The following is a 72,089-nucleotide window of genomic DNA, read 5'->3' as shown; positions in this document are numbered from 1 at the left end:
TCAAATAGAAAGAGGCAGTACAATGAAGTGATCTGGAGGCAAAGAGATTTTGTTACCAACCTTGATGCTGCTTGACTGGCTGTGCCACTTTGGGCAGGTTACTTAACTTCTCCGATTTTTTGTTTCATTGCAAAATGTGATTAATAGCGATGTGTTTGTGCTGTCTGGGTTAAATGAAATTATGTGCATATAGAGCATTTCACAACTCCTTGTCATGTGTCAGTGTTCTATAAGCATTAACACTATTGTTAATAGATTTTCCTCACTCAGAAACCTTTTTAAATTTTCTAAACTCAAAATAAATTTTTCAATGACCACCAAAAATTTGGCTTGACAGACTTTGAAGAATATACTAAGGATATTTACCACTAATATTTTTTTTCTTCTGCCTATCATTTGCCAAACTGTCACTAAGATTTCTTGAAAATGCACTTCAATGGTTTCTGTATTGAAAGCAATTTATTTGACTGGCAGAATGATAGAGGAACTATTAGTTAAATATATTTTACCAATTTTGTGACTTTCCCTGGTAGCATGATATCAGATTAGATACTGTGATCCTAAATAATTAAGCTGACATTTGACAAAATTGTAAATTAGAAATAATTTAATTTAGTACCAACTTTCTTTTTACTAAATCCCTATCCCAGCCTTAGACAAAGCTCCAGTCCTGTGCTGTGGGTATGATAGTCACTATCACATGTGACCATAGACGTTAAATTAAAATTAATTAAAATTAAATAAAATTTGAAATTTGAAATTCTGTTACTTAGTTGAACTAGGGCACATATCACATGCTCAAAATCCATGTGGCTAGTGACTACTGTACTGGAACATGTGCATCTAAAACATTTCCATCACTGCAGAAAATTCGTTTGGACAGTGCTACCTAAAATTCAAATAACTTGTATCCTTCCTCTGTCTGGCACCTTCAAAACTGCTTCCTGTTAGGTGTCATTGCTCTAACGTCTTCTCCCTGTGAGCTTTTCCTTTCCTTTGTCTTATATGATCCACTAATAGAAACTGAGATGCTGAGGTGCTAACACGGGAAGCCCTGGGATCATTTCCTGGTAAATGAATGGCTAACTCTTCGTCTTCCATAGTAGTGTTTTTTCAGAACGTGGTTCTAGGATGATCGCTGTCTTAATCAACTGAATAATTGTTTACATGTGAAATTTTTGGAACCCATATTAAAACCTCTCAATCTGCCTTTTGAATCCGCTTTCTCAGTCATCGTTGGAATTCTCAAGTTTGAGAACCATTGCTGAGAGGAGCAACCACTGTCTGGTAGCCAGTAACCAAGAGCCTTATAGTTGGATGTTAGTTTGCATAAGAATGAATGCAATGCCAAGTTCTCCTCAGGTAGCAGAGGAGATATTTTTGGAAGGATTGTTTGTTGATCTTCAAACTCTACAATAGAAAGCCATCTGCTCATAGACTCACTGCAGATCTACTTACTAGCATAATACAATCGGTAAAACCCACTTACTTACTAAGAGAATTTAAAAAAGTGTTTGCTCTTGACATGGGGTATTTTTTTTTAATGTTTATTTGTTTATTTTTGAGAGAGAGAGAGAGCACAAGGAGGGAAGAGACAGAAAGAGAGAGGGAGACACAGAATCTGAAGCAGGCTCCAGGCTCTGAGCTGTCAGCACAGAGCCCCACACGGGGCTCAAACCCACAAATTGTGAGATCATGACCTGAACCAGAGTCAGATACTTAACCAACTGAGCCAGCCAGGCACCCCAAGGTATTTTCTTTATTAATGTCTTAAAATCATGTTTGCCTTGGGGCGCCTGGGTGGCTCAGTTGGTCTACTGTCTGACTCCTGATTTCCAATCAGGTCGTTATCACAGGGCTGTGGAGTCAGCCCAGACCCTGCTTAAGATTCTGTCTCCCTCTGCTCCTCTCCCCAGTTGATGTTCATCTCTCTCTCTCTCTCTCTCTCTCTCTCTCAAAATAAAAATAAAAAAAAAATAAATAATGAATTTAAATTTTAAAAATTGCCTATTAATGTTTTCATTTCATTTCATTTATTTATTTATTTATTTATTTATTTATTTATTTATTTATTCATTCATTCATTTTACTGAAGAAGAATATGGAGGACTTCATGAATGTGTGTATCATCCTTGCGTGGCACCCTGGTCATCTCCGTAACTTTCCAATTTTGGTACATCTGCTGCTGAAGTGAGCACTATTATATATTGAAGGACACTTGACAAAATTATAAGATTTTAAAGCATACCATGTGATGATTTGATATATGTGTACATTGTGAAAGAAGAAATCATGTTAACATTTATAACTTGGTTTTATGTCACTTATAATTTCATTTTATGTTATTTAAATTTCCCTTAAGAAACAAATAATTTTAAAAGAATTTTTAAAGGAAAAATTAATGAAAGAAGAACAAATGGGAAAAAACAAACAAAAAATAGACTTTTTAAGTAAAAATTGACAATGGCTTAACAAACTAGACAAAAAAGAAAAAACATCAAAACCAGAAGCAGAACCAAATTGTGGAAAATTTTCTCGCAAGTCTCATCAAAGAAAAAAGAAAGAAAAATAGTTAAATGATACTAAGAATAAGAAAGTGTGAATATAAACATGGATACAGACAATATATAGGCGATTACAAATAAGGAAACCTGGGAGAAAAATCTTAAGTCAAGCTTCATTTTACTAGTTATACAGACTTATCATAAAACTATATAATAAAACAGAGCAATTTGCCACAAATAGACTAGAAAAATAGAATAGAGAACTTAGAAGCAAACCTTCAAAGATCAGGATGCTTCCTATAGGACAAGGGTGGCATTGCTAAGTACCTGGGGAAAAAGTGTGGAAACAAATGACTGTCCACATGGGAAAATATAACATTAAAGTCTGAACTTGAACCGTAGTACAACTCCAGGTGCATTAATGTTTTATATTTTTTAGTGTTTATTTATGTATTTGGAGAGAGACAGAGAGAGAGAGAGAGAGAGAGAGAGAGAGAGAGAGAAGCTTGATGGGGGACTTGATCTCAAGAACCTCAAGATCATGACCTGAGCTGAAATCAAGAGTTGGATGCTTGGGCACCTGGGTGGCTCAATTGGTTGAGCCTCTGACTTTGGCTCAGGTCATGATCTCACGGTCCGTGAGTTTGAGCCCCAGGTCGGGCTCTGTGCTGATAGCTCGGAGCCTGGAGCCTGCTTCAGATTCTGTGTCTCCCTCACTCTCTGCCTCTCGCCAGCTTGTGCTCTCTCTCTCTCTCTCTCTTTCTCAAGAATAAACATTAAAAAAAATAGCTAGATGCTTAACCAACTGAGCCACCCAGGCACCCCTAGATGCATTAAAATAATTTTAAGTGTGAAAAATCAAACCAGTAAAATAAAATAAACTGGAAGCAGTTCAAAGAACTACTTTATCTTCCTTTCATCAAATCTGCCAATTTGTTTACCTCTGAACCCTTTATTCTGGCGAAATGGATGAAGTATGAAATAAAATATACAATCATGGAAAGATCCCTATAATTATTGTTTGCAAACTAATTTATAGAAAAAGGCACGGTATGATCCCATTTTTGTTATCAAAAACAAACATAATGAAATGAAGCGCATTTCCCAAATCCACATAAATATTTGGAGACTATCCCAGCCAACATTTCAGAAATATAAGTAAGAAGTATCCGGTTATTTATTGTCTCCCTGTGTAGTTAAGTCTGATTCTAGACTCCATCCTCCTTGTCTTATGGGCAATTCAATTGCAGCTGATTGGGCCCTGCTCCCCTTTCACTGGTTACTGTCCCACATGTGGGAGGAAGAGCTTATCTTCAGTCCATCACTCTGAACACCGACCACTTATGTTCCAGGCAAGGGATGAACAATTGAAATCTGGTGACTTCCTGCACTTCTTGTACATGTAGAGCAGAGAAATTTGTATTGAAGTAAGGGACACCTGTTTAGGGCTCTGCCCTCTTAGGGGGACTCACGCAGTCATCCTGGGAGGTCAGGATGCCCGGACATCAGGACTCCCTCACTTATCCCTCAGACTTCTGTCCTTTATTTGGGGGTAAAATTGTGTTCCCTGCTCTAGTAAACCTCAAAGATGGCCTGTTGCCCTTCTGGTTTCTACAAACCTACCTAGATAACCTCTTAAATGACTTAAAATTTGTATAGAAGACTAGAAGATACTGTCTTAGAGCCACTTTTGCTTTTATCCTTAAAAAGAGAAAGAAAACCTTGAGGAAAATAAAGGTAAAATCTGCATAACTGATTGAATTGAGGATGAAGAAAAGCGTGGTATATAGGATGGAGTAAGGAAAAATAAAGAAGATAAACAGAGTTGTGATGAATATATCCTGATATTCTGATTGAGTATGTGTGTAGGAAAAGGTCTAGAAGCATACCAAATATTTAAAAATGATAACTTTTGAGATTAAGAACACTTTTCACTTCATATAGAACTGTAATATTTGAAATAATTGCAAGAATTTGCTACTTCTATGAATTATAAAAAAGGTAAATCAGAAAGCAAAATAGACCAAACAAAAGAAAAATTTTTATAAAATTTCAGTTTATGATGATTAGGCCTATAATTAAGTCAAGGAAACTGTCTAAACTCCCTAAGATACTGTGCCCTCTCATGAAGATATAGAGATAAAAGGCTGAATGTTTATTTAAAACAAATTCTTTATTATTTTTGAAGTATTTGGCAAATAAAATTCCAGTATGGAAAAAAATATGAGTATAACATGTGTTTCCAAAAGGCAAATTTATTTGTTTGTTTGCTTATGATTATTTAGTTATCTTGAGAGAGAGAGAGACACAGTGAGAGGGAGAGTGAGAGAGAGAGCATGGGCACATGAGCAGGGAAGGGGCTGAGAGAGAGGGAGACAGAGAATCCCAAGCAGGCTCTGCATTGTCAGCTCAGAGCCCAATGCGGAGCTCAAACTCACAAACCTTGAGATCATGACCTGAGCCAAAACCAAGAGTTGGACACCTACCTGACTGAGCCACTGAGCTGCCCTCAATGGCACATTTTTTGAAGCTTTTGAAGTCTTCAGGCAGGTGATAAAGTTCAGGCAAAGATATAGTTCTTCCATGAAAAAAAAAGTTTTAATATGCTTTGGAACACTGAGAAATGCCATCGACATGTTGATTATTATTCTGGAGACTGTTAGAAACACAAGCAAGATTCTGAGAAGCTAGTTTCGATTCACTTTAAAACAATTTCTTCTTGCTCAGTAGAATATAGGACTTGAACTCTGAGAGCTGGACAGAAGGACATAAGTTTGCCTCTGAATCCTAGAGTCCTTTGTTCTGGAAAGTAGGAGGGGCAAAGAAAATAGCCAGGTAACCAGAGACATTTTTTTAAAGCTGTTGCTTCAGCGAAGGTTCAGAGATTTTACAGACCCCAATGCAAGGACCTGGAGTCTACCTGTCATCCAGGAACCTGGAATATAGAGATTTTGTTTGGGAAAAATCATGAAGCAAATTCATGCCCTCCGGTTGGATAGTAAGAAGATACAACTAAGAACTAAAAACTTTCTTTAAGCCCCAAATGATGGTAGTTGAGCAAACAAACCTTCAACGACAAAGAAAAAGAGGTAAGCATGGTTTACCACGAGTTAATTCAAGTGGTGAATGATTATTACATCATCAAAATTAAACTGGAAAATTTCATGATTCCAAAAGGGATGAAATAGTAGGCTAGTGGGTGTAGTGTAGTAATAACAAAATGCCACCAGATTCATGCTTTTCCAAATACTTTGTTTTGCTGCCTAAATTGCGAACAAAACAAAATTCTTGGCTCTACCGTCTGCCTCCCTCTCTGACTACAGCTTCTGCATGGCCATACTTCCTATCCTCGTTCTGCCCCAACCATTCTGTCCTCCTTGCTCATCTCTGAGTAGGTTGCAGTCTGCCTATGAAATGTTGCTTTTTTGAAACTAAACTGAGAAGTGAATTGTTTATTTCAATGAAAAACAATGACCCAAAGTCGGTGGTGTAGAAGTTATTTCATAATTTAAAAAAAATGACATGTTCCTGGGTCTCAGCACAAGAACACTAACATTAATCGAGCGTGTCACTGTGTTGAGTTGCTTTTCGTTCAACATTCCACAAGGAAGATGTAATTTTTATCACTGTAATACAGATGAGAAAACTGGGAAAAGCTAGGCAATGTCAGAGCTGAGAGTAAAACTCTACCTTTTTGACCAATACTCTATACTAATGCCTCTGAGTTTATACATGAATTGGGTTGTATGTGTATAAACAAAGATCCCTTGCAGACCTATACATTAAAAAAACCCCAAACTTCTAGAGTTTTCTTGCAATGTTTGGCATAAGGTTTTGCGCATTCTCAATATGAAAGAATTCTTTGTCAATGTACACACACACACACACACACACACACACACATGCACGAATACTATCCATGTTTTCCCTCAAAGCTATAAAAAGGTTACCTAATCTAAAAAAAAGATATTCCGCTTCACATCTTATGAGATCCTCTATAGTTTTAATATCTGTCCTGCCCTGCAGCTATCCCCCAGCAATAAACTATACATAGGAATCATAGTGTAAGGGGAAAATAAAGATATATAGTGACACCACTATGTGAAAGCAAAACATCTGGAAATTCAGTGAAAATATTAATAAACTCAGTGAAAAATTTGGTCAAACTTTTTGATGTTATATAGACAAAAATAAATGAATAGTTAACTCAGTTGAATAGATGTTTTGGTATTGTTTTAAAATAAAATGATGAAGTATTCTATTGTTTCCAGATTAATCTTTTGTTAATTTTGCCATTTAATTTTAGTCTTTGGCCCGTTTACTAACAGGTGAGGTATAAATAAATGTTTAAAGTTTTAGTCAATGGATTTATTCTCAGAGGAACAATAAATTAACTCTGTATTTCCGTGGTTTTCCCTGCAAGAATTGTATTTTAGATATTCATCTGGGAGTGATGTGACACATATAAGACATTTGCATATGGCGGTCAATAGCTCAAATGTCCTGATCATATTAAACAAGTAGATTCTTCTATAGGTGAAATAAAGCCAGCTTAGGGAAATTTTGACTTGTAGCCTTTAGGTGAAGTAGACGGCCGAAGACAGAAGGAAGTCCCAGAGATGGATCCTGAGGATGGAAACAGTGGTGGCTTTGGAAAGAAACAACTTGGAGGAAATGGAGGAAATATGTGAGAATGTGTCTGGGGATCCTGTGGACAGGTAGGGAAGTTCCCACAGAGAAGAGAAAGACATGTGCCTCCGTTTCTATTTGGGTTTCTGATTTTTTTTTATTATGGTAAAATATATACAAATTTTACCATTTTAATCGTTTTAGATGCACAATTCAGTGTCATTAAATATATTGACATTATTGTGCAACCATCACCATTATCCATCTCCGGAACATTTGCATCATCCCAAACTGAAACTCCATACCCATTAAATAATAATTCCCGTTTCTCTCTCCCGCAGCCCCTGATAAACACTAATCTACTTTTGGTGTGTATGAATTTGACCACTCTAGATACCTCATACGCCAGGGACCGAATACTTTTTCCCTCTCAAATTCGTATGTTGAAATACAAATCCCCGATCTGATAGTATTAGGAAGTGGGCCTATGGTAGGCTTTGCCATCATGGATTGGATTAGTACCCTTACAAATGAGGTTCCAGAAAGCTACCTTGTCCCTTCTGCCATGTGAAGACCCAGAAAAAAGATTACTCTCCTTGAGCCAGAAAGCAGGCTCACACCAGACAGAGTCTTTCAGTGCCTTGAACTGGACTTCCTAGCCTCCAGAACTGTGAAAAAAGAGTATTTATCACTTACAAGCCAGCAAATCTGTGGTATTTTATCATAGAAGCCCAAACTAAAATATTTTGTAAGTGGAAACATACAATATTTGTCCTTATTTCACTTAGCATAATGTTTCCAAGTTTCTTCCATCATGCAGCATGTATCAGAATCTTTTTAAGGCTGAATAATATTTTGTTGAATGAATATACCGTATTTTGTTTATCCATTCATCCGTTGATGGACATCTGGGTTGTTTCAATCATTAGGTTATTGTGAATAATGCTGCTATAAACATGGGTATACAAGTATCTATTTGAATTCTTGCTTTTAACTCTTTTGGGTATATACTCAGATGTGGTGTTTTGAGATTTTATAACTTTTTATTGACATATAGAATTGTGCATAGATCATAAGTGTACAGCTTAATGAATTGTCCTTAAGCAAATATACCCATGTGATTAGAAGACAGATTAAAACACAGAACCTCAATCCCCACCCCCTTTTAGCCCCTGGCCCTCCCCAAGGGAGCCAACCTCCTGACTTAACCCCTCAGATCAGTCTTGTCTGATTTTGAACTTTATATAAATGGAATCACACAATATGTACTCATTTTTATTATGTTTATGAGACTATACAAATTATGTTTCTGAGGTTAACATAACATTTGTGAGATCTTAAAAAGAAACCATATTGTCACAATGTAGGTTTAGTTTATCCACTCTCACTAATACATACTATTCCATTACGTGAATATTGCACAATTTATTTGCTCATTCCATGGCTCATGAGAGTTGTGCTTCCATTCTTAAGTCTTTTGTTTTCTCCACTTTTATTGGAAAAAAATTGACATGCATCACTATATAAGTGTAAAGCACCCAACACGATAGCTCGATTTACATATATTGTGAAATGATTACCACAATAACTCTTATTCTTACAAAAAACAGGTGATAGAGAGTCCTTGTAGAGGGAATCAGGGTGTTGGACTTCAGGTTCTACCACTTTTACTTCTTCTACTGTAAGAAAGAAATTAAGGAGGCAGCTATACACTTTGTCTTTTAAAAAGCAACCAATTGCCATTTGGTTTTCAATCATAGGTTGGGTTTTCCTGAATCTGGGTTTCCTTAACTCATAGGGCCCTCCTGGGGACTAGAGAAATTCTCTTCTTTTATTCTGACCTTAGGGATACCTACCTAGGCAATCTGGCAATTTTCTTTGACCCTCAATATCAAAGGGTGAGCCAATATTAGTCATTCTATATTTTAGTATGAATGCAGGTTAGAGGACTTGCCATTGGTGTATTTCAAAGAACTGAAGCGGGGCGGGGGGGTGGGGGGCAGTAAGGTTCTGGGAGGAAGAACAGGTGTCCAGGCTGGGCAAGTAGGTGTCTCTTCTTCTATTACAGCCACAAGATTTATGACTCCTGGTGTCTCAGCAAGCTCCTTTTGACTCAACTCTCCCTCCAAACCTCTTCTCCACTGTATTAGCACCAGACCACCAGAGTGCAGGGTCATTCACAATCATCCCACACAATCATCCCAGAGGGATTCTAGCTTGTTTCTCTAGTTTCTACAGCCCTTTGCTACCCCCAAGCCCCCACTCCTGCCCCCAGTGACAGTGTTGAAGAGTTGCATATTTTCTTTTTTTTATGGCATTTTTTTAAAGTAAGCTTTAATGCCCAATGTGGGGCTTGAACTCACAATCCTGAGGTAAAGAGTCGCAGGCTCCACCAACTGAGCCAGCCAGGCACCCTGAAGAGCTGCATATTTCTCCTGGTCCAAACTGTCTTCTGCCTTCAATTATTTGTGTCTTAAAAATACTCCTTTTGGATGGATAGCACATGACATACATCTACTGTTTGCTTTCCAACTAGAATTTTATATTTTGGATGATCAAGAAACTCTAGTAATAAGGTACAGAATAAAGGGAGAATGGCTAAAAAGCTTCAAGCTTTCGGGTAAGTCAGGTTCAGAACTTCTGCTTTTTTATAAATTGCAGTAATGAACTCTGTTCATGTTGGTTCATCTTGTGTTTATGGTGGTAAGATTCAGTGCAAAACATGAATGCTGTGGACTGAATTGTGTCCCACCAAATTCATTTGTTGAAGCCCTATCTGCAAAGTGACTGTGTTTTGAGATAGGGCTTTTAGAAGGTAATTGAGGTTAGATAAGATCATGAGAATGGGGGTCTAGTATTTGTAGCTTTTTACAAGAGGAAGAGAGAGATTTTTCTTTCTTTTGCCACCATGTGAGGATACAGCAAGAAGATGGCCATCTGCGCGTCAGGAAGAGGGCCTTCACCAAGACCTGAATCTCCCCACACCTTGACCTTAGACTTCCCAGTTTCCGGAGCTCAGAGAAATAAATTTTTATTGTTTAAAAAAATTTTTTTAAATGTTTGTTTATTTTTGAGGCAGAGAGAGACAGAGCATGGGGGAGGGACAGAGACAGGGAGACACAGAATCCGAAGAAGGCTCCAGACACTGAGCGGTCAGGACAGAGCCTGACGTGGGGCTTGAACTCACGAGCCAGGAGATCATGACCTGAGCAGAAGTTGGATGCTTAACTGACTGAGCCACCCAGGTGTCCCAGATTTTTATAGTTTAAACCATCCAGCGGTACGTTTTGTTATGGCAGCCTGAGCTAAGACACTGTGTCCTACAACTGAAGCCCTTGAATGAGTCACTTCTGCTTTTTAGACAAAGTGTTTTATTTTATAAATTGTCAGTAATATTCTTTATTTCCCTCAAGTAGCTGGGAAAATCACTGAGATAACATATCCAGAGTATGACAGACACAGAGTAAATTTTTAAAAAGTTACTTCCTTTCCCCTTCCATCCTTTGTTTTTCACTACCTGAGCATAACTGTAAGATGTGAAGGGAACCATCAACACTTGTCAAACAGGCGTAATAATGAAAATGGCTAAAAATTATTGATAATTTACTATGGCTCAGACACTATGGCTAACACTTTATTTGCATCATTTTGTGGAGTTCTCACAGACACTTTAAAGTAAACATTGTTATTCCCTTTAACAGAACAGGAAACTGAGGCTCAGAGAAGACAAGTAACTTCTCAAGGTTACATAGCTATTATATAGTGGATCTGGGATTTATATCCATGTCTGTTTGACTCCCTGGGCTGTGTTCTTAGTCATTTTTTTATTCCCAAGTATATGATTATTGTTCATTCAACCTGAAGGGCACAGGAGATTCAATCACCACTCGCACACACCTCACTATCTAGTAGGAAAGACAAAAGTGAAAATCAATAATTAGCAAATAGTGTGATCAATGTTAAATCTGCACAAGATGTTATTGAGTACAGAGGACAGATGCCAACTGTCTGAGGAGGTCAGAAAATTGTTCCCGCATCAGTTTGCTGGACTGCCAAGGTTGAGAAAGACATTTCAGACTGAGGGAACAAAGATACAGAGGCATACGGGCAAGGTTCATTGCAGACCTACATGTCGTGTTGGGTGCCTGAAGTGAAGGACACATACTGGGGAAACATAGTAAATGAAGCAGGAGACGTCTGGAGAAGCCAGATTGTGAAGAACATTTATATGACATACCAAGGCATTTAAATTCTGCTACAGAATATATGTGTTAGAAAGCCATTCTTGTATGTCTTCCCCCTTGAGACAGTTTGATCATAGAAAGGAATGTGTCTTGTTTAACTCTGAGTATCCGAAGTCTAGCAAGGTAGTTATTCAGCATTTATTTGCTGAATTAAAAAGTGAATGAATGAGTGAACAGCATTAATCACATCACAATATATATTTTGACTGCAGGGGTATAGGGTTAGAGTGTGCCAAGAATGGGGTAATAGATAACGGTGCGGAGGAAATAATCCAGCAAAGGTATGGACAGATGGACATTGGAAGGTTATTCAGGAAAGGGACTGTCATTTACCAATATAAAATTATCTAGAGGGCTGGTTGGGGACCGGGTGACATGAGATGCAGGAAGAGAGAAGCAGCTTTCAAGAGAATACAGGTGGGCTTTGGATATGTTGAGTTGGAAATGACTGGATTTCTGGTTGTCACTTGGGTTTGGAAGCTAGAGGTCACGCTCTGAAAACCATGGCAATACCCATTTACACTGAAAGAGAGTATGTACAGAGTATGTACAGACTAGAGTGAGTTCTGCAGTGGAGATTTAGGAAAAAAAACAAATGCTTTCTGGAGATTAATGCATATTATAGAATCTTACTTGTCATCAAGGATAGAGAAAGAGGAGCCTAGAATATGGGCTTAGGAAGAGTAAGGGACAAGATGAATTTTGTGGCATGAATCTAAGGAAAATTCAAAGGGGTATGTGTTCAACAGGATTAAACTCTGCAGAGAGGAGTAAATTTGGCACTATTTTGCTATGTGTTGTTTGACAGTATATTTATTGGGGAAATTATGTGATATCTATGAAATTAATTTTAAAACAATTTTAAGGGTCTGCTTTGCTTGGTGCTATATTTTTTCCGTGGGTTGGATGCACTTTATATTCAGCAGTGGAAATTGAGCATTTTTAAAAAGTAAATCAAACCCACAAATGACACTTTCATGAAAAAAAAAAATGAAGGATGTTAATACAGTGTAATACCAAGAGGATACAGTGAATGCAATTACTTGTTTGCTCAAGGCATCATTAAGTAAGCTGTTGGTAGGTGCAAAAAAATAAGAGACCCAAATGGAAATTTCAGAGCAACTGATGTGCTGGCTTTTCGGTGGCAAGTGCTCCTTAGGATGCCTATGGTAGTATAATATCTCTGCAATATATGGGAATAGTCTTAGAAGCTTTGCATAGAATGACATTATTACAAATAGAAGCATAGCTGAAGATTCAGCATAGTAATTTATTTACAAAAATAAGGATTGCTATCATGGTTGTGAAACACAGTTAAGACTCTTCAGTTTTTAATTTTTTTGAAATTTAAGTTGTAATTCACTTTTTAAAATACTTGTTGAGATTAAGGAATGTACCTATCTATGTAAAGTATCTGTGCTATGGAAAGGAAAAAGAAGCCCGTAATTTTTAAAAATATATATATTTAATATATAATATATACAAGAAAAATGTACATCAGTGTGCCACTCAATGATTTTTTTCACAAACGCAGTTATAAAATCTATACCCATATCAAGAAATAGATCAATGGCCCCCCAGATGTCTTCTTTAATCTGCCTCCTAATCACTAAGAGTAAACACCATCTGCCTGTACAACATAAAATCTAAATTTTTAAACACTAGATTTTATCTGATTCTTTGTATTTACTTGTTTACTTCCTTATTTAGGCTTTAAACTTGTTCATGACAGGGGTTATGATTTACTCTGCTCATCTTTGCCTAAAGGTCCTAGTGCATGGTTTGGAACATGGTAGGCATTCAGTAATTAAGCTGGCTAATAAAAATGGAATGCGGTGGGAGCAAAGAAAACCTGAGGACAATTGGAGCCAGAAATTATTCCCTGTCTTAAAGGTGTTTTGGTCTTGGTGGCACTAAAGGACCAACATATACCTGGACCTGTTCTCATTCTGAGCATGACTCAAGGTAGGGCAGAGAGTGAATAATAATTCTCTAGGGCTGGCTTTGGCCCTTGTATGTTAGGATATCAGAGATGGGGGGCTGATAACTGCACCATTTAAGATTCTGTTATGACACCAAAAAGATACCCTAATACAATCTGACAAAATTTTTCTATAGTAGTGAATGTGGACAAGATTTTTTCCTTCCATTCTTCAGGGAGGTCCCTCCCAAGACCACAAGGAGGTTATAGTTGAAGGAGATGAATTTCACTAGTAGTATTTCATCACTGTTGTTCATTCCACATATATTTTAGAGTTTTCTCTCAGTGCATTTACTGAAAAATATTAGACACATTTAAAATGAAACAAAAAAGGTGAATCATCAGCTATGTATTCTCTGCATTTAATTACCTAAATGTTGTCAATAACTTTGATTTTCTTATTCTTTTATTGTATAAATGGCATTTAATTCAATGCTACTAATAATGATTAAGATTAAGTGACTGCTTACTATAAACCAGCCCTGTAATTTACATAAATGAACCCATTATAGCCTCGTAATTATCGCACCTTATATTATACACTGTCCTCATTTTAAGGAAATGAGGCTTAAAGAAGTTCAGCTACTGGCCAAAGCCATAAATCAAGTGGGTCTTTGACTAGAGATTCAAATCCAGGTCTAGCTCCAGAACCTGGGCTTCTACTGTTTATAAGATACTTCAATATCTTATCGATCCTGATACTTTGGGGTTTTACTCATTATTAAATACTCAATACTGTTTACTGAAGTTTTGTTTTGTTTAATGACTCAGTAGATATTCTTTTAACTAGAAAATACAACAGTCCTGGGTGGGTGGCTGTCTCTAGAGTTGGCAGTCATTAAGAGAGATTTCTATCACACACCAGAAGGTTGGCTATAAATCTGGAGCAAGGATACAGATCTAGAAATCTAAATCTCAAGTATCACATTCAACTTAAATTGGAATATTATGGAAGGGCATTTTTGATAATTATATACATAGATACAGCATTTTAGATTCTGACCCATTTAGTTAACCTTTTGGGTAGATTTTTGTTGTCTCTGGAAGTTTCAGTTCAAAATAAAGGCCTACCTGTTAATTTCCATTATTATTTCAACATGAATTAAACTAACACATGGTAAGAAACTTCATAAAGAGTATCACACCGGTGAAAGGCAAGCTACCAGCTAGGGGTGCTCAGAAAAGCAAACAGTCTCTTGAGGTGAAAAGACAACAATTTCTTCGGCTCTGATGATTTCCCCAATGAGGAGGGTTGGAGAGGAGAGGTTGGTGGTCTTCTTAGGAGATAAAGAGAGCAGAGTTCAAAGTGGCTTCCTGTTCTTCTCCTAGAATAGAGTAGGTGACCAAGATGAGGTTCTCTTCCATATAAAACCATTCCTGGGCTTCCTTTAGGATGAGTGTCCTTTTCAACTTGTCACCCAGCCCTTGGTGGCCAATTCCCTGGCCTCTCACCATGGGTTTTTGGACATCTTTGAACTTTCCCCAATGTATCTTCAAGCATTTCTTAAAAGTGCTTGAGAACCATTTTGAAAAGAGCAAGCTAATGCTTTTGACTGTGTTTGCTAAATTTCCTAAACTACTCACATTCCACAAAACAGGGTTTTGACTGCTGTAATCTGCCACTCTTCCACGTGTAATTTTAAGTACAGCAAGACACCAGAGAGGTGACAAGGAAGTAGGTAGTAATAAAAGTAAAATACTGTTGTTGTGTCTTTTAAGAATGAATCACATGTGTGAAGAAATAAATCTATTCCTTTAAAACCTGGTAGATTATTTTAGGCCATATCAGGAGAGAAATAGAATACGTTCAATTAAAAATGATTGAGAAATGTTATTCTTTACTTTAAAATAGCTGTCACTTCAATTATTTATCATTTTTATTCTCAGCTCAAGAGTAAAAAGACAAATTTTCTATAACCGGATAGCTATTATAAAGCTAACCAGATACCTTTGTCTTTCTTCTTGCTTTTATATTAAGCCCTATAGACTAAGCGCTTGGCTATAAATAAAACTATTGATGTTAAAAGGTCATGGCTGTGACCTTTCACATGTTTCTTCTCCACTGTATCTATATACACTGTATACTTTACCCAGAGAAGAGATTCTTTATTTAAGAGAGCTTAAACTGTTCAAATTTGTAATGTACTGGGGATTTTGGAATGTCTAGGGGACTTAGTGGATAAAGAACTGACCTTTCATCTCTGAACTCAGACACAGTCCAACCTCAGATAAGTGAAAAAGTTTTGTGTCAGTTGCCTGTATGATAAACTGGTACTATCCACTATCTTCCAACCCAATTAAGCATTACTGGCAGATCTGGCCTCAAGAGGCACATGGAGTATAGAAATGGAATTACTTCTACTCCTGGAGAGGGTGTCTGAACCTTCAAGATAGGATTTTAAGGTTATAAATGGGAAGCATTGGCCAAAGTAGCATCTACAGATAGAAATCCATAAGCCCATGTGAACCCCACCCGACTCAAATGCAAATTTGAGATACTGGGATATTTCCAAGGTTCACAGTTTTAGCTTCTATTTGCTATGTCTTCAGATGCAATTTGTAAAATATTTTTATTCTTTTCATCTATAGGAAAAAAGAATTAGAAGGTAGCAGACAGTAGCAGACGTGTGGGGTAGTATCAAGCAGTGAAATTTGGTGCTTGTAGAGCCAACCTAATGTTCACAATAAAATGTAGACTAGAGTTTCTGAAGTATTAAATAATGCACAAATCCCTGCATTTTATACTGGGGTACATGATATGAGGTGACAAGTTTCCATTTTATTATTTAAATTTTACTTACTTGACATTAAAATGAACTCCTTTTTTCAAATAACCATTGGAAATAATGAAAAGAACACTGAACCTTCTTGAGGACACGATTGCTGTTTTTTTACATCTTTGATTTTTCGAATATGCAACCCCACAATGCAAAATAGATGCCCACTATCTACTTTGTCATGATCGGATAAATAACGATTGAATGAGAAATTATCGCATATCGGATGGCCATTGTAAGTTAGAAAAAAATTGTTAAATGTTTCAGTTTTGCAGAATTAATGAGAGAGGGGAAGTTGAACAATTCCTATAAAAATATTCAAGTAATTTAAAATTTCAACAATGAAAGGTGTCAGATTTAACCTGAGAAGAACCTTTAGTGGAAAGTAATACAGTGATTAAGTATCTTTATTTTTCTCTGTAGAGAGAGAAAATAATGGCCATTGTCATTTAATTTAATTTAAATAGAGCTTCATTTACATATGACTAAGAACTTCCTAATATGCAGTTATACAGCAACTATTTTAAAATTAACAAAAGAAAAAGAAATGATGTTATTTTCCTTGGGGATATATGGCAAATGACAAGGAAAAAATTGAGTCAACTACCTATTTAATCTCTGGTTGGATCAGAGTTATTTTTATTTACATTTTTATATTTTTCTATATCTTTAAGTGTTGTACAGGAAGCGTATTTATTACTATTTTTTTAACCAGGAAAAATGACCTCTGAAACAAACAGTGCTCCCTAAATTCTGTCTCATTACAACTTTCGCTATAGCCATCACTCATGTTTGGAAAACTAAATACAGTATTCATTCTGTAAATTTGAAATCACTTAAGTCCTTTGGACATCAAAGGGAGAATACTTGAAAATGTTTCTGAGAGTAATTTGATTTGAAAGTTGAGTGAAGGTGAATTCAACAAAGGTGAAGAATTCAAATTCAAGAGCAGAGGTTAAGGATGGCTAGAAGGGACCAGGAACTTAAAAATACTTGAGAAGAATTTCATTGAGTGGTTCCAGAGAAAAGACGGTAAGCCCATTTTGGTCTATGTACATAGACGATCTGGATACTTTATATTATTGGTGTTAAAAAAAAAAAATAAAGGAACAATAGGCCCCAAATGAGTCACTTGTGCTAAGTCCCACATCAGCAAATTCAGACTTAACACTTAACTGCAGTTTCAGCCTCCCCCAGGAGGGTGATCTTTTTAACCTGGTCATTGCGGGCATCACCCGGTCATCACTAGTGAGGACATCTGCCTGATAGACTCTGACCTTCCTTGAAACAATCTACTCTCTACTAAAAATTTCCTTGTTCTGCCTCCTTCTGCTTATTAAAAGCCTTTGAGCTCCTTTCTTTCTGCTGCATAGGATGCTCCCCAGTTCATGAATCATTGAATAAAGCCAATGAGACCTTCAAATTTACTCGGTTTGATTTTGGTTTTTTAACAATGGGTTTGACCAAAAGCGATTAGATTAACCAAATCATATTGCTTTAGTTAAGACATTTAATGCGAATGGTAAAAAATATTAGCAAAACAGGAATATCAACACAAAGAAAAGAAGTAAAATCCAGAAGGTAAGAGATGGAAAGATCAAGATATGAAATATCCAACTGCCATCAAGTTGGAAGTGAGAAAATGATGCCACATTTTGTCTTCAAAGACTAGATTGGAAATACATGCTGAAAATCTGAGAAGGATTGCAGTAGAATATTTTTGTGAGAAAACAACAAAAGCTAAAATTCAGATTTTGTGACTAAGGATTTTTGGTCTTACGTTTTAAGAAGATCTATTTTCTCCATATGGCTTTTCAAAGGAGATTGGATGTGATCCTTAAGAAGCATTTAGAAATGGCTTATTTTGGAAATACTATCTTCTTAACACTCACTATTTTTCCTATCTCACGTGGGAAACTAAAAAACGAAACCCCGAATTCTGATTCCAGCACACAAAAAATTCCAGCCAAATCTTTTGCGTCTGGTCGGAGTTTTTTGTTTGTTTTTAGAAACTATAGAAATACAGCTTCCAGTTAACTTTACTTGGGGTAAATCACTGCATCCTCATAGCAGATGTGTACAACCACAGGTGGCTGCAAAAATCACATTCATGTGACTCACATGATTTCATGACTTTTCTCTATGCATCTGCTTTATAGCATGCATAACAATTATAAAGAGCTACTTACTTGTTAATTTAATATATGTGTATCACACTGGACATGAACACGTGCCTACTTTTGCACCATTGTGTCTGAAATACACAACTGCATGACACATAGTAGGTGCTTCATAAACGTTGAATCGATGAATGAATAAAATGCTCCTTGAGCTTTCATTTTGATTTAACTGACATGTAAGAACACAGATGCCTGTAATCAAGTGGCTGTCCATTGCTCACAAGTGTTTTTCACTATTTGAAAGAAAATGATACTTTTTAACTTTATCAACTTAGAGATACGCATCTTTCTAGAAACGAAAGAAAAAGCAAATACACAACCATAAACTCCACAAAATATTTAATGAACAGAATCCCAATTTCGCTAAGAAAACTCAAGTCACTGATGACCGACTGTTATGCATGTTTTTGTTTGAAATGTCTTTGTATTTCTCACATATATAATGGCTTGTTTAGAGATGTCATAAATGGTCATTTAAAACCACATCTACTTATTTAATGTCTGCAGGCACTCCGTGCATAGGAAAAGCCAAGAGAAGACCACTTGGTTTAAGGATGACAAAACCTTTGGAATGTTAATAGCGTAAAACTTTCTGAAGGAAAATTATTTCTTTCCCGAACAAGGAAAGAGTCAGATTGGCTTAGTCCATTTTGCACCTTTGTGCCAGGGAATCTCTGGGTTTAAATTACAGCAGCTTCAGCCTTTGCTTTTCAATCCCTTAATCCTTAAGGAGCATAGGTTTCAGTTCAAGACAACTTCACACAGAACATAAGAAAAGACTCTGTGAGCCTACCTCAAGTATGATGATCTTTTTTTCAGCTGTGATCTTTCACTTGCATCCCATAGTAAAAATGACTTTGAGGCAAACCAGTGTCAAATAATTAATGCATTTTCAATGAAGGACTTTTTTCCACTCTGCCATAATGCAATGCATGAAAAGCAATAAATACTTTCATGTAAGCCACTTGTACCTGTGGTTTTCATCACTGTTTCGCTGGGATCCTTCACATTAGAGAACCTTTGTGAGGTGCCTAAGCTGAAATGGAAAGAAAGGCTGGCCTGGGAGGTTTTACATCTGGTAGCCTACCCCATTACTTACAGGCTACATGTTAAAAAAAAAAAAAAAGAGTTATACAGGTTGAATTGGGGCAATTATGTTCTGATCTAAGACATATATATTTGTCGATTATTTCCAGGTGTTTCTTAAAAAATCATGTTTTCTTGATCTATAATTAATATTTTGCTGATGGTGCTCTAGCAAAATGCCACAAAACCACTCACCATTTCTCCATGCTGTAAATGATATGAACTAATAGTAACCATATTAAGATTCTTAGGTTTTTAAGCATTATCCTAGTTTGTGTCACAACTATTATTTAAAATTATAATATCCAGGTGTTGTGTATGGTATTTGATCAAAGGGAATGGAAATGTAATGAGTTATAAGTTTTCTCCCTGAGGACTCAAACTGTACATAATGGGAGAGGGTGTGATTTATTTTCTGAGTCATTCTGGAAACAGTTATAAAAACCTTTGGTTAAATGTTCGTAACGGGGGTTATTGAATCTGCTGATATTTACCACTTATAGGGGGGTTATGGGAGTGTTTTCTTCGAGGGGAAAACCAAGCTAAAGAGTCTTTAAAGAAAAACCTCTACCTATCAGAAAGCATTAGTATCACCTGCTGAGTTTTTAATGAATATTTCCAGACTCTGTACGACATGTTCACAGAATCAAAAACAAAAAGAAAAAAGAAAAAAAAAATAATAACAAGACTTCAAAATTGACCTTTAGAGATAACAAAAAGTGACACTTGATTTTTTTTTTGATGGTGATGAATGCATCCTCTAAATGACAATGAGCAGTAGAGCTATAATTTTATGAGAACATTTCTAATTTTTCCCACATTAACCTTGTGTTAAGAAATGCTGACAACTTTGAATTATAGGACTAAATCCACTTCCCGTTCTTTGCCGTTAGTGAAAATGATCAGTCCTTCCCCTTTAAGCAAATGCAATAAGGAAGCATCAGAAGTGGGTTGAACACTTTTTTATTTTTTTTTTATTTTTGATCTTCCTCAAATATTGTTTGACCTTAATCACTGTCTTCCAACAAGCTTAATGTGACATCACCTTGAAACAAAAACACAGAGCTCTCAAGTCTGGCTCTGGAATGAAAAAGCCCTGATTATTAGTCCTCTGTGTGATCTTTTCAGATTGCACTGATGAGATGAAGTTTAATCTCGTTTCTCTCCTCTCCAGCACCACAAACCACAGGCAGTTTAAGGCAGCCTGAAAATCTCTTACATCTGGAAGAGCAATAATTCATGGGATTTCGCCTGACAGCCATGACAGGCAGCAAAGCAGCCAGAAACAACCGTCTCTTATGTTGTGCTATTTGCAAAAAATCAGAAGAGGAGGAGTCGGCCCAGGACCACATCCTTCTTTAGCATATGTTAGTGGAGAAAACCCTTTTATTTTCTGCCAGATGCTTCATGAATAGGTCCTAAATATTACATAGACAGTAGCTATCGCTTCCAAACAAAATTCCTGGGTGTCTGCTAAGCTGCAGAGCATATGAAGGCCTATTGTCTGGCAAAGGGTCATGGTTAAATTTGCACAGATTTTTTAAAATAGATATCTCAGATTCTACATGTAATTTATAGGCGTTTGCACACCCTGCTGTGCATGAATATGATACCATCTTCTGAGCAGGATTATTGCATGAAATGTATATGGGATTTAGCTACAGTAACTTTTACTGGGCAGCCTCGAATGGCCAGCAAAGTACTAGAATTTACTGCAGCACAGCTTGTGCTGTCAGGCTCGGGGTTGGTGTTTATGATTTCTGCAGAAGCTGAAATAAACAACTTCTCCTTAATGGCCTTCTTTATGTGTAAGCAGCAGTGGCCCTATCTGGTCTCACAACAGTAGCTGGTGCAGCGGTCTGTCCTAATTCATGTGGAACCAATGTCTGAAAATTTGCATTTCTGTTTTTCTGAGTTTTCTGTGGCAGGAGCCAGAAAGGGGGAACTAGACTGCAAATGTTTGAATGGGTAGCATTCCACTCTACTGTTTTTAGTGCTATAAATACATTGTGGATAGAATGACTCAATTTTAAGACTCTGACAGCGAGAAGAGAAGGAAACGGCCGCATTTCTTTTCAGATTGGACATTGTCGATAAATCCTGTAAAAATACTCATCAAAGAACATTTAAATGACTTCTTTGAGAGGCCTGTCTGAAGCATGCGAGATAGTTAAGTCACCATTCAGTACGCATGTCAAGGTATGTGAATGCAATGGTCAGAACTGCCTGAGGAGTAAGCACAAGCACAGGAATATGCGAAATATAGATTTTTCTTCTCAGGCAAAAATTTAAAGAAAATAATTCCTAAAACTTTTCTGAGGTAACAACGGTTTTTAAAGTTCTGAGGAATGTTGACATACGTTGTATGTAGGAGCAGGCAGAAAATACATTTTTAAAAAACGAGACAACCGTTTCATGCCAAAGAAAAACAATTCCGTTGCCAAACTACACATTGTTAACCTAAAATGTGTTCCATGTGGAAATAGGAAGACTGGTTTTAAGGAAAGGCTAGTGATCTGAAGTCAGCTGGCTCCGTGCCTGTCAACTACACATTTTGGCTTCTAGTTTTACAGCTAGAATTGGAAATATTTATTTCCCCTATTTAAGAGCAGTTCTTTTCCTTTGCCTAGTAAACCAATGAATTTGCCTGTAAACATGCATATAGAAAAAAAAAAAAAAAAGACTTCCAGGCAATACGCAAGGGAAGAATAATTGAAAATCTCTTGTAGGCAACATATTATAGGTTGGAAAGATTGCATTTTCTTCTATTCTCATTTTGTCTTGCCCTTTTGCCAGCATTTTTGTATACTCATCACATTTTCTGGAAAGAAATCAAATTACCAAAACCTTCGGCTTTTGCGTTTGAAAGCTTAGGACCACACGGCAGACAAATATTTGGGAGACATATCTTTACCTACTGATGACAATATTTACCTATCACCGCTGTTCAGAATGATCGACATCAACAAGCACACAGATAGCCTGTTACTGGCTTCTTTGAAGTAGCATCCTATCGCCGTGGTCTTATGGTCTTATGCAGGTAACAGATGAATTCTCAAAGGCAGCATGAATCCACAGCAGTGAGCAGCCATTGGGAAGACCTTACAGAGGGAGAGGGTCTTGATAATATTAAAAGACATATATATCGAAAATTCGTTTGCTAGTCATATCACACTTACCTTGGATCACTTAATTTATCACACGTTTTTCAGTATTTGATCTTGGCAATAAGGAATGCAGGCAAAGGATTCATCACAAGTATTCTCGTGTTGTTTTACGTAATAGGACATGGTGGGACCTAGAACTTCAAGTATAGGTAGAGTTGTAGCATTGATTTCAGTTTCACTGTCTGAAAGGCAAATCCAGAGGCTTTCAGGAGCCAGATTTTAGCAAGTCTGAGTGGGCAAGAGCTATTTATTGCAATTCTGAGAGCATAAAGCTCCTCCTTTTCACACATACCCCTTTGCTGGAGAACCCAAGTTTTATTTATGATTTTGGATTTTATTTCACAGCATTCCAGTTTAGTTTAGCATGATGTATTTAATAACCATGTCGACTGTCTTAATTACCCTATAAAGCAGGGTTCCATTGGCATTTGACCCTCCACGGCATTCCAGAGAAACTGCAGGACCATGATAATTACCAACCGCCTGTGAGAAAATTAAACAAAAAGGCCCAACTTTTAAACCACCATTTTAAACGACCTATTACATCTCAGGAATAAATCATTGATGAAATAGCCTGCTTAACAGGAAAATAGCTATTCCATAGCAAAGAATTTCCCCTTGCATGATCATGAAGAGAATATTAAGTATTCTTCTGCTCAAAAGGTTAGATTTTATGTCTGTCCAATGCCTTTTAATGACACATTTTTGTGTAATTTTACTGTAATCAAAGCCTTTTCCCACAGAGGTTACAGACTGTGGATATTTGTCAGTCTTTAACATTTTGTTATCCATGGAATATTAAATGCACTTATATGTGGCCAGAGGAAAAAAATCTGTTTATAATTGGAAAAAATTCAAATTAAAAAAAGATCTATGAAGAGTTTTACTTCCTTTGATTAGCATGGGCACTTGCTATAAATTTTGCAAAAAGTGCTAATCAATCACTCTGTGTGATAAGATTGATTTATTAATTGCTGCCATCGTCCAAAAAAATAGTGACCTGCTTTGAAGATCTAAATGTCTGGATTAATTTGAGAGTGGTGCCAATGTGTCATAACGAATCATAATATATCGTTATATTCATTTCTGTGTAATAGTTCCATCAGTCCGAAGCTCAGCAAACATAAAGCTTAAATTCTCTGTCCCTTTACATTCCCGCCTGATAAACATTTGTTTAGTGAAAGTTGATATTTTACATATGTTCCCTATGAGGTTCCCTGTGTGACATTAGAGATATACTAGATGACTCTTTTCTGATCTCACTATAATCCAATGATTAGGATCATCACTTTTTTTAACAAAACAATTGAATCCAACTTGATTAAAGACACACAAGAATTGTAAGCTTTTCTTCTTTTTTGTGATAACTTTGACTCTCTGCGAAAAGGAAAATAAACACATGTGCCTTGAGGTCACATAAGGTCCATTTCCAGGTTTCTAACACTGGCCACTTTTTTTTTTTTTCTATTGGCAAATTGCCTGGGGCCCAAGGAAACCGGCCAGTGGATACTAGAAATAATTGGGCGAACAAGCGTGCTTTTTTGGCAAAGATCGATAGCAGAAAAGACAAGGACTCAGTTTGTTGTCGGGCATCCCAGCATCCCGCGTTTGTTCTGCTTACCAGCTCCTGTGCAATCTTCAATATATTACTGACCTTCTCTGTTTCAACGTTCTCACCTGCAAAATGGAAATGATGGTAGCAGCTATTTCACAAGGTTTGGCGGAGGATTAAATAAGATGATATGTGTAAGATGCCTACTGCAATGTCTGACTCATGATAGTTACTCAGTTTTTGTTGGATTGGGTTTTTTTTGGCTCTATCCCCAGCGGAGTTCACAGTAATCTGACTAATGCTTTGCTAAATGTTTTCTTATTGAAACCCACTCAAAACCGCCAAGGTTTAACACTGAAAAGAGATTGCCAATTAGCAAGGAGTGGCTGATCAAGGAGCCTTAATCTATTTCCTGGACCATTTGTGCCACATAAATTACAATGGCTGCCACTGCCAGTTTTCAGTGGTACATTCCTCACTGTTCTTCAAAAATTTGTCCAAATCATAGATTACTTCCTGAATTCTTTTTAGCACAGCTGAAAAAGGCTGGCGGCTTAAAATAATTTGAAAATACTAAGAAGGAATAAAAGGTAAATAAAGAAGATTTAAAAATACATATATTAGGTTCTGGAAGTAGAGATTTCTGACTCTTATCATAGTTAGCTGTCTAGTTCTAGATCTAAATCCAATGGTGTCTTCACGTGCCCTTGGTCTGTGTTTCCATAGTCCCGTTTGTCCACTGAAAGAAGAACTCTTTTTGACACATTCAGGGTTAATGCTAAACATTAGCCTTGCCACACTCTTAGGACTTTTCAACTCAAATCAAGGATTACATCTGAGAAACAACCACTTCTCAATGGGAGGATGTCATAAATTATTTCACTCATCAGGTGAGACCTATAGGAAATAGCTAGGTCAATGGAGCCACCACAATCCAATACGATCCCCCAAGTTGCAGTTACTATAATATTTAGGAAATATCATTTCTTATCAAAATAAATCTCAGTATTGGCCCTGGTGTAAAATTATCCTGGTGAAGATGGGCAATCCTGATCCTGTAGCTCCTGAAATCCATTTTTAATTAAGGTTCTTTCAAATCATTGCCTCACTGACCCTCTAGTGCAGCAGCTTCTGGAAGCCATGGACCCTAGAGAGATCCTGAATAAGCTTCGGTGGGACTGACACCTTGGTGGGAAAAATTACAGTTTTGTTTTCACTAACCTCAGACTAAAATTTATAATTCTGTTCAAATTTGAACATAGACAACAAAGCACAGAAACATTAACAGTACCTGTGATGTTACTAAAGTAAATTGCAGGTATTTTCATATCGCATGCCACATGTGACAGATATTATTTATGTTCATCAATATCTCAAAATTATATGAGGCCATAAGTAGGTCTGCTACCGCATCTTATTACTTAATGTGTTAATAACGAAGCACCTATGTTACTGTATCATAAATTATTTTTAAATTTTTTTTTAACGTTTATTTATTTTTGAGACAGAGAGAGACAGAGCATGAACGGGGGAGGGTCAGAGAGAGGGAGACACAGAATCTGAAACAGGCTCCAGGCTCTGAGCCATCAACACAGAGCCCGACGCGGGGCTCGAACTCACGGACCGCGAGATCATGACCTGAGCCGAAGTCGGCCGCTCAACCGACTGAGCCACCCAGGCGCCCCTCATAAATTATTTTTAAAACATTCGTTAACTATACTTAAGTATCATAGCTTTCCTTGGCCATCCTACATGTTACAGTTCATGGACATAAATGCACTGTTTTTGGATGGGGTTTTTGGACTTCCTCAGACTGTCAATGGGTTTGTGGCCCTAGAAGTTTGAAGACTTACCCTACTGACATCATCTTTAACCAGCAAACTGCTGTGCCTCTGGTGGTAGACTCTGGTTTCCTCGTCAATCAAGAGAGAGACAAATGATTCTAGCTGGGCAAATTGTCCCCCCCCCCCCAAAAAAAAAATTCAGGCTGGAAATGGCAATAAAATGCTCTTTTCTTTTGATGAAGCTGTGAGGATATGGGTCCAAGGCGCCATGTTTATGACTAGGTGAAGAAAGTTCAGTGGTAGAAGGAAATAAAACCCAACGAGCAAGATAAGAAAAAGAAAGTCCTGATAATTGTTCTTATCCCTGGTCCTGTCCCAGAGGCCAGTCCCATTTCTTCAGTGGTTGGGTTATATAAGCCAAAGATTTTCTGTTTTGAGCTAGGTTAGGATGGGTTTCTGGATCTTATACTAATGATGACAATAACAAAAACATCCTAACTAATACAGAGAAATATCATAGCCTCTTTCGTCCCTGACTCAGGCGGTATCGCAGATCCTTTTCCTTAGAACATCTTTCTTACAGATATTTTTTACTTTTGCCAGTTCAGAATCCTTCCCCTCTTCTTTTATAAAAGTAAACCATTTTTCTTTGGGTTACTACCTTCTCTCCTCTGATCAGTCTACTTCATGTAGATAAGGTTGACCCACTGTAAGCTGGAGGGGTGAGGAAGTGATGTGGGTCTCAGCCACTCAGAACATTTCATGGCCCTGGCCAGGTTCAACGTGAGATAGAATCTAGACCATTAGGAGTTAAGCCCGGTGCTTTTAGAAAATTTGAGAACAGATTTAGCTCTTTCCACTGGGATTACTGACAATAAGAAGTGATGCTGCAGGTATTGGCGTCCTCTCTGTGGAATGCTGAACAGAGACTTTGAAACGGACCAGATCCTGGTGACATTATCTGAGCCCTTACATCCGGTAATGCCAATGATCAATTCTCATGCACTCAGCAGTCTTCCTCTTGATTTTACAGATCTATGAAACAATAAATAGCCTCCACATTTTTATCAGCTTGAGTCAGTTTAATATTTTGGCTTCTGTCTCTTGAAACCAAAACAGTTCTAAATAATATACTTTAGAAAACCCAAGCCGGGCCAAAGTACTCTAAAATCTTTTTGTTGCATATTGTCAGCCATTGTCGCATTCTGTGCCGGGAGTTGTGTCCATCTCCAGAAACACATGTGATGTCAGCAGTTACTAGATCAATAAACTGCTCCCCGTGAACAAGGAAGGTTTGAGAATACTTGCTGCTTTGTTTGAATTCTAATTCTGCGTGTTTTAAGGTACACCGCTGAGCTGGGATCCCAGGTATCTTGGGGGGCGAGACCTTGGGGCCCCTGGACTTTTCCACTGGGCCTGCTGACAACAAAAAGAAAGTGGAGGGTCTGGGGGAAGGTGAGAAAACACGCCCTAAACAGCCATGTTTTCTTGAAGCCAAAAGTCATTCATGCTTTTCCTGCCTTGCTATGGGATGAAATGCTATAAATGACACAGCTCCCTCACTCAGTCCTCTGCCCTCAGTACTTACAATGTTGTACCTCTTTTCTGTTTTCCCTCTTTTGAATGAATAAATGAGTAACGAGTGTGTCAGTTATCTTTGAATTTGGCCTGAACCTAGGGTTTACCTGCCATACCCACAACAGCTGCCACCTCAGCTGTTTACCTTTGTTCATTTTGCTTTTTACTCACCTTCCTCTTTCCCAAGCTCAGCAACTTTTGGCTACTCGCACACTGTCACACTGGGCTTGTAGTACAAGGGTAAACCTCAATTCTTAGGTAGAGGATAGAGATGTCACATAGGAAAGGATGACAATAGAAATAAGCTTAGAGAATGCAAGAAGAATAAAAATGTCTCGGTTTCCATAGTCCTCAATTGCTTTCGTCCAGTTCATTCCTAGAAAACACATCTGAATTATCAATACCCTCACCCCTAGGGCTGAGACATCTATTTGGCATTTTTATTTCCTACTTCTGGCCTATCTCCGAACAAAAGACACCATCTTGCAGGAATCCTACAGAACATTTTGGTGCCTTCGGGGTCCAGACTGAGAGAACGTTATTTCCAAAGACCCCATCAGATCTTATCTTCTCAGATCTTATATCTAGTCCAAGAAGCTCTTCTACTCCAGCTTACTGTCAACAGGAAAACCTCAGACTTTACATGCCTTTTATACTTTTCAGACTCTATGTATAACCAACATATTCCAGGTCTCTTTAGTCTGTGGATAAAAATAATTACATATAATTATTAATGACAAATTCTTTTTGTAAATTAGGTTTCACACCCTCCGCAGAGCCCAACATGGGGCTTGAACTCACACCCTGAGGTCAAGACCTCAGCTGAGATCAAGAGTCAGACGCTTACCTGACTGAACCACCCAGGCATCCCCATGAAAAATTCTTAATTCCAGTTAAATATGCAATGGGTATTGAGCACTTCTCCAAGGCAAGACACTGTACCATGTGCTGGGGATATATTAGTTAAATGAGACAATATTGTTACTATCAGCATATTGTTAGCCACGTAAAGAGAAGGGCTGGCTTCAGACAAATCATTAAAAATGTATAGAATATTGCAAATGTTTAGTGGGATTTAAGCTAATCTAGGAGGTCAGAAAAGACTCATCAGTTGAGGTAATATTGAAGGATGAGCACTGAGTTAAACAAAGAATCTAGAGAAAGTCTTCCCAAACACAGTGAACAGAATATCCAGAAAGGACAAGATCAGGGGATTGAAAGTGTCAGTGTGGCCAGAGCCTAGAAAAGGGAGAGGGAACATAGCCCTCGGGGAGACCAGGGAGGTGGGAAGAAGCCAGATTTTGGAGAGGCTGCTAAGCTATGTTAAGATTGTTTTTAATTAAAGTAGACTTGAGGAAAACTATCCAGATTTGGAACAGATGCTGTGGGAAATGGGAAATAGCTGTCGAGAGAGGAGCAAAGGGATTGCCAGTGTTTGCAAAGGCCCAGCTGAGGTTGGACATCATGACAATGTAATGAAAGCTATCAGCACGGCTATTCCATTTTTCCAGCAACACTTAGCGGCCTGGAAATAGGCATGCTGAAAGCAGGCAACTAGGTTGTCTTAGAGTTAGAGATTGGCTTGGGATGTGCAATTGTATGGAAGGAAAAGAAATGAAGGTTGTTAATATAAACAGAGTGCTAAGATTGAGCACGAGACCTCACTTATGCAAGGAAGGAGTGTTTAGAAAAGACGCACATCATAACAAACACCAGTACAACACTGGGAGCCCTGACTGTCTTCTTCAGCTCCTGAGGTCACCAGGCTCTCATCCTGAGGAAGTTAGTTCAAAATTTTGAGCTAAAAAAGGTAGCTTGGTAGGTCTTACCTCATGATTTTCTGGGGAGAGAAAACTGAGAAAACTTATGTGAACAGTTTAGCCTGGGCCTAGCATGTGGTAGACACTCAACCAATGTTATTTTATAAGGAAGAAGACCAAAATCGGTGGGAGAGCCTGAAAGACTTGAGGAAGACTTGATGCAGGATAGTGGTCCTGGGGGAGTTGAAGCTCTAACCTAGCAGACAGTGGAGGTAACCGAGGTAGAAAGATCTTAATAGAAAGTTAGAGACTGACCTGGTGAAGAGTGGAAGTGAAGTCGGTTTGAGTAGTGAAAATCCAGACACCACAAGGGAAACAGCATTTCATAGGTCATCGGCTTGCATCTTATGATGTTGATGAAAGAGAAAGGAAAATTGTAAGCTCGGGACCCATATCTTCAGTCAAGTGCCTCATGGCAGGTATGTTGTAGGATCAGGTATCCTTTGCCACAGGATCAACGGTTGTTTTGTTTCAGGCCTTCTCTCCCTTAATTGTTGCCTTTCCTTCTTGCGTCTTTGAGTTCTGCTCTTCTTCTGAGTCTTTCCCTGGACTGCCTCTTACAATCTTGCTCTTGTGATAAACTTTACTCCTTGCCTTTCCTGGTTGTGATTCTCATCTTCTCTCTCTGCTTAGAGACCAAGGTCTTATATGCCTGTGTTCTCCAGAAGATCTCTTCTTTTTCCACTGCCTTATCATACTTTAAACAGGGGCAGCCATCAGGAGTTTTTGATTGAAGCTTGGATTCCCAGAATGACTTTTCATTCACTAAATTTCACACTCTGATCATGGCCTGCACTCATTTGTCCATAAATATTTACCATGTGGGTCTGTCAGTCCCAGCTAGGGGTTGTGTCGGGTGCTGGGTCACAATCATTGTTGTTGACCCCTCTGTAGCTTGTAACACTGGGTTTCCTCCATTTTGATGACACTCCCACTTTGTGACTCTACACCACCTAATTTTCCCCACTTTTCATGATTCCTTCAGTGCACCATTGTCCTTGACCAGTTTCTGCAGAGTGAATAAGCTTAATGTGTTGTCTGTGGTTCCTGATTTTCTCCTTACACACTTACGTGAAAGATTTCTTTCAATTCTCCTTCATTTAGCTATAACTTTCCCACAGATAATTTTCAAAATGACATTCCATTTCTGACCTGGTCCCCAACTCCAGTCTGCCTTGCTGATAACTCACCAAAACTAAAATTAAACTGGTAATGATAGTAACTGATATTGTCTCAGTGCTGTAGAATTTACAAATTACTCTCCCATAACTTCTCTTAGGACTACTATCAAATTTATTGGCATACTGAGTGATATACATTTCCCTTCTTCTCTCCATGTAGATTTGGGAGGATGAGGCTCTATTCTTCTCTTCTTTGTGACATACATTTTCTTTCATCTTACTTTTTGTGTCATCCCCCCATCTCACATGGTGATTTTGTCCTCAATTGTCACCACTTTCTCCTGGGTCTTTCATCTTGATGTTTTCTTTTGTTTACTTTCTTCAGTCAGCAAACGTGCTCACCACATCCAGCCTCCCCATTCTGAAGATGACCTCCCTTCGACCTTGACTCCCCTGACAACATTGCCTCACTTCTCTGCTCTTGCTTTCTCCACGTCATTACTCTCAATTCCCTCCTCATTACTATCAGTCTTCTGTGCCCACCACACTACTGAAGACTTAAAAATCATTACATTGTGATGCAGGGCCCACAAGTGTGAACTTACCATTTTGAAATTTGACTATGCCTTCCAGGTCAGAAAAAGAGAGGAAATCTGTTCATCCTTATACTCTAACCCCCGCTTTCAAACCAGGCTTTGTCCCCTACTAACACAGAGGAAAAGGTGCTATGGCCAACATTCAAAGAGAAAATAACCAACTTAATTTTTTGCTTTTGTTTCCAGAGCCTAACTACTGAAGTCATAAGAGCAACTTGAAAATTTCCTGGGATAAATTGGATGATATGAGATTATCACTCTGATATAGATTTTATTTCATTTTATTTTTTATTAGTCTTTTAAATTTTTATTTTTGAGAGAGAGAGAGAGAGAGAAAGAAAGAAAGAAAGAAAGACTGAGAGAGAGGGACAGAGGATCCGAAGTGGGCTCTGTGCTGACAACAGTGAGCCCAATGTGGGGCTGGAACTCATGAACCAACCGTGAGATCATGACCTAAGCCAAATTTGGACGCTTAACCAACTGAGCCATCCAGTCGCCCCCAGGTACAAATTTCGGAGCATTTTCCCTGTAATCTGCTACTCTAACATATATCTTCATTGTAAACACCAATAATCTAAAATTTTCATCTTAATCTTTAAAATTATTTTAAGTTTATTTACTTATTTTAAGAGAGAGAAAGAGCATGTGTAGTGTAGGGGCAGAGAGAGATAGAGAGAGCATTCCAAGCAGGCTCTGTGCTGTCAACACAGAGCCCCACACGGGGGTTGAACTCATAAATCGTTAAGATCATGACCTGAGCTGAGATCAAAAGTCAGGTGCTTAACCTACTGAGCCACCCAGGCATCCCTCAAATTCTCATCTTATTTACTACTTGACAGTTCTTAAAACATCTTTTTTATTTAGTGTATAAAACAGCACCTTTTCATGTTTTATTTTTATGTCTCTAACTACCCCTATTAAATTAATTTTGCTCCCTCATTTTATTTTATTTTCCTCTTAAAAAGTGGTTTCCTTCAGAGTTCTATTCTCAACCCTCTTCTTACTGGACCCAGTTTCTCTGGGCTGCCTCACCTTATCCACCTAACCCCAGGTCCCTGTGTTCCACTGCCTAGTGGGCATCTCCACCCCAACATACCAGAGGCGTCTTAAACAAAATGTGTCCAATTTTCAGCATCTCAACTCTGTTCTTCCTCCAGCTCCAAAGTGAATTTGAGTGCCGGTTCCAGTATGAAAGTAGCAGTAGGGGGCCTTATCCTACCTCATGTAACGACGTCACGTTCCTACAGTCACGCAAGCTAAACATCTGTCTTTGGGACTCACTCATAACTCTGCACATCAAATATTTTAGAATTCTTATCTGTTCTGCATCCTGGATAATCTCAAAATCTTACTGCTAAAGTATCCCAGCCGTTTGAGCTATTATACTTCTCTTGTTTCTACTTATCAGGTATTATTCCACTCAGACAGAATTCTCTTATTTTAACAACCTCCAAAATCTCAGTTTATTTGCAGCTTCAGTTACATGTCTACCATGGGACACTTCGGGTTCCTCATTCTGGAACTCAATCTGGATGTTGAGGCACAGCAAAGAGAAAGGACAGAACCACATTAATAATAGGTCTTCAGCTTTCCCACAAAAGGGGTTAATGTTCTTCTCATTCATATTTCATTGGGCAAGGGAAATCCCAAGGCCAAATTTTACATTCATGAGTCGGGAACTGTAATTTTCCCACTGGGGGAGACCTGGAAGGGGTGCATTTGGTAGATATGTAACCAGTAGGAAAGGGCACTGAATATTTTGAACAAATACTACAATATGCTTTACACTCTCAAAACATTCTGGTGATCCCACTCTTTGTTCACGTGTAATTCTATCTACTATTTAAGATGATCTCACCCACATGCAGGTCTTCAACAATCACTTACACATTGATGGCAGTCAAATCTATATCTCTAGGCCAGATACCTCATCCAACTTTCAGACTTTAATTCTAAATACTATTAGCTGGGTCTATGTCGCTATGCCACAGGCAATTAAATTTCAGTCAGCCTCAAACTGAATATACATTCTTTCTCCAAATCTGTTTTACATTTGCTCTTACATTTCTTATTTTGATCAACATTTATTAAAGCACATGCCACATGATATTTTAATTGCATTGTTTATTAAACTCCCTTCCTCTTCCCTTATGACCCCCACAAGACGGTGAGCTCCTTGAAGCTAGGACTGTGTTTTTGTTTCTCTGCCCCTAGAGCCCAGCTTTACGCCTACTTCCTGACAAGTAGTCAGCAAGTGTGTCTTTGTGGAATAAATGAATGTTGTGAGCATTCTTCTAAATGGTGTTCATCTAGCTGCTCTCCCTCCAGTCCATTCTCTATGATGGCATTCTATTTCTTTTCCAAGCGTTAGAATACATTGAATGGCATCCTATTGCTGGTATCCAGAGCAGACTCCTTAGCATGGCACACAGTTTCATTCCTCTAAAGGTTAAGTTTCCCTTTTTAGCTTAATTTCCCACCACTTTTTCCCATTTGGTCCAACCCCCCACCCCAATCCAGTTAGTTGCATGGCCCAACAAGTATGTTGGTTCTTTGCATCTTCTTACTTCCTCCACCTAAAAGAACTTAAATCTACCCCTCCTCACCACTTTTATTTTTGCCTCCTGCCAAAATTCTAAATTTTCAAAGCCAAATGTGAAGTCATTTAAAAAGAACAAACAAACACTTCCTGCATGGTTTTCTTTATAGCTCTGACAAAATTAATTTTAGTTTCCTATTGCATTTCCTATTTTATTATATGGTCATAGCTACTTTTAAGACTGGTTACATTGTATCACAATTTACTTGCAGGTTTCTTTCTGTAGAGAGTAAAATTCTGGGTTTGGGGGACCAGGTCTCACTATCTTTAACCCTATTGAGGGCTTGGTTCAGAGTTCAGTGGGAACTAAACACGTGCCTGACTCCCTGAATAAATGAAAAAGCATGGTTTCCTATCTTTGAACCCATATGAAGAGGAGCCAGAGACAGTGGGAGGAAAGGAACGCCCTCTAGTTTGTTCAGGAGGCTCAGCCCAAGCAGTCTCCAACTTGTTTGAGAATCAGAGGGTTGGCAAGAGTTGGAGAGCTGAGGACAGCGCTGAAAGTCTAAAACAAAGCATTGCAAACGTCCCCTGCAACAGGGGTTCTCTGCATTAGGAGCCTGCTAAAAAGGGGTTAGGAACTTTTCAGGAAAGTGCCAATCTCCATGGTTCTGGGCTTTTTCCGTAATGCACTCTGCCTGAATGCAGAGTGAAAAAATGAGATAATAAAGTGATCAAGATTTGGAGACTGGCAAATTGTACATATATGAGGACTAGTAAATTGTTCCTGAGGCTCAAAAGAGCATTAAACATGAGCCCACGTGGGACCAAAGCAAGGTGTATCCCTCTGACAACCAATTGTGAAAATTTGTCTAAAATTTTCCCTCTTTCAAGTAAATCAAACCTTCCAAGCATCACTACTTATGTTTATTTGTAAAAGTATCACTCATGTCAATAGGCACTAAGTAATTTATTCCAACTCATTTGGTTTTACATACATGTATATATATATAATCTACATATGAATGTGTGTGAGTATAGAATTATACAGTTTTGATTCCCTAAGGCAAACAAACCTCCTTTGAAGTTTTCTTAAAGTAATTCTGATATTGCTATAATTGTTCTTATAATACTTATTTGCATATAAAAAATGCAGATGTCTGACAACAGTCTTGAATACTTAAGGAACGTAATAATGAAGATCAATTTTAAATTTAAAAACAATCTAAATTCCATGAATAGTTTCAGGTAGCAATTATAATTTGAAATAGCATCAATTAAAATACTTAGCATTGGTTAATAATCAATATATATTATAATATGAAGGTGCTATAATTTCCCAGAGCAACACTGACATTCAGATATAAGGCTGTACATGAAAAGCAATTATAATAAACATCATGGGACTTTAAATAATTCTGTTTTTGTAGAAAATTTTTATACTGACTGCAGTGTCTGAAATTATACCTAGTTTGCAGTAACGGGAAACAAAACGATGTGACACAGGAAATTATGAAAACAATATAAAACAAACAACAAAACAAAACAACACCTGGAATTTAATAGGGTAAATAATGAATCATTATATTTATTCCCAATAATTTTCCTTTTCAAAATCCCCATGCAATTTGGTGTATTAGATTTGGAAACGTGTGTTTTGGGAGAACTTCTTGATGGAGTGATGGGGAAGGGAAAAGGAGTGGTTGTCAGGACGTGCTAAGTTACTTCGGGGCAGAGGACTGGAAGTGCAGGTACTTTGTGTTATGACCTTTTAAGTCCCAGGAAAGACAATGCATAGCTCATCCCAGGATTTGTCTTTTTTTCATTTCTTTTTTTTAAGTTTATTTATTTATTTTGAGAGAGACGGTGTGAATTGGGGAGGGCAGAGAGAGAGAGAGAGAGAGAAAATCCCAAGCAGGCCAGTGCAGAGCCTGGGGCTCGAACCCACAAAACCAGGAGATCATGACTTGAGTGGAAACCAAGAGTGTGTAGCTTAACTGACTGAGCCACCCAGGTGCCCCTGCTCATCTCAGGACTTTTCTAAACTCCTGTTCCTTCACCCTGTCAAAGAAAGGACCAAAAATTAGAGCATCAGTTATTCCCATAATTGAGAGGTAACATTCTATGACAGAGATAATATTTGCAGATTGGAATTGCTTATGGCAGAGATTTTGATATAACTAGATCAAAGAGGAATGAAAGTTATGCATATACATTATGTAAGAATACCAGATTAGGTTCGCTTCGGATATAAAAAAAATGACTCCAGCAGATTTAATTATTCCTTTCCTTTCCCTATACCTTTATTGTTTAAAAAATAGGTCTGATTACATAAAGCTAAATCTGATAATCCAGGTACAACCTAAGCCTTGTGAAATTAAAAAAAAAATACTTGTGAAATCCTAAAAGTTTTCATGAAAATAATCTTGCATGACAAGCATAACTTATAATTTGTAAATAAAAGTATTAACGAACAATTTATGAATCAACTTATGTTATTTGCTGTGGGTATTTGACATGGCTAGAAAGAGACACACTTCGCATACAAACGAAAACACAGAAAATCTAACTGCATATTATTTTGCACCTTGCTTTCAGCTAATGCTGTTTTATAGACGTTTATGATAATTTTTTTCTTTACCTGATGTGAGCTTTCTCCTTTCAGATTAAGGAAGTATTCAAAGAAGTTTATGAACTGGCCCTATCATGAACATATATAGGAAGAATAATAAACGTGTATAGCATACGCCTAAGCAAATCAATTAAAAATTTAGGATTCTTCAAGAAATATTGGAAAACCCGGTGAGAATTAGCATTTTGAATGCAGTATTATTTAGGGTAAGCAGGCCACAGTGCTGGAAGAATGGAAGAACAGATGCTAGCAAAAAGCTAGCATTTTGCCACAAATATCTACATCTACATTTGGCATTTGGTCTTAAAGTTCAACGATCTTAATTTGGCAAATGGCTTCATCTCACTGCCTACATTTCAAAATATAGGTCACTTTTTAATCATTTGCAGCTCTCCAGTAGTTATAGTGGCTATATTTGATCAATAAACAACAAATAGAATTGACATAGTTAGGAATCGCAACTGATTTCAATCAGCAATTATTCAACTCTTTCTTGAGGATTAAATACTGAATTAGATGAACTTCTGTATGTTTAACTCTTCTCTGGACATTGATATGCAGTAGTGAGCAAGAAAGACACAAAGCTTATATTCTTGTGCGGGGACCCAAAATAAACCATATGAAAGCAGAAAGCAAGAAAACATAAGTAAATAATAAGACTAGTAGTGATAATTGCCAGTTAAGAGAGTGAATGGGAGTTGGTCAGAGAGAACACTCTGAAAGTTGGTGGTTACATCATGATGTGAAAAATGAAAAGGTGTAAGCCATGCATATGCTCAAGTGGACATTATCAGTCCTCCCAGCCATTCTCCTTTGCCTCCTAACAAAGGCAAATAATGTTGAGTTGGGAGTATTTATCACAGTGTTCATGGACAATGGATTGAAGTGCAGTAATCCAGAGGTATGAGAGAGGGCCAAAGACACAGGGATCAGGTCACACGGGGCTTTGGAGGCCATTGGAAGAACTCTGGCATTTATTCTGCTTGGAATAGGAAACCACTGGAGGGTTTTAAGCAGGAGAGTAGTATACTCTGGTAAAACTTTAAATTCTGCCATGAATAGAATGGGGGGGGGGACATGGAAATAGATGTAAGAGAACACTATACGTGAAGGTGTTAAGATATGAACCTACCACACATAGGGGAAACTGAGAAAGCCTTGCTGGAACAGGTGATGGGTGAGCTTGAGTTGTGAAGGATTAGCTGTAGTTGCACAAACGTGCTGGGTAAATCAGGCCAAAGAAGCAGAGCAAGAGATAGCAAACAGAGTATAAAAAATTATAAATCACTCGGTAGCAGAAGATGAGGTCCAGAGGCATCACCAGAATACAATCATGGAGGGTCTTTAGTGTTATACTAAGGTATTTGGGTTTTAGCTTCAGAACAATAGTGCATTGGGAGGATCTAAGCAGAGGGGCATGATCATATCTGCTTTTTAGAGCGAGCTCTTGTGATAGCCTGAGGAGAATGGACTGGGTGGAGAGTAGTTGTCTACATAAAAAGTAAGCAAGAGCCTAAAGCTCCAAAGCAAAGACCATGGCTGTGTACGTGCAAATATTAAACAGCAGTGAGAAGAAAAGAGGAGGGGTCTAGAATATTTTCCAGGGGCACCTTGGTGGCTCAGTCAGTTAAGCGACCGACTTTGGCTCAGGTCATGATCTCACAGTCCATGAGTTCCAGCCTGGCATCGGGCTCTGTGCTGACAGCTCAGAGCCTGGAGCCTGCTTCGGATTCTGTGTCTTCCCCTCTCTCTCTGCCCCTCTCCCACTCACACTGTCTCTTTCTCTCAAAAGTAAACATTAAAAAAATAATAAAACAAAAGCCTTTAAAAAATAGAATATTTTCCAGTTCTCTGGAGTTGTTGGCATTTTCAAACATAGAGAATACAGGAAGAGAAGCAAATATGAGTTGACTGGGGAGAGAAAGGAGCTATAATGAGGCAGAGGGCTTAAAGCATGTAAGAGAAATCTTATTTGCAATAAGAAATAAGCTTTTAGGAACAAATCATAGTGTGATAGTTGGAAATTCAGGTACATTAAAAGCTATTGACTTTTTTCTATCAACTTGTAGTCTATATTTTAAATAGTTCAAGGTCAGGTACTCAAAGTTAAATATTGTCTTTTTTTAAAAAAAAAAATACATCTCATAGCGACATTTGCAAAGCAGCTTATGAGGGCATTTTAATATCAATCAACCAGTTTGTCAAAGATCATACCTACTATTTCAATATTATGTTAATAATCATGTAAATAAGTAATAGCTAACATTTATGGAACACATCACTTGTCAGTGTGCCAAATACTTTACGTATATTAATGATCTTATTTAATCTTCTTAACAGTCTTGTCAAATGAGAACAAATATCATTCTTATTTATTATCTGATGAAACTGAAGCTCAGAGAGGTTGTGTAATTTGCCCAGAGTCACCAGCTAGTAAATGGCAAAGGCAGGAATCCTACCCTTGTTTTGAACTATAATAGTCTCATCACATTTTTTTCAATACAACATGGTGATTAAGTGAGATGTCTTCTTGGAGGATGTTACCATACGGCAGGATGTACTTAAACCAAGCTATTAGCTTTGGAATTAAAAAAAATGTAAACTTGCTTTTTCATTCTAAGACAATTTAACATTGTTTTAAATAGGTAAAATCCCTACAAAACTAAGAGTCATCAGGATTGGTTTCTCTGGTGGAAAGAGCAAGGGTTTTGAAGTCAGCAGGTTTGGATTCAAATCCACTTCAGTGCATACTGACTGGTTTATCTCAAGCAAGTTTCTGTTCTTCTTAGATTTCACATTAAAAAAAAAAGACTTTACATTTAATCTCTAGCCCAACTCTCTGCTGGGCACAGAGTAGGCACTCAATAAATGTTGTCAAATTCTTTTATGGATTGAGTACATTAAGTTGGAAGCAGAAACATTGAACTAGCACTTTCCTCCTCAAAAATGAAACTAGCAGTTGGTTGCAGAATTTTCTTTTTTTTTTTCTCTGTTTAAATCAAGATAAAGCATGGTCTCTTTTCTGGTCTTGGTAACTTTGCCAGTCCTTTGTATGTCCCTCCCCCCAACCTTCATGAACAAAAACAAAATTAATCAAGAGACGATGAACCCCAAACTTGGGATGCCGGTGCCAGGGACTGGAACCAGCCATGAGTGTGCTCGTCACCAGCTCCTTCTCGCTTTCCACTTGGCTTTTTGCCCTTCTTTCCCATGTGTTGGCTGTTCTCATTTCCAGATCAGAGTTGACCTTTTTTGTAAGGTTAAAAAAAGCGTTAAAAGCCTCTGCCTTTTTACTGTCATACATTATTAGCTTTCTCATCCCATCAAATAAAAGAGCTGAATTCCCCTTTACCCAGCTCTTGTGACTGATGTATTCAAAGGTCTTTTTCTCCTTTATTTTCTTAAAGTTTACAAAAAAAAAAAAAACCCCTAACATCATGAATAAATTTAACAAATGTAGTAAAATAGCCCTCTGTCTTCATATAGAACCCCCCCTGCCCACTATAATTAAAAATTAATACTGAGTTGCTTTGAGGTGATTACCCTAAAAATGCCAACATACTCACAAAATTAGGGCAGGATCTCTTTCATTGTCAAGTGCATATATTTTAAATATTTCAGTATAACTTGATGTATTGAGTGACATAAGGATGGCAACAAAAGATGATATTGTGGCATAACACAATTTTTGAGCTCTTTATTTTGAGATAATTGTAATTCACATGCAGTTGTAAGAAATAACACAGAGAGATCCCATGTACACTCTATCTAGTTTTTCACAAATATTTTTCAACAAAGTCATTTCTATTTGAGTGTGCCACTGCATAGTAACTTTGATAGGCCCAGTGTACTCGCTTTTGTTTGAGACCTGAAAAGAATTTCTTCAATGTCAATACAGTTTTTGCCTTCTCAGCAGTCACATGCTCACAAATATTAGTTTCTTTGTTCTCTGAGAGTGTTCTTGAAAAAAAAATCTAAAAATTCAATATAAAAACACCAGAATTATTTACCACAAATACAGTTTTTAAAGTCCATAATATAATGACAATATTCAAATAAAGTATTTTACCCACTCTAAAATGTCTGTTACTTATTATATAAAACATGTAGAAAAGTTCTCAAATACCACTGTATTACAATTGGTAGTTACACTGCAGCTTAGTGTGTGTGTGTGTGTGTGTGTGTGTGTGTGTGTGTGTGTGTTTGTGGTTACTTTAATTTGTAGATCATAAATTGTGTGTGTGTTTAAAGTGGTAGTCTCTGTTATTTTTACTGTGACATTTATTTTATTGAATTTTCTACAGGATTAGAAATCTCTCCAAAGATGCCTATCTTTGGAGACAAACTGAATGAAAGCTCTTTCAAAATAGAAGGGTTAAAAATCTCTTCAGAATTCTATAATGTTTTCCATGACCTAATCATAAAACTAAATTATCATGGTGACAGCCTTCCATAACTGGTTCCTCTGAGTCTCTTTAAATTAATTCAACACCATTACAATTCTGGGAAGCTAGAGGCTGTGACTAGAGTCCAATTAAAAACATAACATAATTTAACTATTGATAAAAAGATAATCTTAGAAAGTTCATTTTCATGGGAATTATTAAAAACTTGATATAGTCCACATGGGAATAACAATTTTATTTCACCTCAGGTAAGGAAAGTAAATGGAAATAAATTCAATTGTAAGTACAACTAAAAAAATTGCCTCCAAAAATATAATTTGGATACTTACACTGGTATTCTTGACGACTGACAGAAGAAATTCATGCTTGTCTTTCTAGGTTAAAAGTGGAAAACAACCAAACAAATGATAAACCCTAACAAAGCTTTAGCCCTCTGAGTCTCTCAAACCAAAACCACTGAATAGAAACTTCTCAGTCTAGAATGGACAAAGCTATTTGATCAGCAAACAATTTTAGAGATGAATTTATAGACCACTGAGTTCTTAGTCATATTAATAGTTGAATTGTATGCTCAATAATTTGGGTCGACTATTAAAAATGACTCTACCTGCTAATTAGGTAGACATTAACTCATTTTAGTTACAGCCTTAGTTGAAACACAAGTTTATAATATCCTTTATTAACTATTCTATCAATTCTTAACTAGCACAGTTACAAACTCCTATGTTCTGACAGTAGATGTTGTCAGGAAATAGCGACTCTTACCCATTTTCTCCATTTGACCTGGAGATGGCTGACCTCCGGGCATTGGCACAGACAGAGAAAGGCAGGAAGAAGAAGACAGTCAAGGGAATACCCAGTAGGCTGAAGGGGAAAACTGTGCCAAGGTTTTAATCTATTTTAAAAATATAACTTTTTATTACTTTTGAATATTTCATGAACCAGCTGTTAGTCCATAAAATACTATGTGAATAAAAACAATGACTTTCTCAACATTCCATATTTGTACTGACTTAGGCATTGACAGTGACCAGGTTTCCTATTATGATACCAAAAAGAAGAAGATTTAATAAACAAATTAATAGTGCCAATAGCGTTAATAAGCTATATTTAGGAAAATGTATTTCCAAATATTCATTTTAAGCCTCTCATTCTTTTTACTTCACACCAACCATCCCGATCCATCTACCCATCTTCCCTTTTGATCTTGAGCTCCAGAGCAGGCTAAGTATTGAAGAAACTGATCCATTTACGGAAGCCCACTGAGGAGTCCAGACTGAAGGGCACGGTGTGATGCCCCAAAGTTAACACAGGTAATGGATTTGGTTTATCAGTCAGTCAGTCAGTCAGTCAGTCACAGTGTTGTAGAAGCAGGTTCTAATAGGAACATAACAAGGCAGCCAACCAGGTAAGCAGTTAGCAACAGAGAAAGCTACACACAGTGAAAGAAGGTTCCAAACCCTGGTGTAGGGCAGAGACGGGGTTCCTATAACTGAGATGGGGGCTCGCAAGAGCAAAGAAGCATCATTCAGATCCTAGATATTCTGTCACAATAAATCCTTCTGTGCCAGAGATGGATGCAGAGGACATTGGTTACATGAAACCAGCACATGACAGTGGACTTGAGCACAGGGCCCTCTTCGCCTAGTGATGCACTTTAGGATGAATGCCTTGAGGGAATATTGTAGAAGCCCCAGATGCTGCTCTAGGGCATTTTATTGTTGATTTAATGGTAAGGTCACTGGGTAAAGAAGCTGAAGCAATGAAAGAACTTTCTACCTCAAATTAGGATTGAACTGAAAACTGGTATAGAACATCTATCCTTGAGGGGAAGTAGATTTATTAGTGGGACACGGGATTTGGAAGATGATGCTATTTACTGGGGCTGAGATGGGAGCTGATATTCAGGGTTTGCTGTGAGCATCCAGCAAGGTAATATTTTTTTAAAGAGTGTTTTGTTAATCATGAATCATTATTTTAATGTTTCTTAAGAGTTATTTCCCTAATACTTCCACTGACTCTAGTTTCTTAGGTTAATGAATTTAATTAACAAAGATGCACGTACATGATCGTTGAATATACATAAACTATAGAAACATCGGTTTAAGTTTGCTATCTCATCTTTTTTTTTCCTTCCCATGCTAACCAGAAAGTGCCAGATCAGTACCTCAGGTCTGTATCCGTTAATATCTTCTTGAAACCTGTAAAATTGTAAGTAAGTGTTCTGCAATGCCCCAATATTTCTCTTAGGTTTTTGCTAATCTTTCTGGAAATTCTTACAAATACTACCCTTGACTCTCCAGCAATCTTTTTTTTTCAATGCATGCTTTGCTTTTGCGCCTTTCATGACACCATGCTACTGCTTGTTTTTGCTTCTTTTCTAAAGTTTATCTTTTCTGGGGGCGCCTGGGTGGCTCAGTGGGTTAAGCATCCGATTTCAGCTCAGGTCACGATCTTATTGGTTCATGAGTTTGAGCCCCGCGTCGGGCTCTGTGGTGACAGCTCAGAGCCTGGAACCTGTTTCAGATTCTGTGTCTCCCTCTCTTTCTGCCTCTCCCTCACTCATGCTGTTTCTCTCTCTCTTTCAAAAATAAACATTAAAAAAAATTTAAAGAAGTTTGTCTTTTCTGATTGCCTCACTGTCTTGGCCTCTGTTAAGATTTCTAATGTTTGCCTATGTGTATTTCTCACCTTCTGCTCTCTTCGGACTCCTGCTTTCATCACAAAAATTAATTCCATCCTCTTAGTTTTCATGGTGTGGCTTTTACTCATTTTAGAACCCCCTTTTGAATCTCAGCTAAAGCTACAGCTTGTTGTATGGCATACTTCTGCAATTCCTTTTCAGTGTTTGCATGATAAAGTTACTTGCCTGTTCTGCAAGCAAGGATAGAGCAGGGTGAAAAACAATGATTCTTATAATATTCTGGGTTCTAGTACCCTTTGAGATCTGGTTAAAATTATCACAAGCTCTCAACAAAGAAAGTACACATACATACATATTATTTTTCAGATAATTTTAAGAGGTTTACACCAACACCATATATGAATCTATTATCTTTGTCCAAGGGAACTTGCACAAGGATGAGACCTTTCTTATATAACAACAACAAGAAATACTGATGAGTTTTGTAGACAGACCTGAGTACAAGTCCTGATTTTGACTGTGTGATTCTTAAAAGAACAACATGTCACCAAGTTGAAGTTTCTTCTGTAAAATAAGTTTAACAGCATTTATTTTTCTGAATTATTGACATTAGAGATGATGTGGTTATGTCCTGGCATACAGATGTCCCTCAATGAACATAAGAGAAAAATGATGTATCTGTTCACTTTCTGGTGGAACATTATTAGGTACAACATCAAGATCAAAGTATTGAGTATGTAGTGAACTAAGTTAAAATCATATACAAGAAATTGCTTTGCCATAGCTGTTTTCCCTTTAGATTTGAACTATGGGCTTTTGCTAATTTTCATGCATCATTGCATTAGTGTATATATGTGTTGTATAAATAATAATCAGTGTTGCCTCAAACCTGTAGTAAAAGCTGTAAGTTCTATTTTGCAAAAACAAAGGCGGATTTATTAACTGAGTCTAAAGCGGAACATTTCTGCATCTAAAACTTTGTTCCTTTAGGCTTTTCACTTTTAGGGGCAGTTTTATACATTGATTGAGATTCACAGAGATGTGGGTTCTAACCTTAAGTGTCTGGTATCCATTGTTTTTTAAGTTCAGTTATCATTCCTATTCCGATTTACTAAATTGGTACCCAAACATTCTCAAGGGGAAAAACAACTGTTTCCACTGTAAAGTTTTATTACATACGTGGGATGGAAGGGCTGGAGTGCATCTAGATTAGTGCTGCTCAGGTCACGACAATAGTGCTAACAGACCCTGGAAGACACACTTCCTGACCCAAGACGGGAATGTAGGAAAAGGAGCAGTGAGGTTTCCTTCATCCACACTGATACACAGCCATGTCCTTCTGGACTAAGACAGAGAGTAGCATTATTTTCAGTTGTTAATGCAGTTGGGGTGTTCACTTCGTCACACACTCACAAACACCTCTTATCGCTCAGTCTCTGTGCTCGACCTTAGAGATATAAAGATGTATAACACATGGTCTTGCCTTCAAAGGTGATGGGGAGAGTGAGCCCTTGACTTTTATTTAATGAGAAACCACAAAGCGTGGTGGTTAAGCACACACACGTTACCGACGGACCTGTGTTGCATCCTGCCTTTAAAACTTACTGTTGTGTCAGTTTAGTTACATTACCAGAGCCTTCAGAGGCTCAATTTCCTCATTTGGAAAACGTGGAATTAGTGTCTGAGTTGCAAGTTTGTTGTAGGGATTAAATAGAAGTAATGTCTGTGAAGTCCTTAGCAAAATGGCCGGCACATACTAGTTGCTCAATGAACAATGGTTATTATTATCGTATTATCTATGAACTATTACACCTTAGACATCTGTTAATTGAGAAATGCTATTAAAAATAATTATTTCAACCCAATGATTAGTTGCTAATGAAGAATTTCATCAGATATACTTTACTAGATATATTCTGACATTGATCTAAGGCTGACACATTCCAATGAAAACAATCAATCTCGTGAGTTCTTTCCAAATCCACTTCAAGAATAGGTACAACAAAAGGAAAATACAAATTTAATTTTAAATAAAACCTGCCCAAGTGTATTATTATCATAAGCTCTGAAACCAATCTGCTAGCTTACATTCTGTCTCTAAAATGCATCCAACTGGGGTTTCTGGGTGACTCAGTCGGTTCAGTATCTGACTCTTGATTTCAGCTCAGGCCATGATCTCACCATTTGTGGATCAATCCCTCTGCCGGGCTCCACACTGACAGTGTGGAGCATGCTTGGAAGTCTCTCTCTCTCTCTCTCTCTCTCTCTCTCTCTCTCCCTTCTCTCTGCCCTCTCCCCACTCCACTCTCTCTCTCTCACACACAAAATGAATAAATAAACATTAAAAAAATAAAATAGGGGCACCTGGGTGGCTCAGTCGGTTAAGCAATCAACTCTTTTTTCTCCCCCAAGGTGAAATAAAGCTGTGGGTTTTATTCATGGGACCAATTGACCCTCGATTTCAGTTCAGGTCATGATCTCATGGCGCGTGAGATTGAGCCCCACATCAGGCTCAGCATTGTCAGTGCTGAGCCTGCTTGGGATTTTCTCTCTCTCCCTCTCCCTCTGTCCTCCTGCATGCTCCCTCTTTCAAAATGAATAAAGAAACTTAAAAAAGAGTAAAGAAAAGTAAAATAAAATGCATCCAACTGTTTCTATTCATAAAACTACTGATTAAAACTACACACATACACAGACATGTATGCATATGCACACACACATTTATGTATGTATTTATCAACCAAGTACCAAAAGCCTCAAAAAGATATTTAATTAGTAAACATCACACTTTCTTGGTTAGGCATTAGCACAGCTATATGGGGAAAACTGCACAATGTCTGTAATTTCTTTTCTTACTCTACAACTTGTAATGATGGCAGGCGAAAACAAAATAACCCCAAAACTGAATTTTAAAAAACTTCTTACATCAACTACTCATCAGGAATCCTAGTTCTTAAGTGAAATTTCCTGGTTTCACAAATTATTAAAAATAAAATTGCCTTATTTCTGTTCTATGTTATTGTAATTATTATAAATTATCTGTTATATTATCTATATTTTATCTATATTATATATTATATTCTCTATATTTTCTGTTGTATTATCTGTTTTATTTTCCATTATATATATAATATATTATCTGTAACAAGTAATGTTACAAAATATGGTTCCATAGTCCATGCACATTATAGAAGAACATGAGAAACGTAAGTGATCAATTCTGTGTATAAATGTTAATATGTATGTACTTTTGTATAATACCTTATCTAATAAAACCATAAGTTCTGGAGTGCACCTGTAGACACAATTCCATTATTTTACACATGTAATGCAATCTTTGAAAACCATTATTATTAAAAACCACAGTGTGCTTTTCCTTCTTCTGCCACTGACGCTAAAGTTATTGGTAATTTCGTGAATGTTTCCACGACACCTGACAAATATGTCTAAGTCTTTCCATAATGCCTATCAGAGTCATATCTAGGTAGTCCGGAAGAAGTATTAGACTATAAACATAATGAATGCAGCTGAGTGCAAAACTCCTTTGTTCCCACAGCTCTGCGGGAGCTGTTCAGGGAGTTCTGGGTTACGGAAAGCTGTAGAGGGTCAGTGCTTTCAGTCTATAGAGCTCAATTGCCATTTGGCTGGAAAAGGGAGCCAAACATCCCTGTTTTGGTCATAGAACTTAGAAGGAGTTGCAATATTTGTGAATTGTAGAAATGATAAAACCAATTGGATTTTTCAATGTTTAGAAGTTCTAATTACTTATTCCCAGTTCCACCTTGCAATGAACAGGGTTTCCTGGTGGAATGACAGAGATGGAAGTACAATTCAGATCTGAGGTAAAGGTTCATGAAGAAAAGTTAGGGGCGCCTGGGTGGCTCAGCGGTTTAAGCGTCAGACTCGATTTCTGCTCAGGTCAGGATCTCATGGGATGGTGAGTTCGAGCCCCACATCCGGCTCTGTGCTGACAGTGTGGAACCAGCTTGGGATTCTCTCCCTCCCTCTCTCTCACTGCCCCTCCCTCCTCTCGCAAAAGTAAATAAATAAAGCATTAAAGAAAAAGGCTAATGAAGTGGGATTGTCTAGTCTAGACACAAAGTATTAAAAATAAAAAGCAATAACTTTTAAATATAAAATAAATATTTATTTATGTGGAATCGTGGTGCTGTACATTTAAGCTGCACTTCACTTTGTCTAAGCCCTCTTTGCAATGTTATGCATGGTATGCGTGTTATGACAAAGGGAAAAAATCAAGTAAAATTGGACTTATAGTTTGTGTTATCACGAGGAAGTTGAGTTTTAAAGTAGAACTTCTGACTGTGACATTTATTAAGAATGAAAATGAATTGATAAGGGCGATTGTGGAATTTTTCAAAACTATCCTTGAACATTCGTTCATCTACCTGGTAGTTGTGAGGCTCTGTTAGGAGGTCAAGAAATGGAACACGTGATCTGGAAAATCTCTTCTTTTTCTATGAATGTTTCACTGAACTATAGTGTGAGGAGCACCTGGGTGGCTCAGGCGGTTGAGCATCAGACTTCGCTCAGGTCGTGATGTCTAGGTTTGCGCGTTGGAGCCCCGCATCGGGCTCACTACCGTCAGACTGTCAGTGCAGAGACCGCTTAGGATGGTCTGCCCCTTGTCTGTGCCCTTCCCCCCGCTTGTACTCTCCGCAAAATAAATAAATATTTATAGCGTGAAATGATCTCTGGCTTATTTTCAGTTTTCCCATTGAGGGTTTGAATTTTGAAAACCAGAATGATGGTTTCCAAGTGAATGGCTGTTTTAATGGTAATTCCCGGCGATATTCCCAAAAGCTTACTAAAAAATTGTCACCATTGGATCACCTCGAGAAGGAAAGACAGTTGTGACTAGTAGTACCTAGTACACATTCATTAAGAACAAGTCAAGCCCACCAGGGAACCAAAGGGTGATGTACACAGGGCAGCTGGAGACATCTGACAACATACCTCAAGGAGTCCCCATGTACGTGCTAGGGAGACATAACCCTACAGTGGCACAATTGAGCCGATTTTTTTAACTGGCAGCCACCTTCCACAGGGCTCTTTCTTTGGGCTTTTCCAACTCAAACATTTCATCAATGATTTTAGTACGTGTGCTGCAAAAGCGAGCACTATTAATGATTTCGAAGAAGAAAGTGAAAGTCTTGTGATCACATTTGTGGAAAAGCAAACAGCAAATGTCTTTTATAATACGGTAAGAGATGATGTCAATAGTTAAGCCTGAAGGGGTGGAAGAATTTATGTGAGGTTTTAGAAAAGACAATGAGGTACAAAATAGTCATTGTGAGGAGTTTAAAAACTAACCTCGTAAAGAAACACAGCACGATTGCATGGAAGAACTGAACACCCAGTTGAGGGTTTTGATAACGAGTCTACAGTAAATTAGTCAGCTTGGGTGGTTTACTCCAAACAACTTCGGTTATTCTGTATCGGCACCTCAAAAATGGCAGGTGTCCTCTGGTGTTGGGATTTTCTGGGGGAACATTATGAAGGAGGATAGGCAGGAGAGAGTTGAAGTTATTTGGAGGGAGTCATTAATCCACAGAGTATGAAATCTATATTTGACAATGAGGGTCATAAAGACAGGGATACAGTTATGGATGGTGAACTGGATGTAGGGTAAAGAGGTTGGGAGCTCAAAAAAAGACACCAGTGCCTTTACAGAAAGTTAATTTGTCGGATTATGTGTAGTAATGAAGTGTTTGGTGCTGAGTCTTCAACACTGTTAGAATTCCCAGTTATGGTAACATCTATGGCAGCAGGTCACTGAGGTGGAAGGAAGAAAATTATCACTGCGGTTGAGGAGGTCAAGGATGAGAAGACCAGGAGGTAGGGATGGTGGGTAACATGGATGTTAGGATGTTGGATCAACACTGTGCTCTGATTTCTCTTTCTGAATGCTCATGTGGTCTTGGGATGCATTAATGAAGGTATAGTGAGTAGAATAAGGGAGATGATAATTACGCTCTGTGGAATACGGGTAAGCTTTTGCATTAGTATTATATTCAATTCTGTGTGCCACACTTTAAAATAGATAGTGCCAAACAGGGAAAGAATCCAGGGCAAAAGAAAAGAATAGTGAGGAAAATGTAAAATGTATCATAAAAGGGATAGTTGATGAGATTGGGGCATTTAGACTGGAAAAGAGAAAACCTTAGGGGAAACATGAGCATTGTTTTCAAATATTTAAAGTGCTGTCATGTGGGGAAAAAAAAAACCTAGTTTCATTCTGTCTAGTTTCTGAGTGAGAACTGATCAAAGACAGGATGTTACAGGAAGGAATATTTCAGCACATTTTAAAAAAAAAGAAAAGAAAAAGAAAAAAAAACCCCAAAACTCTCCCACAAAGTTGTCCAAAGGCAAAATATATTTCCTTGGAAAACACTGAAGTCTCATCATTGGAGGTATTAATCTGGCAGGTGTATTGACAAGGAGATTCAAGAATCAGGGTTTAACGTCCTTTCATTTTTGTCTACTCTCTACATGGACATCAAAGTCGAGAACATTCTAGCATTCAAAATGACAGTTTTTAATATGGTGATGAATTCTTCCTAATCTATGTATTTGATTGTGTGATACTATTTGACTTATTTTATTTCATCTTTTCAAATATCTGTGACAAAGTGAGTGTGGTAGAGTTTTAAAGTGATCAGTGCTAGAATTAAAAGTGCCATATTTGAACTTCAGCTGTTCTTTTTGTCAGTTCCTTAATTTTACTTAACTTCACTTGTACACGGATATAACATGAAAAGAACTGCTGGTTAAGGAAGCTATGAAAATAATTTTGAGAGAAACAGAAGAAAAAAAAAATGATAAAGGCCAAGAAAAAGTTATTCGGTTTTGTATAGATCAGTGGCTTCTCAAAAAGGGAGTGGGGCAGATTAGATTTAGCACAGCATAACAAGATTCCAGTAGCTTGTAAAAGCTCTGTAAGTTTTTCTGATGTTCCTACTGATGAAAATAAGGTAAAGAGAGAAACAAAAACAAAAACAAAAGACTAGCCAAACCAACAGCCTATTATCTGACATAAGCAATTGGTTCTTTTAATATTCCCAGCACCTGTAATAATTATTTCTTAAGTCAAGATATCCAACCTGAGAATATTGGTTTTATGACAATTTACAAGATGAGGAGTGCCAAAGCTAAGGTAATAGTGTGGTCACATCTTCAGGCTCAGGGCCACAAGGGAGCTTTTAATATGTAGAAGATGGTAGAAAACTAACTGACAACCAGCCTATACCACCCTGGAGACTTTATATAATAATATGTAACTTTCTGTACCGATCTTTCACATTTTTTACATTGACTGTCTCTTTTACAGTCTTCTTGTACAGGGCATGAGAAAATGGAGAAAAAGGATTTCGAATCACTCCACCAGTTAATCCAAATTAACTAAGAAGAAGGCTATTTTGTATCATTTTGCCACCAAGGTTGAATACTGATTTGGCCGGACAGAGTCTCAACATGCCTTGGGGTCAAGGGCCCCGGATTTGTTATTGGAATAGCTTGGGTTTGAGTTCTTTTCTGTTGGCATCTTTGGGTTATTCCTTTAGTGTTCTTGAGCTCAGTGTTCTTCCAACATGGTAATAATTCCAGTGTTACCCACCTCATGGTTTTGGTGTGAAGATCTAAGTAGGAGGGGCTACATTTGGTGAAGGGGACTCTAGGCAGATGCATACACGTGTGGCATTTCTTTTCACTCCCCATAGATATTCTTCATGGAAGTTATTGATTTGTACTTCCCCACCCCTCTCCCACCCCTGGAAGTGATTACTGAGGATCAGAAATCCATGTCACTTACCAGAGGTCACAAGCAATAGCACAACCACCACTGAATACTAGTTTACTAATTTCAAAGCCCGAGATTTTTCCACAGCTCCAAAACGAAGCAGAGTGTGCCAGAGGTTGCAAATAGCAAAACATTTATTTACTCCAGGAAAAGCAAAAGGTTACCCCAGAAAGGAGACGTAATCAGAGTATACTATTTAGCTCTGAAGTGAGTAATATTCATAAAATTACAGTAAAGCAAACCCTGGCTACTTATCTAACTAAAAATAGGCATATTGAGAGGACAGGATTTTAGAGGATAAAGACAAAAATGGATAAACCAATAAGCATGGATATTAGCATATTATTTAAAAATTCATAGATAATTTCTAAAAGAAATTGGCTGAAACAAAGACATTAAAAGTAAGGAGTTATCCTAGGCATGGAGGGGTACAGGATGGGTAACTAGCTTTTTATCACTACTGAATTTTTAAGCCATATCCATGTCTTACATTGATAAACATGCAAAATGAAAACAGAGAAAACTTTAAAAAGTTTAGTGAGGCCACTTTGTAAATATGCTGCATTTTACACTGGGCTTTGGTAGCATGGTAGAATTGATCTTGTTCTGTGTGTCTTCTTACCCTGACAATTTGGAATATTTGGTGTCTCTTAAGATTTAAAAACGTGAGGGGTTATTATGTCCCGACAAGAGGCCCGTGATGTTTGCAACACTGGAAAAACTGAGTTGTCAGTAGCCAGTATTTGTTTTAACTATTGTTTAGAGTTAAATGAGCACATTGCTTTACAATTTGGGTTGCACAATTTGGGTTAAGGAGAAAAGTCAGAACAAGATGAATTTGGAAATCTATGGTAAAGCTGTCTGAAATCTTGGTTATGATATGTCCAGAAATACTCCCATAATTTCTGTTCCTTCAATGAGAGTGCCAAACTTCCCTAGGTATTCTTGGAGTTTAGGTACAAGTAATGATGAAATGATGAGTGAATTCCTTGAGGGCTGAAATTATATGACCAGGAAAAGACAAGCGTTTCCTGAATCACAATATGAATGTGACGGGTGAAGTCCTGGGTCTCGTGCCTGACCATACTCAAAAAGCATAGGAGAAATAGGAACCTTTAGCTAAAGGCATCTATTTTTAGCTGACATATTGATAAAATGAAAATCGGTGACAATGAAGTTCATGTTTCCTAACTTTTACAGAGAAGGTTTTCCTCCATGTACATGTGTATCTATATATAAGCATGCCCAGGCATATGTATGACATACTTAGATTCAAAATATTAATATGTAAAAATTTATGACCAATTTTTAAACATAACTTACCAAAAACTTATATATCTGAGTACATACTGCCCTTTAGAGAATATTTCTCTTAGAAAACTTTGCATCTGTCCTAAGAGTCTCCCTAAATTTAGAAGTCTTTTTTTGTTGTTGTTGTGGAATTGCCTCCTTGGAAAATACATTTTACCAAAGAAAACTGAAGATAGGTGTTGGAGCCTCAGCGATTTTGGAGAACAGCCAAAAGCATGTGGAATGAAGTTTTACGAAGCTGAGTGAGCAAACCTGAGTCATAGGTTTATGAGTAAACTATGAAGTTTGATGATCAAAGGTAAGATTACATTTCTTGTTGGTCAAGCTAAAAATCCTTGCAGGAAATCCAAAAGCAAGTTCCACATGTGCTTTTTTAAAAACGGCATCATCCTTGGGTTATGTCTTGGGTGTTAAATACTGATCATTTTCAGTTGAAAATTATAATTTTGCTAGATGCAACCTAAAAAACAATCATTTTATAGTCACACCCTACACATGAATCCAGAAATGTTGGCAAGAGATAAATGTTATCAGTATGAAAGGTGGATTAAAGAGAGAAATGGCTACAGCTGAAGAAATCAGCCAGGAGGGAGGCAAAAAGAGATGCTTCAGCTGACAGCATGTGATAAGTCTCTGTTGATCATTTAACAGCACCCATGGAGGACCTCCTAAGAAATAGAGACAACCCAGGGCCACAGGAGAGAAAGAAAGTGGTTGATGACAATCTTTGTCTTCTTTGGTTCAGCTATTCCTGAAGACACACAACCTTAAACTTCATAATTAAGTAGACCAATCAATACGCTTTAAAAAAATACTATTATTATTACTGTTACTGCGATGGGGGGTGGGTAGTAGAGGAAGAGGAAGAGGAGGAGAGAGAAAGGGAAGACGGAAGACTAGAGTAAATAGAAAGAATGGAAAGGCTGAATCTCCCCAGGGAAATTATCACTACCTTAGAGAAAGATGAGAGAGTTGGGAAAGCAAACAATTTTGAAGAATTGGAGAAACAATTAACCCAATATTTAAAAGAACTTAATTTTGAGAGGAAGATGTTTTTTCGAGGAGCTCGTATTGTTCACTTCGGTTTGTGTTTCGAGTGTCACCTCAATTCAAGAAGTTATAAGCTGAATGGCCCTTGCTTTCAAGGAGCTTACTGTTTAACATCGAACAGATTTTCTATTTCCACAACCTTTCTAAAATAGGTACCGTTATCCTTTGGATTTTCTAGATGAGAAATCTGGGGATTAGCAAATTTAAACTTGCTCCAACAGTACGTTTCAGAGCTAGAATTTGATCCCATTCTTTTTGACATCAGAGTACAAGTCCTGGAATATCTTTGTTATATACATACTTTCCAGATTTGTTGAGTTTTCTGAAACTTGAATTTCATTATATATTCCTCATATCTTTTGTAATGGAAAAATACACTGGAAAAGAAACTTAAGACAGTTTCTAGGACTATAGATTTCAACTTAATAAGCTTGGTGAGACTAATAATGAACTTTACATGACTTGTTCATATTGTCTTGAAATGAAATAAATTCAGTGCTTCACTCCATGTTTATCTACAAAACCCAAACCAATAATACTTATAATTGTCATCGGTAAAATATCTTCTTTAAATAAGAAGACATTCAATCAATACTAGCTATAAGATGAGTACAGATTTCTAGCTGGAAATTCTATCAGAAAAGTCTGTGTAATTCCAATGCACTCTAAATACTATATATTTGTCCCTGATCTGTGTACCAAACAAAATCTTAATGTTATTGCTTTTGCTTATCACTTTTACCCATAACATCTCTTTGAACTAAGCTAATAGTACTATCTGCATGGTGCTTTCTACTTATTAAACACTTGAATTATTAAAGTCTTTCTTTATCTTTCTTAGTACTACTGGTGGCAATGTCAGCACTAATCTACCCTTTACTCCAGGTAAAAGTTACTATTTGTTTTGTTTTCCCCAAACCAAAATTATTTTGCACAGAATGAGTTGGGGGAAGGTATAAAAATGTCACGAGGAAAGTTAAGGCTCTACGCCTCTTCTTATGAGAAGATATTACCTTCATGAACAATCTGCATGGATAACCTCATAACCATAGAATCATACCGCTGGAGGAAAAATGACAGATCATCAAGTCAATGTTACACTATTACAGGAGACCCTTCTTCGGCAATCCTGAGATCGGCTTCAGCAAGAACAAGAGAAATTGGAAATTCCTTTCTTCTGAATGACACCCATCAGTTTTGAAGATTAACATGAACTGAATGAACATGTTTCTTAGGTGATTGGAAATCAGTTTCATTGATGCTTAACTCTTTAAAGCAGTGAGCTAAAGTGAAAAAAAAAGTGGGTGCAATAGTTAATTCCTTTTGATATTTTACCCTAGGGGAGATGTTTTAAGAGATATTAATTATAGCTTGAGAAATACCTTCACAACTGTTAAAACCAACTCTTGGCAATTCATCTTCCACTCATCATTGCCATAGTAATTATCTCAGAGTCATGAAGTTTGTATTTCTAAGACCAATGGCATGCTATTTTAGGACTATACCCAAAGAAATGATTCTAAAATGTAGCACTAGTATTGTATTTGCATTTGTATGAAATTAAAACTAAAGATGGGTTTAAAAAAATACTAGAGGTATACCCAATCTGATATTTCATGGTAATGCTGTCAGAATTTCAAAGGTTTCGTACATGTTTAATGAGCCACCTCACATGGTGTTTAAACGTTTTTCACCTTTTTAACAAGGCTTCACAGATATTATGAAATTGACATGATCTGTTAAGAATTAATGTAGCAATTTGACATACTCTTGAAATTTCAAGCATAGTCTAATTATTACGCAAGTAAAAAAAAAAACCCCTGAAGATTATGCAAAACCATTCCTAAAGCTGGAAAGGGACATTCTTAAGCATTATTTCAATATGCTAGCTTTCGTTTCCATAAACCTGAAGAAAAGCATTGCCATTTTCTTTTAATCAGCATGTGTTTCTTTTGGGCTGGACGATGGGCCATAGAATTAGACACTCTGTGGAACATCCAGGGTTGGTTTTTAGGTCAATGTGGATCATTGAAGCATCAGGAAAAACAGTGAAAAAGTACAGTTTATAGATATCGTTTTAGTTGTTCTACACTGTGTGTGTGTGTGTGTGTGTGTGTGTGTGTGTGTGTGTGTAAACACTAGGTAGTGGCTTTAAGAAGCACCGAGAAGAGTTGGGGATGATAAAGCTAATCAGATTAAAGTGACAACCCATCTGGATGATTTAGTCTCCTATGAGTGTTTCTTGCCCTGAATCATACAGCTTGGCTTGACTGTCTAATGACTAATCACTCCCTCATTCTACATACTTTGCCTCCTAGACCCAGTGAGATTCACCATGCCATTGGCTATAGCTTTGCCTCAGAAAACTGGTTCAGTCATGGTAGTACAGTGACCACTAAGAGGGTTTGTGGGACACAGGATTCTCAGTGCTAAAACTGGCAGGTCCTGAATGCATATGCTGTCAGAAGCCAAGCACATTGGCTGCTTTTCATGATACCTGTGTCAGGTTTGCTGTTCTGAATCATATAATTTCAACTGATATCAATGCTTTATTTTACTGAAAAATATATTCCCTTACAATAAGAATGTAGAAGTCACTCTATTTATTTAAAAGCAAGCAGAGAAGAAGAGTCTGTATTTCATCATGTAATCTTTCTCCCCTTGGAAACTTGTGGCTCATGAGGCAGTGGTCACGACTCTGTTCATCATGATGCGGCATTTGATTAAACAAATCATGCTCAGCAAAGGTGGTGAACCCACTAAAATCATCAGACAGAACCAACAAATTTAACAGCATTTTGAAGTACATGTCCCATCTCAAGTCTCCAGCCCCAGCCCAATATTCTAGTTTCTGCTCTGGGTAGGTAGCCTGTACATAAAAGATGCAGCAGTCATATGCGAGGAAAATATGAAAATAAAACATGAAATTCTTCTGGAGGGTTTTTGTTTTCTTCGTTTTCTTATTTTCTTCCCTCCTTTAAATAGGTAGTTCATTTTATTTTAATGGTCATGTCTTGGATCCAGCAGGCGAACCTTTCTTACTGATGGGGTCTCTACTTAACTGGTGTCTCTGTCATCAGCCTGACCTTGCAGCTTTCTCTAGTGCCATTATACCCTGGGCGCTGGCTGATTTTCATACAGCAGCCCCCTCTGCTTGATCCCACTTCATCTACTTCACGGACACAGACATTTGTTGGGCTTATTAGCTCAGCAGGAGCCTTATCATATTTTGTATCTGAGGCTGTTGGAGATGTCAGGAGATGGAAATGCTGTAGCTTTTTATCCTCCTTTCTTTCAGTTTCTCCTAGAGCCCAACACTGCATTTGGATTCAGTACTCTCTTCTACTGGCTGCTGAGATCTCTTTAAATATGTCTAGCTTTGCCATCTGTACCAATAACACTGCAAAGGCTTAGCCATGATTAGGCTGTCAAGATTTATTAAGTTAAAAAGTATCAAAGTTTCTTGCTGCAACCCCAGACCTTTTAAGAGTCTACCTTCTTTGGAATCCCTTCCCCCTCCTCTCTAACATTACAGTCAACGTGCTTTGCTTGACCTTGACCAACATCTGCACCCAGGGAACACTAATGAATTTGGGCCAATTCATCTCCAAACTCCAAATTTAATCAAGCTGACATGCCAGGGAAAGCGGGCTATAATTAACTTCTAACGTTTTAGGTAATCTGTAAATTTTCATAAATTTTACCTGATAGGTTTCACCATGCTTAACATTTCAGTTTTCTTTAAAAAGACACAATGTTAAACTAATACATGCATATTTAATAGCTAATTTTCAATATTAGAGGAGTGAGGGTGTGTATGTGTGTATTTTTAATTTTAGAGTCATCCCGAAATTGAATATCTATCAGTCTTTGCTATGCACTAACAACCCGCACAATCCGCAAAACTGTTACAAGCTTATTTCATTGTTTAGAGTGTTTGTTTTTCAGGTATCTGTTGTAATCAGTGTAATGAATTTGCACAGAAACGGATGTACACAATTATAAATAAGTTGTAAAGGCATGTACTTAACCGTTTTCTTTTGGCCATCACACTAAGAGAGTGGGCAGTGTCATTCTTTTAAGATGTTACTGCATTTTTTATGGTTGTTACTTGAACAGGAAGGTCTTTAATTTGACAGAAACTCCCAGGGCCCCCAATGAATTGAGCAGTTCCCATGTATTCATTTATAAATGCCATTAATTATTATCAGCCCACATCATAATCCAATTTGTCCTTAATAAACCTATAAATGATGTCTGTGCAAGTTTGTTAGAGAACGTAAGTCTGCATGTGTTTGTCACTAAGTGAGAATGATACAGTCTTTGACAGTGTTGTCATTGCATCACTTCTGTTATGTCTATACTGGCGTGGTGTTTGAAAATGAGAACAGTAGCATATAAAGCAAAATCTTTCAATTCTGAAGTACTCCGCATTGCAAGAAAGAGCACGATAGCAGTGTTATATTGTTATTTAATATCCTATTTTCTAGAAACAAATCCAAAATTTCAGGGTGCTTTTTTGGAAATGGTACATGGTAAGTATTTAAACATATTTGGTACTGTAAAGAACATAGAGAGAAGTCTGTACAAATTTTCCAATAACTGCTTCCAAAAATAAAGGAAATTAAAACTGAATTCAAGGAACACAATTATAAATATCGTGTTCTTTAGTTAAAAAAGTTTCCAATTTGTGTCATAGAAAACTCTATTGATCATACATTTTTACACATGATACACCTAATGGCTAATCTCACATGTCTATACTGGCTAAGAATTAAAATTTTGATTCAATATTTGCATATAATTTATTATAATATTGTTTGAAATGCGTTTTCACCTTAGTAATATGCTTTTTACTTGACAGAAAATTTGTCATGACTTACTTGAGAATAGTTAATATAACTATTAACACTGTATGACAAAATTTTGGATACTTGGGAACATTTGGAAGCAATGGAAGTTTAAATGATATACTTGGAATAGAATATTCTAATAAAATATTTCTTTAAAAATACTTCCTTGGAGGCAAACCTAATTATAATATTTAAAAAACTGGGATGTTTCTTCATGCTTTTAGCAACTGTTAAACTCTTCTCAATTTTTTCAAGACTCAGCATTTTTTTCTTTCAATAAAAATGATATTATTTTCTTTTAATTTCTAAAAGACGTATGCCAAGAATGGAATTGCTTACCTACCATTCGCCTTAAATCTTTAGGAAGTTCATTTAACTAAGACCCCATAATTGAATTTTATCTTGTGGCAATGGATATCAAATAGCAAGTAAAAACCTGTGTGCTTTATTATATTCTTTTTAAGTAGTTATGTTGTTGGTATCTACTTTAAAAATTCCTTCATTTAATGTCCTTCGTCATATAAAGAGCTTTAAGTAAATGCATTTACTAATGTATGTGAGAGATCAACAAATGAGGCACCAAAATTTGACAAAACTTTCTTCAACTTAAACCATACATTTTTGGGAGGGTGGTATTAACAATGGAGGCAATTTTTTTTATTCCTATTTTATTGCTTTGTTCATAAAATCGTGTGGCTCTATCAAAGGCACAAAAGAATGCAAATGGTAGGGAATGATGTAAAGTAGGTAATGGGGAGGGGTGGAGGGTTTCTTTGTTCATTTGTTTTCATTTTGTTTTTTGGATCTTAGATGTTTTGGTTTGAAAGCCCTGGTCGGAGATAAAAATTGTGTGTAAGAGAAAAATTCTGTGTTAAATGGCATCAATATTAAATTAGAGATTCTGGTGGAGTGAAAAACATGTTACATTTATAAGGTCTGCAGGTGCTGGATTAATGTCATCATTCCCGCTCAATTGGTGGATAACCTAAAATGCCTAAGGAATTACTAAGGATGTTCCAGGTCTAATGTAAACAGTAGACTTGTGCTTTCCAGAGATTTTCATATGTAGAAAAATGTCTTACTTAGGTTTGTATTTGTTTAATGTTCACTAAGGAGTCATGTATAACTGGCTTAGAAGCACTGATAGGGAATCCCTGATAGTGTTTCTGTTTATATAGGTAGATTTTTTCTTTTTTTCTTTTTTCTTTTTTTTTTTTTTTTTTGTTTTTGGACGCTATTTAAGTGGCATAGTCCAAATTATCTAGTGGGAATTATTATTTTTTTTAATTTTTAAATGTTTTTTATTTATTCTTGAGAGACAGAGACAGAGCGTGAGCAGGGGAGGGACAGAGAGAGAGGGAGACACAGAAGCCCACAGCAGGCTCCAGGCTCTGAGCTGTCAGCACAGAGCTCGACGCACGGCTTGAACTCATGAACTGAACCGTGAGATCATGACCTGAGCCGAAGCTGGATGCTTGACTGACTGAGCCACCCAGATGCCCCATGGGAGGGGATTATTAAGGTTAAAAGCAGTGTAAGCAAAAATCTCTGGTATTTTCATGCTAACAATAATGACAAAAATATCGCTATAGCACATTACAGTGTATACCACTGTCACGTAACTTTTCTCATTTGATCCTTACTAAAATTGTGTAAAATATTGAAATTCTTCAAGATGCCCCACAAAATCATGAGCAGGAAGTCCAGTGTCAGGTGAATCTGTGTTCAGGTCTTGCCTCTGCCACTAGTTTATTTAACCTGTCTAGTGATAAGTATCATCTTTTTTTACCCAGGATAAGTGTGTTTCGCACACATGTCAGCTGTTATCGTTATTTGAAGACTAGGGCCATGTAACTTTAACTTTGTTCCTTCAGCTCCTTGCTTATTACCTAGTGGGGTACATAGGAATGTCGTTATGTTTGTTGAGTAAATGAATTTTAAATAGTTAACACTGAGAGTAATAGAGTCAAATGATGTATTTAAGGTTATGTACCCGGGAAGTAGCAGATTTGAGAATCAGGTCCGTGCTTCCCGAAGTCCACAATGTACCCTGTCGGTTGCTTGTGCTGAGGAATGTAACCACCGTCCTGCCTTCCTATCTCAGGGGATGGGATTACTCTTTACCTACCAGTCGCTACATAGCCTTTTTACTACCCTAACATCTTCACCACGGATATCCAGTAGTTATCTGTTGTTTCAAATCTTCAGCCAGGACTAAAATCCAGCACCAAATTATAAAACCCAAGCAAGAAGCCGAAGAAATTGCTCAAACTTATGCCATGGTGATGGATATACCACCAACTCTATTTCCAGCCTTACTGCTCTGACCAAGGTCAGCTGATCATAGATGTATTATAAGGACTTTTCAAAACAATCATTTTCATGTAACACATCATGTTCTTAAAGAACAAGACAGAAGAACCTCTATCTGGTCATAAAACTGCAAGAGCCAGAAGCATGTGCTAGTCCACGTTGTGTGAAAAGCTGAAGATACATAATACACTTGTGCCTGGAACCCCCCCCCCCAAGGAAACCAAACCTTAAGGAGAATTTGGGGAGCCACAATTCTATAAACATAAACACAGCATCAAGATATTAGATATTTGAAGGCCAATCACCCTCTGGATGGTATACAACAAAAAGCAGCGACAATGTTAATGACAAAAAGCCTCACTAGCCTCAACAGCAACCAAACCAAGAAACAAAACAAAACCACACAAGAAAGAAAACAGAGAGGCAAGGAAACTTAAAATTTCAGTCATTGCCATCTCCTTAAGATGAATTTCTCTTTTACTTTCATATGATTTGCTTGGAAAATATAATTTTATTCGTAATTTTTTTCAGTATTTTTTAAAGCTAAACTTCATATGATCAAGAAAGTCATTTAGAATGATCACTTGAGTGGAGATGAATAGCTCTTATGGAATTCTCAATAGACGACGCAAATTTTTTTTTTTTTTTTTTTTTTTTTTTTTTACTGTAGTCATACAATTCTAGCAAAGTACCTATAGCGCCGATTAAATCAAGTGGAGATTAAAGCATGGAGAAGAAATATCTACTTTTTATATATAGGATGAATATAAACTACTAGATTTGAAAACCTTTATTGGAAGAAAGGGAAAGGCCTATTTTTATAGGTGCTCCATCTTTTATTCAAAGATGGGAGCCAGCAAGATACTGAGAGAGAAAGAAGAAAAAAAAAAAAAAAAGAATTGACTCCGTGCTACGTGTTCAGCAAAAAGTGCCTTGGACAAAAAATAATAATAAAAGGTCACAGTTCAAATTAAACTGCCAGGCAGTCTATACATGACCTGCTCATTATATATTTATTGTTTCTTGACTATGGAAAAATGATCATTATCATCATGGTTTTCACCTGACTTTCAAAAATGAATGCACATTATCTTCTGCATTATCTAAATAGAATAGGCTATGTTCCATGCAGTCGCTAAACTTAACATGATAGAATGTTCATTTAGCCCGTCTGTCTTACCCATCTCTTCTCCCCCTCCTGTTGGGAGGGAAGAAAAGGGGAGACAGTCTTTTTCTCTGGGCAGGCGGGTGAGCAAGCAGTTGCTTCAGCAATCAAGGCCAGTATCATCTTATGAGTCAGCAAGACACCTTTAACGCTCTCTTGGACAGGGGCTAACTCTATCACTCCCCAGGGCTTTAACCTCCGCTGGCCCAGTGCCAATGGTGTTTGGGCGGGTCCCCAAACCTCTGGCCAAGGTCGAATCTCACAGCTCTGCAGAGCGTCTTACAGTGCCTACGTTACCACACGGAACAAACTGTCTACATGGCTAAACGTGGTCTCGTTTCCCACTTAGAGCTGACGTTTAAAAAAAAAAAAGTGTTTGAAAAAAACCTTCTAATTTCTGAGGCAAGTACTAAAAATGAAAGTGACAAATTAAATATGATTTTAAAGGAGTCCATTGTACCCTTTCGACTATTGTCTTCAACCCCAGTTGAAAAAACACAGGTGTTTTGCAATCTGCAGCTTAGGTCTGACATCTAGTTTTTGATGTTCAGGGTTAAATTTAAATCCACATGGTGGCCTGGTTACCAATCTCCACAGTTGCACCCAGGCAGGACTAGGAAAGATTGATGATTGTGATTGCGAGATTAATCCTGTAATGTTTACAAGACTCCTGAGCTGAAACCTGGTTGGTCATATCATGCTACCCAGAGAAGGCCGCTTGGCTTGCCAGGGTAATTTCTTCTGATGCAGTAAATAACTAAGCATAATGAAAATACTCTGATGTATTCCACTGCCTGATTGATGCTCTGCATGTGATACGGTAAAAGCAGTGCACTTCCTATCACAAATTTACATATACAAACCAGCAGAAGACGCATGATAATGTCAGCATCCTGCAGAAGCCCTGGGATGGTACACAATTTTATAGCAGTTATGAATTACTGTTGACCTTTCTGGCCTCTTCTCCCAGTCTGCTAGACTTGAGCATATTGAAAGTCATCAGTCTGAAGCAGTCATTCTTTACATAATTATGGCTATTTGTGTGGGGGGAGGGCGGTGTTTCTTTTATTGTTGAGAATTAGCATTAAGGGATAGCACTGCTGTGGCCTACGACAGTCTCTGATGCTTTGTACACATTTTAATAAAAGCAGGGAAGAGGACACTGCAAATACTTCAGCAGTTTTTCAAAGCACAGTCCTACCAAAACGGAAATGCTAACTGCTTTTCAGTATTTTTTCCGACACCAGAGAAAAACAGTCCTGGGAGCCTGTATTGATTTTTTTTTTTTTAATGTAGTGGTTTAAAATTATTTTTTAGTATTTCTCTACAACACTTAAGCCAAATTTTCTTGTTGGATTTTGTGTGTCTGTGAAGTGGAAAAATAGTTGGTGAGACTGAAGAAGACTTTTGAGTCCATGCATAGATTAAATTTTTGAATTCACGTAGATGTATTACTGAACGCAGTTCCATACTTCATACTAAATATTTGAATAATCAGGCTTTCAGAACATCACTAAATGCAGCTCCTTATTATCATTTGCATTTTAATGTCCTTAAAATTATTACACTAAGGGAAATGTTTTTGATACATTACAGCATTTCCTCTAAATGTGTGATTATGTTAATGAGTTTTCAATCAGTATCCTAGCCTGACACCATAAGAAAATTTATGCAAAGTTCATACCCTGTCAGGGCCTTTAATCAGGACCATTTATTAGAGCCCTGCCTTCTTTGATGGTTTCTGCTGCCTTTATTAAATATACTGACTTGGCCATCTGAAGAAAAGGACAATAAAAGGTTACTGGGATGAAAGCATGAATGCTATTTGCTCATGTTTCCTTTACAGACACTTCTTCAATAATTAAGGAAGAGCTTTCTTTGGCCTTTTAGGCTTTTGAAGTGCATATCAAACATAACAGTTCTTGTTTTTATGAAATACTTAATACTTAGCATTTAGTCTTAAACACAAGTAAACTAACTTAGAGGTTGTAAGCACAGGAACAGACACACACACACATGTAGTTCTTTTTTTTTTTTCTCCACCAAGAAAAATCACAACAATCTGGTCAAATAACATGACATTATACCATTGGATTCTTTTTCTAAGGGGACCAGATATGCTTTAACTTATATAGAAAATAATTAAGTTGAAAATGTTGCCCCTGTTTTTCCTTATTAAAGGTGCATAGTTTTTTCTTTCTTTTTCTTCCATATGGGGACTTAGGCTGGGTTGTGGTTCTGGTATATTAATGAGTTGTGAATTTGACAAAACAGCTTTCTGTGAAAGAGGTGTGTTTTTTAGCTTCCGCCATTAGCACTAGTGACTTTAAACAATTAGTTAATACACTGCCTATAAATTTATACAAGGGTTGAAACTGACATGAACGGTACCATTTTTCTGGATTACATGCAGAGAAAAACAAAACAAACAGAAGCCCTAGCTAAGCAGTATTGACAACCTGGGGTTTGGATACAAATTCAATATGAGAAAACAGACTCACTTCAGTGAAATACAAATAAACAACAAATTCTGTTTTAACATGTCTAAATAGGAAGGAGGTGACTGACAGGCCCGGGTCTCTTAGGAAAGCCATTAGTTGAGAACTTGATAGGAAAACGTTTGATTTGAATGCACGTGGCGTTTCCCCTCAGGGGGTGAGCTGAGTGGTACAGGGGGATTCACAGGCACCCTTTCACTGAACATGCCTGCTGGGCCATACCTTAGAAAATGAAATCTGTAGGGTATCCTAATACTAACAAGTGTATAACTCTATCATCAATTTGGAAGGCACAGTAATTACAGTTGTCTACTGATTGCTCATTTTCTTATCTCCCTTAAATCGAACTCTCTTTCCTTCTGTCCAAATTTTAGAGGCAATTTTATGGCTAGAAATGCGTCCATCCTCAAGTAAAAATTACTTTTCAGATTCACATTATTTGTTGATTGTAAAAACTATTCATGCCCCACCGAAAGCAACCTCTAAAATGTTTATTTAAAAGAAGATGGCTTGTGGTCTAAGATTTGGTAAATGGATTGATTATGGCACACTTTCCAAATGTTTTCTCTTCCCAATTAGCATGGCTATCCATATCTATCTATTAAAATCTGTAAACAGCAACTGCTAAGCCTATAATTCTGTACCTTGAGTCGCTCTGATTTTATTTTTTTTTTGTTTTTTTGTTTTTGGTTAGTAATGCCTGTTATATTTTCCATCTGAAAAAATAAGCCTTATACAGACAGGCTGCTAATTTACTAATTCAGATTTTTAAAAATGCAAAAAGTAAATAAAGTGAATTATTGGCTATATTGATTATTATTTAGACCCAGAGATTCATAATAACAAAAGTTATAACATTAGCTACGCCATAAACTTAGGCATTGGTGCACAAAAGAATTGGCATTTAAAGACATTCTGAGTTAATCACATTTATGTAGGAATGAAATTAAAGAAAATCTTAGTAAATGAACCCTTTGACATCAGCATTGTGTTTAATTTTATGCATGTGTTTCTGATATACTGCATCATGTAACAATCATTTTCTCTGCTGGTCCATCTGTAGCCCCTCCTCCCTTACCTTCACCCTGCCAACACACACACACACAAACACACACACACACACACACACACACACACACACGCCAGGCAGACCAAATGAATCAAGAAGTGTCTACTGGTTTGAAGAAAAAAATATATAGAATGCATTTCTAAGCACATCATAACATCTCATATCACGTCTCTGTTATTATCTTCAATATATTATTATAGAGTACTGAATTATTATTTCACTTATTTTGGAGTTAGGCATATATATGTCTTTGGTTTTATCAAATAAAAAGGAATATGGCACTTGAATTCACGCGGAAGAATGCAGAGAGGATACATGAATATTAAAACTAATAAACCTTGCCGACAAGATACATATTTTTGGCATTAGGTATTTATTCCCACCACTCTGTATATCTGGGCAAATATTCAGACTGTTTCTAAATATGTATATGTAGAGGGAATGCATGTACACACAGCTTCTCCTCTCCCTTCCCCCTCCCGTATGTTGGAGTCTTATGAGGTGAACAATAAGAATGAAAATCAGCTTCTGCAAAAGGCAGCAGCAATCCCATGATTCCATCTGAGCCAATCACTTAACATATCATTCATAATGCTACCCTGTTCCCATCATCCTTGCCCTGTCAGTAGTATCTTTCTTCATTTTCTTCTGCTACTCAGTTCCAAGAAAGTGGAACCACTGTATCATTTACTGTCCACAACCTAAGCTGCTGATTTAAGGGTTGATTTGTTATTTTCCATAATGTCCTGTACAATTCTTTTTGATTTCAATGCAAAGTTTAAGTTGGGGAAAAGCCTGGGATAATTCTGACAGTGGCAGGTTTGGATAAGATTAAATTTATCTATCGCTTTGAATTGCTCTATATGGTTTTAGGCATTTTAAAAGATTTAAATAAGTGTTTTATGGTAAGTGGTCCTTTTCTCTTTCGAGACTATTATGCGCTAAGTGAACAAAACAAATGACCTCAGATATCTTTAGCACAAGTTAAAGGAAATCTTTCTTATCACTGAAAATTGGTGACTCAAACATGTCTATAATGAGAAGGAAAAGCATTTATTCACCATATCCTGAAATAGTTATGGTCCCATTATGTCTAACAAGGCCTCCTGAAGGCAAATTCGTTATAATTTGTATCTTTTCTTATTATTTTTCACAGTGGACAGTGATGACTCTGACTTAAAACCTAATCACCAGTGCCTATTAAATTTGGGTTTATACGTTGCTGAAGGTAGAACTGATTATCATAGCGAATGAAATACTTGTTTGGCCTATTCCCAGAGGGCAAAAAGTCATTCTTCAAGGTGATGCGTCTCATTTGAGGAATACATTAACAATTGAAGGCAGTTAAAAATACATGTGAACTCCCAGTGAGGCAAATCTGAGGTTGACCACATATATTTACTGGCTGACTCTTGCCTCATTCAGGGAGGAAAACTGTGATATGGAAGGCTGATTTCTGCAACACACCATGCTTTACTTTACAACTCTCATACAGTACGTGGATCATGTATGATAAGAAAATATTTAGATTCTTAGCATTCTGCATAGGTTTGGTATGCTTGGGCATGTCATTCAAGTGGTAGAAACAATGATGAAAAGAGAGAAGTCCCGACAGCATTAGAAGTCAAAAATTTTAATTAAAACAAACCTCTCATTTCAAAAACGTACTGTGACTCAAACGATGTCAAAGCAAATGTATAGTCAGGGATCCAAAAGCTTACCAGAAATTGCACGAGGTCTAAATTATTTAAAGGACAGAAATTATTGGTAACATAGAACAGGTTAGATAATGATTTTCAAAATTAGATTGGCATCCGCAGTCAAACAGATAAGACACGGTATGATTAAAAGCTACCAACGTCAGTTAACATGCTTCTGCATTTTTCAATGTGCTATTTTTTTTGGTACAAAAAATACGAGAATTTAAAAGTGAAATTATAACCCATTGAAAATGAAGAGGTAAAGCAGCCCTAACCATATACTTTTCAGTCTTTATCACTCCTAAAATATAACAAGTCTAAAGAGATCTAAGGGTCTTCAACACATATATTGCTTTATATGGCAACAAATCACACAGAAATACCAGCAGTGAACTAATTTACCAGTAAGTAAATTTATGAAAAGCTAAAATTTGTATTAAAAAATGTAAAGCTATACATTTATTTGTAGAGTTTTGAGCCTCCCCTTGCAAACACAAAAATCTTTTATGTACAGCAATGTATTAGAATGCTTTCTCATGAATTAGCTCAATTAGTTCCCACAAGGACTCTGGGGTGTGGACAGACATGTCCCATTGGTGTGCAAACTGAATATCAGAGAGGATATGCAACTCACCCAACATCCGGAGTCCGGAAAGTGGCCGGGCTGGGACTCAAGATCTAATCTTTGGACTTCTGGTTCAGTGCTCATTCTTCTAAACCACACTGCTTCTTTTTTCGTCAAGTAAAGAGACTGCGAACATATTTCACTCTGTGTGATGTATAGGTTTATTGGGAGAGTGACACAACAGAGCAGTGAAGTGCAAACCATAGAAATGAAGTCATGCATAAAGCTGTATAAGAAATATGTATATTGAAGTCCCATTTCATGAAGGTACTAGGGCCATGTGGTTTTCTATGTTATTTATGAGCATATTGCTATTCCTGTATTGTTATTATTATTGTTATTACCATTATTATTATTAGCCTTATCTGATATGCCATATTGTTTTAAATAAATTGTGCCTCAGGCAGTATGTATGGAACACAAATGGTGCACTTTGATTAAAAAAATGAGAAAAGAACGTTACCCAGGTCCAAGTGCTAAGCTCCTCCCTTGCCACAACCTGAGGGCATTCCAAGTTCATCATGGCCGGAATGCATTTCTGTCTCTAAGGAGGGCATCCTTTGCAGCTGTGCTGTAAAAGCTCAGACCAGAAATGGCAGTGATTGAGGATATGAAGAAGTGAGGGAGATAGAGGAAACAACCAAAGGAGCCCCCATTGCCCTAAATGAAACCTCCTGGTTTGACATTCTGTTTGGATTGATTTTGAAAAGCCTGACATTTCCTAATTCATTTCCATGTCATTAAAAAGGAATATAAAAATTTTTAAATGAAAGGAAAACTAGAAAGGATATGTAAAATACCTTCAAAAATATGATAGTATTGGCCATTTCTACTTTTCAGTGTGCATTCAAATCTGATTCTTACAATATTTCAGTTTCCTTTTAATAACCAGATGCTTGATGTCTGACCACTTTGCCTCTGTTAATTTATAAGATTAAAGTATTTTATTTAATCATTAATTTTTAGTTTAAAATGCTATTAGGAGATTGAGCATACCATTTTATTTCCTAAATTAGCTTAAAATGCAATATCATATTAACAACATGACTCTTATTTTTAAAAATAAAATCAGAAGTACTCAAGAAGGATTATGTATGAAACAAGGCAGCCAAAGATAATCTTTAAAGATAAAGAAAGTCAGGGGCACCTGGGTGGCTCAGTCAGTTAAGCGTCCGACTTCCACTCAGGCCATGATCTCATGGTCCGTGAGTTTGAGCCCCGCATCGGGCTCTGTGCTGACAGCTCTAAGCCTGGGATCTGTTTTAGATTCTGTCTCCCTCTCGCTGCCCCTCCCCCACTCATGCTTTCTCTCTCTCTCTCTCTCTCTCTCTCAAAAATAAATAAACATATAAAAAAAAAAGATAAAGAAAGGCAGTTTAGCACATTTGTAAAGAAAATGGCTTCTGGAGTCAAATGCCTAGATTCCAATCCTCGCATCAGATGACCCTCCCTTTGTGTCAGTTTTCTGATCTGTAAAATAGAGGAAAGTACAAAATCCTATGTCATAGTGTTGTTGTGAATACTTAAGACAGTGCCTGGAAAATTTCAAATACTTGATAGGTGTTAACTGTTTTTTCAAAACAGACAGAGGCACACCTCATTTTATTGCGCTTCTCTTCATTGTACTTCCCAGGTACTGTGGTTTTTACAAATTGAAGGTTTGTGACAAGCCTGTATCTCACAAGTCGATTGGTGCCATTTTTCCAACAGTGCCTGCTCACTTTCGTGTCTCTGTGTCACATTTTGGTAATTCTCACAATCTTCCAAAATTTTTCACTATAATTATTTTTTTTGGATGTTGCTATTCTATTTGTTTCAGGGGCACGATGTACTGCACCCATGTAAGATGAGGAACTTAACTGATAAATGTTGTGTGTGCTCTGACTGCTCCATCAACCAGCCATCTCCCATCTCTGTCCCTCTCTTCGGCCTGTGCCTGTCTATTCCCTGAGACATGACGTATTGAAACTAGGCCAGTTAACACTCCCATGATGGCCTCTAAGAGTTCAAGTGAAAGAAAGAGTTGTATGTCTTTCACCTTAAATCAAAAGCTAGAAATGGCTATGCTTAATGAGGAAGGCATGTCAAAAGTTGAGATGGGCCCAAAGGTAGCAAGGTTGTGAATGCAAAGGAAATGTTCTTGAAGGTAATTGAGTGTGTTACTCTGTTGAACACACAAATGAGAAGAAAGCGAAACAGCCTCATTGCTGATATGGAGAAAGTTTGAATGGTCTGGATAGAAGGTCAAACCAGCCACAACCTTCCCTGAAGCCAAATCCAGAAGAAGGCCCTCACTCTCTTCAATTATATGAAGGCTAAGAGAAGTGAAGAAGCTGCAGAAGAAAAGTTTGAAGCTAGGAGAGGCTGATTCATGAGGTTTAAGGAAAGCAGCCATTTCCATAACATCAAAGTGCCAGGTGAAGCAGCAAGTGCTGATGTAGAGGCTGCAGCAAGTTATCCAGAAGATCCAGCTAAGCTAATGAATGAAAGTGACTACCCTAAACAATAGACTTGCAGTGGAGCTGGAACAGCCTTCTGTTGGAAGAAGATGCCATCTAGGACTGTCACAGCTAGTGAGGAGCAGTCAGCACCCGGCTTCAAAGCTTCAACGGACAGGCTGATTCTCTTGTCAGGGGTTAAAGCAGCTAGCTACTTTCAGCTGAAACCAGTGCTTGCATACCATTTCAAAAACCCTAGGGCCCTTCAGAATTATGCTAAGTCTACTCTGCCTGTGCTCCAAAAAATAGAACGACAAGGACTGTAGGTTAGTGCATCTGTTTACAACATGGTTTACTGAATATTTTAAGCCCACCTTTGAGATCTACTGGTCATAAAAAAGATTTCTTTCAAAATATGACTGTTCATTGACAATGCACTTGGTTACCCAAGAGCTCTGAAGGGGACGTACAACAAGGTTAATGCTATTTTCATGCCTGCTAATACAACATCTATTCTGCAACCCATGGACCAAAGAGTAAGTCTGGCTTTCAAGACTTATTATTTGAGAAATACATTTTGTAAGGCTATAGCTTCTATATATCTATATCTATCTATCTATCTCTGTATAGATACATGTATATAGATATATGTATCTATACAGAGATAGATAGATAGATAGATAGATAGATAGATAGATTTCCTCTGATGGATCTGGGCAAGGTGAACTGAAAATCTTCTAGAAAGGATTCACCATTCTAGATGACATTAAAAGCATCTGTGCTTCAAGGGAAGTGGCCAAAATATCAACATTAACAGGAGTGTGGAAGAAGTTGATTCTAGCCCTCATGGATGACTTTGATGGGTTTGAGACTTCATTGGAGGAAGTCACTGTAGATGTGGTGGAAACAGCAAAAACATAGAAGTGGAGCCTGAAAATGTGACTGAATTATGGCAATCTTATGATAAAACTTGAACAGATGAGGAGTTGCTGCTTATAGATGAGCAGAGAAAGTGGTTTCTTCAGATGGAAGATGCTATGAGGATACTGTGATGATTGTTGAAATGCCAATGAAAGATTTAAAATTTTTTTTTTTTTCAACGTTTTTTAATTTATTTTTGGGACAGAGAGAGACAGAGCATGAACGGGGGAGGGGCAGAGAGAGAGGGAGACACAGAATCGGAAACAGGCTCCAGGCTCCGAGCCATCAGCCCAGAGCCTGACGCGGGGCTCAAACTCACGGACCGCGAGATCGTGACCTGGCTGAAGTCGGACGCTTAACCGACTGCGCCACCCAGGCGCCCCCAATGAAAGATTTAGAACATTACATAGACTCAGTTGATGAAGCAGTAACAGGGTTGACGACATTTGACTTCAATTTTGAAAAAAATAAATCGTACATGCAAAGAAGAGTCAATTGATGCAGCAAACTTGACTGTTGTCCTATTTTCAGAAATTGTCACGGCCACCCCAAACTTCAGCAACCACGGCCCTAATCAGTCAGTGACCATCAACAGTGAGGCAAGACCCTCCACCAGCAAAGTTTATAATGCACTGAAACCTCAGATGATGGGTAGCATTTTGGCCATAAAGTATTTTTAGTTATATATATATATATATATATATATATATATATATATATATATTAGATCTAATGAGATCTATATATATATTAGATCTAATGAGATCTATACATATATATGTATATATATGTATGTACGTATACATCTCATTAGATCTAATGCTATTTTACACTTAATAGACTATGGTATACTACAAACATAACTTTTATATGCACTGGGAAGCCAAAAATTTATTTGATTCACTTTATTGTAATATTTGCTTTATTGTGTGGTGTGGAAGGAGACCTGAAATATCTATGAGGTACGCCTGCACATTTAAATGGTATTATAATGCAATTGAGCCCAAGGAAGTCTTGTCCCAAAAAAGGCTAGGAGTTTCAAAGATTCCAGAAAGAAGTGCTCTTCAAGCAGTTTATAGTGAAAGAAGTA

At 37.4% G+C, this 72,089-nt stretch overlaps 1 non-coding gene across 1 annotated transcript; it reads right to left on the bottom strand.

Annotated features, from left to right (window-relative positions):
- Nucleotides 1–2,095: 2,095 nt before the first annotated feature.
- On the bottom strand, nucleotides 2,096–2,198 carry LOC122211366. The gene has a single exon (XR_006198661.1). It is a non-coding gene; the product is annotated as a U6 spliceosomal RNA (small nuclear RNA).
- Nucleotides 2,199–72,089: the final 69,891 nt, after the last annotated feature.

Source organism: Panthera leo, chromosome F2, assembly GCF_018350215.1.
Source record: "Panthera leo isolate Ple1 chromosome F2, P.leo_Ple1_pat1.1, whole genome shotgun sequence".
NCBI classification, from domain to species: domain Eukaryota; kingdom Metazoa; phylum Chordata; class Mammalia; order Carnivora; family Felidae; genus Panthera; species Panthera leo.
The sequence above is the reverse complement of the archived record's forward strand: the minus strand, read 5'-3'. Positions and strand labels throughout refer to the sequence as shown.